Raw genomic sequence first — 72,089 nt, 5'->3', positions numbered from 1 at the left:
TATTGATGTTAGCAGGCTGACAAAAAAAAAATACCAGAAGGAAACAACAAAAATACATAGATAATTTCGTACATGTACAGATACTGAGAGACATTTAAAGTATATATGTTACAGACAAAATAATTTGATATGTACACATAGTAAAAGAATTCCTATTACAGAATCAGACCGGAAAAACTTAACAGTTATACAGAATTTGAATGAAATTTTAATCTAGAAAAGTACCCCAATTTCTATTAAATTTGGTCAGTGAGCGTGTTCCCCTAAGATTTGCTAGGGCTAGCTCCATGGCGTGTATCTCAATTACTAGTGTCCACCACTTCCATACCGTTGGTGGTTCTGGATCTATCCAGGCCCTTGCCAAAGTTAGTTTGGCGCATGAGATAAGTATAGTGGTTAGGGCTGAATGTAAAGGTGAAGAGAGATTAAGATCTAGTAGGACCGAAGCAGCCGTAATAGTGGGGAGCGAAATATTTTTTAATCTAAGGACACTCACTATATCACCCCAAAAGGTCTTAAGTTTGGGGCAGGAATACAGTATATGTACTATATCGGCTGCTTCGGTCGAACATTTAGGGCATTTAGTACGGCTGCTATAAGAAGGGTTCGGGGACCATCTGGAGATTCTTTCAGGTGTATAGTATAGCATGCAAGTCGTTCTGTATTGTTGTAGCCGAAGGCTGGATGATCGTACAAGATTGTTTATATTAACCAGAGAGTGCTCTATCTGATTAGAAGTGATATTTACCTTAGTTGAGTACTCCACTTCGCGGCCAGTTTATCACCGTCAGTTGTTTTAAATGTGCTAAGTGTTTTATAGGCTTCGCTAATAATTGATTTGTTCTTATTTGAATAAAGACAGGTCCATATGTCACATTCAGAGATATTTTGTATCTTTTTCTTATTAATCAAGTAGTCGTGTATTTGCATGTATTTGAATCTTGTAGCTTCCGGTAGATCGTATAACTGTTTAAGCGTGCTAAATTCTAAAAACCCCTGTGAGCCGTATAGATCCGCCAGAGTCTTAATCCCAAAAGACGCCCAACTATGAGTGATAGAATCTGTAAAAATAGCCGGGAGACCTGGGTTACCCCACAACGGTAGTTTTGGGTGAAAGAAAATTGTATTGCAACATTTTAATATATTACCCCAGATCCTAGAGATGTCTCTAGCAGTCTTAAATCTCACCCTTTTGTAGTCATTCGGGTCATTGATTCTGAACAAAAAGAATAATGAGTCTTGTTTCAACATAAAGGAATGAAAAAAAAGGGTTCTATCTCCATGCAAAAAGGAACGTAGTCGTGTAAAAAACGAGGACCAGAAATATAGTTTAAAGTCTGGAAAGTTCAGCCCTCCCTTATTTATATTATTTTTAAGCATTTTTAATGACCTTCTGGCCCTTTGTAGCTCCATATAAAGCTACTCAGAAGCCCATCTAGGTGTTGAAAAAATGTATTATTTAATGCGAGTGGAATAGATCGGAATAAGTAAACAAACTTTGGTAAGACTTTCATTTTAATAAGATTTATTCTGCTAATCATATTCAGTGGCAGTTTATTCAATTTTTTCAAAAGGAGAGTAGTTTTTTTGGTCAGGTCATTATAGTTTATATTAATTATATTTTGTAGTCTAGCCGTTAGTTTAACCCCTAGGTAGGTTGCCTCTTTGCATATCTCGGGAATAGCCACGGTAGGAGAGTGATTAGCTATAACTTGCGTCTTTTGACGATTGAGCTTGTAGCCTGACACCTTCCCGAACTTCCCAGCCTCAATATATATTCCTTTCAGCGCTTTAGCAATATCGGTAGTGTATACTGCAATGTCGTCAGCGTATGCTGTCATTTTCAGCTCCTGTGAGCCGGAGCTGAAAGGGACAGTCAGGTTTTGAGAGTGGAGGGCAAGTAGAAAGGGTTCAAGTGAGAGGGCAAATAAAAGAGGTGAAAGAGGACATCCTTGCCGGGTCCCGCGCATAATAGGAAATTCTGATGAAGTCAGGCCCCCATAGCTAATGCAAGCGGTGGGTTTGTCGTAGAGTGCTTTTATGCCCTTCAAAAAATTCCCCCCAAAACCCATTTTGAACAGCACATTCCAGAGGTAGACCCACCCCACTCGGTCAAAAGCCTTTTCAGCATCTAGTAAAATCATGCCGAGTGGGGTGGATTCAGTCTCCGCGATGTCAAACACCGTAATAGCCATATTTACGTGTGTTGTTGTATCTCTCCCAGATATAAAGCTGTGTTGTTGCGGGTTAACAATTTTGGGCATATATGGGGCTAGTCTGAGTGCCATGATTTTGGCGAATATTTTCACGTCGGTGTTTATCAGAGATATGGGTCGGTATGACCCTCTCCCCTCCTTAGGCTTGCCTTTTTTTAGGAAAAATATTATTTTTGTCCTAATCCAGGATTTAGGAGCCGTTCCATTTAATCCGATCGATTGTATAACTTCTAGTAGTAGCTGTTCTAATTCTGGACTGCAAATTTTATAGAGCTCCAGAGGTATCGTATCCTCTCCTGCCTCTTTTCCGGTCGGTAGGGAGTTAATGGCCTGATGTAATTCGGTCAATGATATGTCGTTAGACAGTGTGCCCAGGCCTAATAGATTCTCTGTGTTAACTGGGTATTCATCGACATATTCCTGAATTAAGTCTTTATCTACAGGACAATCTGGAGTATATAAATCTTCATAATATTCGGCAAATTGATCAAGTATATCTTGTGGCTGGCTATATAGTTTATTCCCTTGTCCTCGAATATTAGAGATTAGGGTATCCGCTCTATCTTCTGCAACTTTATAGGCTAAAATTCTACCAATTTTGTCCCCACCCTCATATTGCGCTATTTTGAATTTATGGATCCTTGCACTGACTTTTCGAATAAAATTGGATTTTATGTCGGTTTTCAGTGTGGTCAGTTCTAAATTAATTTCTGTGACTGCTGGGGAGTTGAGCTGTAGAGCTTTAACTAATAGCTCTTCTTGTTTAGTTATATTTTCTAACAGTGTGATCTTGTGTTGCCTCTGTTCTGCATTTTGCCTGAACACATAGGCTTGAGTAAAGCCCCTAATGCTTGCCTTGCAAGAATCCCAAACCTTACAACACCCGGTTGAGTTTTTATTAATGTTTATAAATTCATTAAGATGGGATTTAAGCTGCGCCACATAGATTGGGTCTGAAATTAAGTGTCTGGGGAAAGAGAATGGTCTAGGAGGTATCCTAGTGCTTTGTGTGTCGAATATCATTGTTAATGCGTTATGGTCGGAAATTATCCGAGGGCAAAGGATCATAGAGCCAGCCTGCAATAACTTATCGCTGACTAGAGCCATGTCTAGTCTGGTGCACATCTTGTGGGGTGCTGAGTAATACGTATAACCTGGTACATCTGGATATAGATGTCTCCAAGCGTCTTTAATGTTGTGTGGCCGACATAAATCTAATATAGATATCCAAGTCTTGTGCATCCTGTGATGAGCGTACGGCTTGGTTGTGCCAATTTTGTAGTCCATGATGCAAATAAAATCCCCCATTATAATGATTTCCCCTTCCCAGTCCAAAAGTTTCATGTTTAATTGATCAAAATACTTTGGTTCATCTAGATTTGAGCCATAAACTACACATAAAACATATTTGGTGTTTGCATAGTTAATTTGCACTATAGCCCATCTACCGTCCTTATCGTGGGCAGTTTGAAGTACTTCGGCCCTAAATCGCTTATCCTTAAGGATGGCAACTCCTCTTGTGGGATTCCCAAAGGTAGAACAAACCAAGATTTCATACCCAACTTTATTTAGAATTTTCCTATCTTTCCATATAACATGAGTTTCTGATAGTAAACAAAAGTGGGGGTTATGTAGTTTCAGCTCTTCTGATACTAGAGATCTTTTATTTTTACTATTAAGCCCTGCCACGTTCCAGGCTAAGCATTTTATTAAATGCATTTAAATGTTAATAAAGATACTTAGCCCCTCTTTATACGATCAGAAAATGAATCTTGTTCTCTCAAGCGTCTATAACAAACAATAATACCATCGAAAAGCAATGATTTGCAATCTTTATCAAATTGTTTTCCCCTGTCAGCCTGCAAACAGTTTTTATTATATTTCACCCCCCCTCCCCCAGCTCCCCTTGCCCGCAACCTGCGGAGAAGGGGTCCCTCCCCCCTCCCAACCCCCTGGCTCTCTCCCCAGCCGGGGAAGAACCACCCTCCAGTGGTAGCTGCCGTTGGTGAGGCAGCACGTGTGCTGACGCACCCTAAGACACTCCTGCCCACCTCCCCTTTCTTAAAGCAAAATTTATTGTGCATACTAAACAAAAATAGCATAAGTCTTTTTTTTTTTTCCCCTTTTCCTTTTTTTCCCCTTATTTTAACCACTTAGTCCACCTTCACCTCCCTCTATCTTGATGAATTTGTATTCCCCAGCCCTTTTTTCCCCCTTTTAGATAACTTGTTCATCTGCCTCAATGTTGGTACTAATTATCTTTAAGTCTGACTCTGACTAGAGCTAATGCTGGAAAGATAGTTCTCTGCTTCCTTGACGTCGTTGAAGGTGTGGGTTCGTCCGTTTCTCGTAACTTTAAGGCGGGCAGGTTCTTGGAGGAATACCTGCCCACCGCAGGCCTTAATAGGATCCATCAATTTACGGAACTGCCACCTCCTGTCCATAGTGTCCCTACTGAGATCGGATCGTGCAAAGAACGAAAACTCTCCTATAGCTATTGGAGAGTTAGGACGAGCTCTCTGCCAAACCGCTTGGCGTAAAAGAAAGTTACCAAAATATATAAGAAAGGGTCGTGGGAATTGATTTTTTCTGTTCCTCTGAAACAGAGGCAGACGATGGGCCCTCTGGATTTGCGAGTCCCAGTCCCAATCTGCCAAATCAGGAAAGGCCTTCTGGAGCACCCCTACAATTTAGGCTCTAGGGTCTGAGCCCTCTGATTTCTCCGGGATACCAAAAAGTCTTAGGTTGGATCGCCTTTGCCTATTCTCCAAATCCTCAACCTTTAACTGTAGTGCCCTCAGCTGATTGTCATGCCTTTCCACTGTTCCTCCCATTTTAGTGTTTTTCTCCTCCACCTGTACCACCCGTTCGTGTAGTTCCATAGTTTCTTGTGATATCCCCCTAATTTTAGTAGTAAGGTCCTGTAGAGAGGATTGCATCTTGTTGTTATCCTCCCTAAGTTGGAGATAATATTCTTGTGCTTCCGCCCGTTGATTACTCAATTGTTTACTCAGGATCATAAGTATTTCATCCAGGGAGGAGGTGTTAGCTCCCGCTATTCTTAAATCGGCTGTAGGAGAGACTGAAGCGGAGCCTGGAGGTACCTCGGTTGAAGAGGGAGGACTTGCTACTGCGTGAGCGGATGGTTGAAAGGCTGAGCGCAAAGCGTTGTCTTCAGACGTTGATGTTAACTCTAAGTTGTTAAGCGACCCGTTACCCTGCTCTTGAGGTTGAGGTTCTTCTAAATGATCCGACAGAGGTGCATTATCAGGGTCAGTCAAAATGCTCTTGTCAGGGCAGATCAGTATTGGCATAGAGTCTGTAGGACTTCCTCCTGACAGCCTTAGTGTCATAGTTTTAACCAGTCCTTTTGCTTCGATCCACTTTCTAAGTGGGCTTTTCTCTGCAATATTCTTCCTTATGGCTGAGTTATTACTTGACTTTAGCCTTAGCCGTTTAGAGATAGCACCCGCCTTATTACTCTTCTTTGCCTTTTGTTTACCCTTAGTTTTATTCTTGGAGGTGCTACCCTCCCTTAATAGATTAGCGGACATGTCATCTTCCGTCTCTGATTCAGCCTCATAATCCTCATAGGAGTCCTGCTCAGTATCCATTGAAGTCAAGGTATGTATTGAAGTCTCCTTTTGTATTTCATTTTGTATTTCATTTTGTATCTCACATTCGTTGTCTTGGGCTTCTGGTATCCCCTCTAAATTGTTTGGAGTAAAGTCACCAGAAGCTGGTTTAAGTGGTGGTTGTACAGTATTACTAATGTTATCCTCCGATGCCACAGCTGAATGCATGAGAGATCAGTAGAGGATTTTTCCACACCCATACCCATATTAATTTTAACATTAGGATTAGTGTCGACATCTTGACTGCTTAGGGTCTTTATCGCATCCCCCCCTGTTGAATTGCGCTGAGATTTGTAAGAGCTTTTTTTGAAGGTTGTAAAACAGTCTCTCCCGCTGCACCCCCCATTTTTGCTGATGTTTTTGACCCTATTTTGTCTGCCCTAGGGGTCAAACCCTTGGTCTGTAGCCCTGCTGAAAAAACGGGCGGTCTCAGTACCTGCTTAGCCGTAACGGCTGAAGATTTCTTTTCCCCTGATGGAGCAGGAACCTCACTGCTCTCCAGTGCGGCGTCTTCAGTGAGTGCTTCTGAGGTCTGGGAGTGGAGAACCGCTACCGCTGCCGAGGGCGTAGTGCCAATAGCAGCAGGGGTTGCCGGGGGGGGCGTCACCGTCGCCGTCATCGTCGTTGCTGTCCCCGCCGCCGCCACTACCCCCTGTTTGCTGTTCCTTGTCTGACGTGGCGGCATTGGAGTTGAGTTTTTCGGTGACATCCTTCGTAACCAGTGTACACCGGCAGTCATTCGCCGGCTAGCTGTAGGACCGAACCAGCTGATCCCAGAGTTACCGATCCGACCACCTAGCAGCTGCCGAAGCAGCCAAGCGGCATCCGAAAGCAAAAGCATCGGCTTGTCAGCTTGTCGAAAAGTGAAATACCATCGGCAAATGTCTTTTTCCCAAGGGTGTGATTCCGGAGTATGCACAACTCAGCTCCAAAATAGTCTCATCTGCATTTTCCTGTTTCTCCCGTAAGCTGAGAAGGAGAGGTGAGCGGAGCTCGCAGGGGAGTCAGCCGGCACGGACCCTCACTCCGCCATTTTGGATCCGCAGACCACTGCCAACCATTGCTAAAGTGCAAGCACTCACTCCTTGAAAAATTGTGATATTGGCTTATACCCAATTGGCATATTTAATATCCTTAAAAGTCTCTAGTAAAGTGGTAATACATATAACCAGGGCCTGTAAATTAAATCTACTAGTGGCCTGCAGCACTGATTGTGCCACCCACTTAAGTCGCCCTATAAAAATGTCTCAGGTCTGTAACTGCAGACCTGAGTGTGCAGTTTTAAAATGCCATTTTGACCTGGCATATAAACCTTTTGCCAGGCCCAAGCCTTCCTTTTCAATATATATAAGGCACCCCTAGGGTAGACCTTGGACAGCCACGAGTGCAGGGTGTAACAAATGAAAAAGTAGAACATGTACTTGTACGTTTTACATGTCCAGGTACTGAAAAACTCTTAAATACATTTTTCATTACTGAAGGTCAATCTCTCCCATGGGATAACGTTGGAGTTGCCTTATTACACCTTATATGTGTAATTTCCAAATGGGAAAGGATAACCAGTTCATGTTTGATGTCTCTGGAATCGCAATTCAAAATCCTAACTTATGGTTAAGTCAGATTTTGAATTGCAATTCTGAAAATTCCACTTTTAGAAAGTTGCCAATTTCTTGCCTTATCTTTTTAGTGCCTGTAGCCTATCTGTGGTCACCTAACTGGATGTGCCAGACAGTTGGACTTTGTGTAATCCTCTTAGACAGCCAGGGACAATTGGGTGTTTAGGTGTGCCTGGATGGGCCATCATTGACAGGATGGGAAAGAGCTAGGCACAGCCCCACTTACACCTGAATAGGCTATGTCCTACCTCTACACATAGAGCTACATTCGCCCTGTAATCAGCCTAGAGTCCAGACAGGGAAAGCAGGATGCCTGGGGTCTTCAAAGAGAAATCTGGACTACACATTGCAGCCACGCAGTTCCTTGGAACCTAAGAATTGCCTCAACTGTACAACACATCCCGACTCCTGTCTCTGTATAGCAAGCCCCTGTCAACAAGATCCTTGATGTCGACCCAACAGGACCTCTCACTGCAGCCTTGCCACATCTCTGAACTGATGCATCTCTCTGGCTGCCTGTCACATATTCAGCGCTGGTTCATACAAAGCTTTGCAAACCACAATTTAAGGTACTCTGTCAGCGGGCCTAACTGGCTCCTTGTTGCTGACCCCCACTCCATCGCGGTCGGCCTGAAGTTGTAACTCTTGACCAGCTTGGTGTGACCAGATAACCACAGTTGGCAATTTACACCTCTTGGAGCTATGTTCGCTAAAAACATTAACATTCACCATTGCTGGCTCTAATAGTTGGATGTTTGGCATTTTGGTCTTGTTTTATTTATTACTTATTTACTACTTTATTTTCCTAACCTAGAGGTGGGCTCCTTCCCAGGTGTGTTTTCACCGTGTTACCATGTGAAGTGTTGCAAAAATTCGCATTGCCCCTGAGTTAAGCGTGGCTGATCTGTGTCAAGCAACCTGAGGGTTGAGCAAAAGTTCATTTACAGTTTGCTTGGGACTACACTGTGAGACAAATTATGGTTGCTGCTTGAGAAGGGTGTTCACCCCCTCAACCAGTAATCCAATTTCTAACACTGCTCTTTTATTACCAGTTAGCCACAGATAATATATGTTTAACTCCCAGAAGAGCTATTAATGTGCAAGCATTAAAATGGTGCCATACTTTGTATGAACTCATCTAGCCTTATGTGCTACTTAAAGTGGTTAATATGTGATTGTCAGCTCTCTGGAGAGCAGACATAGGCATCTTATACTTAATGAGGCACCTTCAAATGGCGTTCCTTTGGAAGCTATAATGAAACTACTTACAATGCTTTAAAAGATTGGTGGGCCTTGCAGGGTTGACCCAATAAGACATTTCTATCACGTTTTTTAAATAAAGCTACTTAATGACTAAGGGGCATCCATGATTGAAGTTCTCTAATATGGGAGGATAAACAGCATCTCAATAGAGTTACGGTACAAAGTGGTAATCCGCAGAGCACTGCAAAGAGATTTAGGGCAGTCACTGGAAGCAGCTCAAATTAAGATTCGCAGGAGATTTAAGAAAGTACATGTCTATTATTGGCGTAGGATGGAGAGAAGTCTATAAACAAATACTGGGCCTTTTACCTGGTTATACCATGTCCTTAAACAGTAACAGGAGAACTGCAAGGGTGTATTTTTGAAGAGATCCACGTAGACTCCAGAGTTGTGGGGTACCAATGTGCACTCATAAGGATTTTGAAATAACAATCCACGATCAAAAAATGACATAACTCACTGGCCATAATTGGTTCTTATTTATCATTTTAAACTGAATATGGATATTTGGGGCACATTGCTATTTCGAGTGATGAATGCAGTTCCGCAAACCTTCTCTGTTCTGCTGTCATTGTAGCACATTATAATAGCGATAGTTGGGGTGAACTTCTAAATGATAGGATTAGTGTTGTCTTTAACTGATTCCTAAAGTGGACCAAGGAATCAGCGATCATGAGTGATGGTTAAACTGCCCGGGAAGAGGGCTGGAAAGATAGGCTAATCTTTTTAAATGTTTCTGTTATGTACCAAACCTACCAACCTACTGAGAGTGCTAGCATACATTACAATATTATGTGTAGAAAGCACATTTGACCAGGAAATAGGCACATTTTGTGGTCAATGATAAGTAATACAAGGGGGCTTCTATGTTGTGCAGTATCTCATAGGGACCCAGGCACCGACTTCACAGAGGGTTTGCTTTGATGATAGTCATGAACTGTCATCCCAATTCAGCAACCTGTCAGAAGCAAGCCCTTGTGTACTTCTACCCACCTGTTTCTCCCTCTTTATTATGGATCTAGGGGATATATTATGGACCTCAAATTGATTATAAAAAAATGAGCAATGTGTGTGCCTTTTCCGGTACGATCCCTTAAATTTCATACACTAACTGGACTGTTTCTCAGGTGAAACTCACAGTAATGTTCTGTTGTGTTAGTTGGGCCTCTCTTGCTCTCCTCCTGCTTCCTCCCCACTCTGTCATTTTGATTGAAGTCTCAAAATATTTTGCAACATTACAATATACAACCCATTCCATGGTAGTCATAGCTAGCGGGTCCATGGTCTATTTTGTGTAAAATGTTATTAATACCCTGGGACTCATTTTGATAACACTGTCATGGATTACTGTATGATTAATTAACCCGTTAACCGCAGCGGTAATTCTGCCGTGGTGTGGGCGTTTTTTTTCGTGCACGGGTGGGGCCGCGAGAGCCGTTGGACGTGCGCAGCATATGAAGTTAGTGCTTGCGACGGCCAACGGCCGACGGCAGCACGCAACCGGTTAAAGCTGATGTTTTCCGAAACCAAACCCTTGAAATCCCAAGGGTGATTTACCCATTGTAATACTTGAATTTGATTCTGATGAAAAAATAAAAAATCTGTATAATAGTGCTTTTCCACTACTGTGTTTCATGAAAATATATAATACAAAGTTTTAAAAAGAGAATGTGTCAAGAGGACGTAGCGCTACGGCCAGAACTGCCATTTTTAGAAGAACTGGGGAAACACGTTCACAATCACTTAATCTCCCAGGCCCGATTCACCCACGATAATGGGAGACGAAAGTCTAACTTTATGACTCTCGGTATTCACAATGGGTACTCACGAGTATGCCCTTTGTGAATTGTGAAAGTTAAAAAGTTATACTTTCGTCTAACTTTACCTTAGTGAATCAGGCCACATTGCCTAAAATGAATAAATAAATGAATGTCACTTAGTGTAATGCAACTGGTGCTCATGTAAAGCCCCCCATTACTTTTAAGTCACGTTTGCATTATATAAAAAATGCAAAAATATAATATTTAAATGAAGTTGTGTGGTTTGACAGCACCAATTCTGTTTGCAGAGATGTCACACTCCTCAACCAAATAAACTGTTCATGCACAGTCTGTTGGATGCCTCTTCTCGGGGATCTGCTGATAAATGTATAATTATAAATGTTCCCTAGATCAAAGCTATGGTAGACAGCAACATATGACTTCTTGAAAAGGTTTACAAAACAATGGTAATGTGTCAGAGAAAGTATGCGTCTTTAAGTGTTTTGAGGAGTTTGGGAAGCATTAACTGGTTAAAGTTAATGCTTCATGCAAGTATTTTAAACTGGAAGGTTAACAATGTAATAGACAATGTTTTAGACTAAGTTTGGAACAAATTCGGTGAAGCTTACATTAAAGGTATAGGAAGCAAAGGCGATGCCAGCTCGTTCTAAGAGTACAGAAATGTTGGTGCAAATTGACATAAAGGGTATTGAAATGAATCAGAGTTTATGCCTCCTGTCATTATTATATGTAACCTAATAAAAAGAATAAAACAAATTAAATAAAGTATATGCCTCAATAGCTTATTGCACATAGTCTAGTGAACCCAGTAAACCCTTGTACTAGTGATTTCCTCATTTGAAAATAGGAACAGTCGTCTGACAAGCTGGACCTGTTATAGATAACACTTTGGACAAACAATGTGATAGTACAACCTGATCATTTTAGCCTTCCTTGTCTAGCCAGGTAGGATTGTATATAGATGGTGGTGAAGTGTGGGAGTGCCTAGAACAGTCTCCAACCTCTTATATAGTGAGAGCTACTTCTGTTCAAGGAAAACCCTCCCGAGCTTCTAGTAAATGTTGGTACTGTAAAATAGTGGTGCCTTAATTTCTCTACCCTGGTTACAGGTCAAGGTACTGTTGCCACCCTTCATTCATGGTCCATTTTTACACACATGGTGCAACTGATAGAGCAGCGCTTACAACATGGCCAGTTTCTTTGTGCTTTAGTTACACTAAGAGGGGATACAGGTGGTCAAGTGGCATATCCAATAGACAACATAGTATGGGTTTTAGTGTTATCATAAGGCCCTGCGGAATGAGGTTGTCTTTCTACAGGGTCTTGAGTTGAGCAGTGATATCTTCTTTAATATGTAGACTTTCTGAATGAGATACTAGACTTGGCTTCATCTCTGAGAGCTACTTTGTGGGAGCTATTGAAATGAAATTGGGAACTTTGGCCCTGATTTGAAGTTTGACAGACAGGTACCACATCACAAACAATGCATTGCATATGACAATGCATTTGCAATAAGGCTGATGGGATATCTGTCTCCTTTGAGATGGAGTACTCATATGTCAATCTCTAAATCAAGTCCTTTTTATCTGCACTTCTATTTAGTGTGTTCCTTTTACCACTTAAATTAGACACTTGGGCCGCCATCCCATCGGTAAAAGGGACCGCCCGCCTTAAGGGCGGAGGTCCCGATGTATGCATTAGGATGCGCCCGCCCCAGTGGCGGGTGCATCCCTTATTTTTAACATTGTGGCGGCGGTGCTCACTGCACTGCCCGACACAATGTTCAAAATGTATGCATGGATTTGCATACACGAAGCGGCAGGCACCGCGCGTTGCCTGCTGCTTCGTGTATGCAAATGGTGGGGGGGTACCACAGGTACCCCCCGTGTGCACCCCCCACCCCTCCTTCACTCTGGGGGCTCGCAGGAGGCCCCCAGAGTGAAGACTGCATGCCTTTAAAGGCATCTCTTTTGGCCCATGCTAATATTGCTGGCGGTGTCTCATATTAATCCTTTTCCGCCTCGGCCGCAAGGTGACCGGGGCGGAAAAGCAGCGGATGGTCTTTCCGTCCGCCGCGGTCCCCCCGCCATACTAATATGGTGGGGGAATTCTGTTGTTATGTCGGGCGGATTGCCCCCACCAGGCCGGTGATGGCTACCGCCAGCCTGGCGGGGGCAATCCGCCCGACATCCTAATGGGCCCCTTGATGTGGTGATCCAAGTGGCAGTTGCAGGTTTAGTTGCTTCTCCAAGGACACCTTTAGACAAAATATCCGCCCTTGTTGCTATTATTATAAACACCGGTGATAGTTCCTACGTCTGTGTAGGCCAGACCTATTGGTTCAAGGTACGGCTATGCTCATCTCAGCAGGAGTGGGGAGACGAGCATAGCCGTACCTTGAACCATTAGGTCTGGCCTACACAGACATACCCGCCTGGGTTTTCTACTTCACCCTTCTATGACCGTACCTACGGACCCTTGATCACCCGTCGACCGGGTTGGAACTATCACCGGTGTTTAGAATTTTACATCGCGCCCTTCAAGCCCTGAAGAGTCACAGGTTTACTCCTGTTGACGAAACACGAGTCGGCTGGCGTTTTATGTTTTGAAAAAAGAATAAGAAACCTACATAAACAAAGCCCTTCTTACATCTCCGTTGTCAACCTTAATTTTATGTGTCAGGCTCTCAGTATCAATACTGTTTATCTCACACGCGTGCCCAGTACCTGTTACATGTTTATCTAGTGTCAAGGATCTTTATTTTTGACTCTTTGTGAGGTTTAGGGTATTCCTTAGCACTGGCTGCACCGTGAAAATGTGTACATTCTTATTGCTTACCGACGATCCATGTATACAACTGTTTGAGTGCCAAACGTCCTGTTCTATCTAAAACCCTGCATAGGCCTTCTAACATACATATATATATCTGCAAAAAATATGCTGAGAAATGGTTAGTTCCCAAGTTTAGTTGGAGAGCAGCTCATGTATCGAGCACAGTACAACACTTCAAATGTCTGCTTTTCTATCAAAGCACACTGCCATCCACTCCAAACGAGAAATTGACAAAGTCTTTTGCAATTTCTACAGCGAAGTCTGTAAGCATAAGATTAGCACAGGGCCATTGGTGCCTGAGTTGTAAAATGACAAAGGCTATTTACCACTCCAGGTACAGTATCACAGATTTGGATTGGTAAATATGGGAGTAGTTATGAGCCTGAAGACAGGCCTGTCTAGTGGAAGATGGTTTCTGCCATCTCAAAACTGGGCTCCTAGGGAAATTTACAGTAAGACAAAAAGGAAATGAAGCAAAAGGTGTGGGAGACTGTGAGGTAATAGATTTGGAGGTAGAATGTCTCTAAGCATTGGCTCATACAGAGCATAAATCTAGCACCTGAACCAATACCCCCGCAGAACATTCAAGGACTTGGAAAGATTCACTTGAAGAAGAAAGCAATGCTGGAAAAAAACCTCTGAATAAAGCGTCCTAATTAGAGAAAATGAGGACTCACAGACTCAAAGAATCAAGGACTCTTGCATGCTGCTATCATCCAAGAAATAGAACTGCTCTCCAATGGCATTTGGTTGCCCTCCTGCTTTAAGGACACAAAAAGCAGTAAAAAAGTATGCCCAAATGACCACAGAGGACTGGACTCTGGAGGGTAGTTGAGACCAGAATTTCTGTTCTGATGAGCTGGGTGCTGTAGGACAGAGCAGGAATAAGAGTTTTAGTATTTTGAAAAAAGTGTCACTTAGTCATTTTTTCTGAATTATGAGATGCGGCACAAGGTGCTATGGCTTGCCCATAAAGGGCGCACCAAAGGCGGGTAAGAACTCATAGTTCATTCAACGTGGAACTTTTGGCTGTGCTGAAACCTGTTTCAGCCTGACCTTGCAACACAGGTATTTGATCTTATGGAGCCCTGCTAAGTCTCACCTTCCAACATAGGCTCACATGAGGATTTTACCTGCTAAAAAAGAGACTGTGTATGAATGCAACATCTTAAACCGGAGAAAGACATCAAACAAATCTGACCTTTAAACTGCCCTCAGTTGCTACAAAATCACGTTTTATTCTACGTGGAGATCCTGGCAGCAAACATTTTTTACTTCAGATGATAATAACATATATATAAATCCTAGGGTGTGCAACAGCCTCTGAACTTGCCCCGCTGGAAGATTTTGTTTTTCATTACATTTTAATTTTAAAAAGCATGTAATCATACATTTTAGTTGAAAATAAATGGATTTTTTTTTATTCATTCTAAACATCGTTTCAAATATTAATATTTGTAATAATAGTTTTTAAGTTAAGTACACTCTTTTATCTTCTTCAAATTTAACCATGTAGAGATCTTCATCCTAAGTGCAAAATCTTCCGCTGGTAAACTAACGGCAATATTAAAAATCTATATTTAACTTCAAAATATATATTACAAATATGTCTTGTTAAATATGAATGTAAATCCAGAAATAATTATTAAAAGTGATGTATAAAGTGGATTAAAGTTTGTTTAATTACTGCATTATAATTTAAATCAAAATGTGTTATTAAAATATATTATAAATATGTTGTTAATTCATTTATATTTTTAACTGTCATTTGATTTGATTTTATTTCCCATGGAGTTTTATTTCTTTAGTCCCTTCCACCATTATTTTTTATGGGACAATGTTGCAGTATCAATGGTTGGCCATGTATAGTGCTGGTGTACTACTGTTTTTTCAGTCGTAACTTACCATCACAGTTTGTGAGTACTGAAAAGTAGTAAACTTATTCAAAAGTGTAAGTTACCTTGGTGAATCAGGCCCACAGACTTTGTTTGCTGGATCCTCCAGTCGGCTAATTAGCATTTACTTACCAGCAGTTTGCCTCTAACAATGCTTTCTCCTAATGAAGTATGACAACTGCCCCAGAGCAGTAACTATAGCTTATGTCTTTTGGCAGGAAGACTTAGGTGTGAGGTATATGACTCAACTCCTCCCAGCTCAGGATCAGCAACTGATGAGGGTCCTCAGTTTCAACTACAGTGGCTGACTAAGCTAAAGCTACATCATCAGTGAACCACCCCCTACTATTCTATAGCTAAACCTCTACCACACCTAACCTATTCCCTGTACCTAGCCCTGCTGCAGCAGACTAAGGGCCTGATTTTTAGAGTTTGGTGGAGGTAGTTAATCCGGCTCAAAGGTAACATATATCCAATCTGCCGTATTATGAATTGTAATAAAGCGGAGATGATATCTGGCACGGTTATGATGGAGTAACCCCTCTGCCAAACTCTTGTTTAAATCAGTTCCTATCTCAGTTTTCCTTCCCTTACTGCCAAGTGAATGTATTTGAAATAAACAGTTTGAATTTAAGGGTGAGACCAGGAAATAAAGTGGGATTAAGTGTCTGTGATTTTATGATTTATGGATGGAATACTCTGACTAACGTGCCCAATAAAATCTATATATATCCCATTCCTCTCCCTATACTGCAGTGCATAGTTTTTCCCACTGTCTACTTATGTCAGACAGGATATCTATTATCCGCATGTTATACATGGCATGTGTGACTTATTATTAACCATCTGCCTTTTTAGAGTCATGGTATAAATTGAAAGATATTTGGAGAAGAGCAGGGCCATTGGAATCAAAGACAATTGTTTGTCCATTGCAGCTGACCCTGCTGCAGAAAGCAGAGAGTAGCAAATTTGTACCCGATGCGCTAGCAAGCTTGCATCCAGTCATTTAGCACACCAAGAATAGAATACTTGAAATTCACAGGGGATAATGCCTTACTCATTAAGCAGAGTTATTTTTTTCTTTTTTTCAGGCAAAATGTCAGGGGGATTTACTTTTTCTAAGAAATCCTTTACAAGAAAAAAATCACAGTTTTTTAAAATCTTAGGCTGTCTCCTTTCATCCAGTCAGTGCTCTTATGTGAGGCATGTGCTGTTAAAATCATGTACCTCTGATTGACTTTCCTAATCAAATACAAAATTCCAATTGCCCTAGGGCAGTGGTTTCAAACCTTTTGATGCAGAGGCCCCCCATCAAAATGTTTTAGGCTTATGGACCCCCTCCCGACAAACATTTCTAGAACCTGCTACTTCTTATCAATGACAACCATAAATATTCTTGAGGGAAACGGTCAATCTGTGGTTGCACCTCATTAGTACCAGTTTAACACTCAAATATTGCAATAAGCACAAAAAGATGACCAGTACAGCTTCACAAAAGGCCTTCTACATTTGAATATTTTGAGTAAATAAATTTTTTTGTTAAAATCATCAGATTATGCGGTAGATGATGGATTATGTGGCAAATGAAGCAAATCTATAATTATGCTAAAATCGCTGCTGCTGCACAATCACATAATTCCATTGGCCCTTGGTATAACAGCTGTAATGTATGGGCTGAAACTTTATTGCATGGCAATAGAGGAAACCTATACTATATTTCATGGGATGCTGACAGCTTGGCATGTACAGCTGCATGTAACTGGAGGTAGCTGAACATCATTCATCATAGTTAAAACATACGTATGTTTTTTAGGTCTTTCACCATCCGGTAACTACATATAAAATAACGAGCAGCTTCAATGAATAATAAACACATTTCAAAAAGTTGTTACTCAGTGGGAAATGCACTTTGATAAATTGTGAAACCTCTATTAGTTAATGCACTGCAGAAGTCTGTAAGAGACCAGAGAGCCTGGAGAATATGGACTTGTGTCGTTTTTAGTGCTATGAGGTCACTATCCTGTGACAGAAAGCACTGTGAATATGTAAGTCTTTATTTTATACTTACATTACACTCAGTAGAATACAGCTACAAAATGCAAATTACTATAAAAGGTGCTTCCAAAATATATGGGGTGCTTCCAAAATATAGAGGCTTATTTATAAGGCACTTGCCCTGCCGTTGCATCATTTTTTATGATGCTCTGGTTGCGTAGAGTGCCAACCCATATGGTTGTAAGGTGTAAGGCAATGCAGCGCAAGTCGATGCATTGCCTTACACTGCATCAGGGGGGACATTCCATGGGCATTGCAGTGAAGTTTCCCTTAGGTTTTGACACATGCCAAGATTTACAAAGATCTGTAAACCTAAGGATGCGTCAAAACTGCAAGCTGCCCCAGGGGATGTGTAACGAGGAGAAATATCTTTATTGCTCCTCAATTGTTCCCTCTTTTTATGTGTAGTACACATTGAAAGAGGAAAACGTCTCCATGTGTTGCTTTGCGCAGGAAGGTGTGCCTTCATGCACAAAAACAATCCAGACAACAATGCAGACACCGTTGTACCATGGAGCAAAGGTGTCTGCGTTGGCACTAGGCACCAAATTGTGTGCCAGCAGAAAGGACAGGAGTGCACTGTATCTTATAAATACAGACCATTCCTGCCCTTTTGAATTGACCTACAGCAGAGCTGCCCTACACCATTTCATTGTAAATAACACCCATAGATTTTAGTAATATCCAGACCCTATGTAATGCAATTTTTCACATAACTGTCCCTTCAACACATTCTCAGGGATAGTGAGCACTATGTAAATACAAAGACGGTAGGCAGACAAAATATCGATTTTTAAATATCGACATACAATAATGTTGATGTTTAAGTATCAAAGGGACTGTATATAGAAGGTAAGTAATATAGATATTTTTAATATCGATGGGACAGAATTTCGAAGGTAAGTAATATTGATTTTGTTAATATAGATGTTAGTAATATTGATGTTACTAATAACGATTTTTATATGATTTTTAGGTATATTATTATGTATTTTATATGTATTTTTTTAAATGTAATTTAAGTAAATTTTGTATTTCAGTACTGTAGCAGGTTGTGGGTTTATAGGTGAATAGGTGAATAGGGTGGAAAGTAATTTAATTATACTCAACTAATTATTAATATTTTAGGAATTATAAAATAATTTTAATTAATTGGTAAATCATTTTTTATTAATTGGTAATTCATTTTAATTAATTGAATAATTGATAATTATGTTCTGTAGTGAATTTTGGGTTTATAGGGGAATAGGGTGGGAAGTAATTTAATTATGCTATATTAATTATTCATTTTTAGGAATTATAAATTAATTTCAATTATTGGTAATTAATTTTTATTAATTGGTAATTATTTTTAATTAATTGATTAATTTATCATTACGTTCGTTAGCTGGTTATGGGTTTATAGGGGATTAGGGTGGGAATAATTTAATTATGCTAAATTAATTATTGATTTTTAGAAATTATAAATTAATTTTTAATTATTTGGTAATTAATTTTTATTAATCAGTAATTAATTGTAATTAATGGATTAATTGATAATTATGTTTTGTAGTGGGTTATGGGTTTATAGGAGAATAGGGTGGGAAGTAAATTGAATGTAATTAAGTAATAATGTATTTTAATTAATTGTTTTGTTAATTGTATTATTGTTAATTAATTATTAATTGGTAATCAATTATTATTAAATGGTATTTATTATTAATGTATTTTTGCCTAATTATTTTTTGCTAATTATGTTTGTATTAAATATGTATTAGTATTTGTAAATAGTCTATATTTATTTAATAATCAATTGTTTTAATATTTTAAAATATTCTTTTATTTATAAGTATGTAATTTTAACTCTACGCTTTCCAACACTTTCCCTACTGTTGCACTCTCTGGAGTTGGAATAGTAATTTTTACCCCTGCACTATCCAACACTTTCCCTACTTTTGCACTCTCTGGAGTGGGAATAGTAACGTTTAACCCCACGCTATCCAACACTTTCCCTACTGTTGCACTCTTTGGAGTTGGAATAGTAATTTTTACCCCTACGCTATCCAACACTTTCCCTACTGTTGCACTCTCTGGAGTGGGTAGAGTAATTTTTACCCCTAGGCTATCCAACACTTTCCCTACCGTTGCACTCTCTGTAGTGGGAATAGTAATTTTTACCCCTACGCTATCCAACACTTTCCCTACTGTTGCACTTTTTGGAGTGGGAATAGTAAGTTTTACCGCTACGCTATCCAACATTTACTTACTTTTTTATTTGTTTTACATTTTTAGTAATTGTTATTTATATTATTATGTTATGTGTATACATTTATTAGCAATGTAAAATATTTTTATTTATGTATAAGTTATTAAAATTATTTTTTAAACGTATTATTAAGGAAGTATATATTATGTATTATATTTATATTATTACATATTGTTTTATTAAATTATGTATTTTAGTTATTAATTTTAAATATTATAACATATTTGTAACTATGTTTATTACATTTATACATATTATTTCATCTATATTACATTTTTCGTAATTTAAAAAATCTATATTTTTTAATTACCATATTTTTGACATCAATACTTTTTTTCTCGATTTTTTTGTACTTACCTTGTTAGAGATATCATTTTGATATTTTTGTCATCGAGTCGGAATAGTAATCTTTACCGCTACGCTATCCAACATTTACTTACTTTTTTATTTGTTTTACATTTTTATTAATTGTTATTTATATTATTATGTTATGTGTATTTATTTACTATCAATGTATAATATTTTTATTTATTTATAAGTTATTAAAATTATTTTTAAAACGTATTATTAGGGAAGTATATATTATGTATTATATTTATATTATTACATATTGTTTTATTAAATTATGTATATTAGTTATTAATTTTAAATATTATAACATATTTTAACTATGTTTATTACATTTACACGTATTATTTCATCTATATTACATTTTTTTAATTAAAAAAAACTATATTTTTTAATTACCATATTTTTGACATCAATACTTTTTTCTCGATTTTGTTGTACTTACCTTGTTTTGGTAGGTCGATATTTTTGATGTGCAGACAGGTTAAGTCCGGTTCCCCCACAGATCCTATGAGACCAGCCAAATTTCTTGAATCCCTAGATTTTTTTCTCCCTCCCCTGACCACCCTGCTTAACCTCTCTTTCTCTTCGGCTGTGGTTCCTACCTGCTGGAAGCAAGTATGGGTCTCTCCTATCATTAAAAAGCCTACGTTAGACCCCACAAAGCCGGAAAACTTCCGACCTATTTCGCTGCTTTCATGGACGTCTAAACTGGCAGAAGCCCATGTGAACAAAGTCTTGTCCCATCACATGGTCCAAAATAATATCCTGGACCCATCCCAGAATGGCTTCAGGCCAGGACACAGCACAGAGTCCACCCTGCTGACTACCATTGAACACCTCCGGAACATACTGGATGCCTGTCAGAGTGCTGCGCTGATTCTACTTGATCTCAGCGCAGCCTTTGATACGGTCTCCCATAATATCTTGCTGAAACATCTTGAGGCTATAGGGATTTGTGATCTTGCCCTCGAGTGGTTCCGGTCTTTCCTGAAGGATAGGTCCTTCCGGGTTTCAGCCCCTCCATTTATCTCCCAGCCCCATTCCATCAGACAAGGAGTTCCCCGGGGATCGGCGCTAAGTCCATCCCTTTTTAATCTCTACGTTCAGCCTCTCTCAGTAGTGGCAAAAGAGTGGGACCTCACGCTGGTGTCGTACGCTGACGACACGCAGCTGGTCATCACTCTCACTGAGGGCCCCTCAATTTCAGCTGTGAAATTTAGGGATGGCCTAGCTGCAGTTGCGCAATGGATGGCGCGCAACTGCCTACAACTGAACGCTGGAAAAACGGAGGTGCTGCTCCTTGGAAAAAACCCCTGCTACTGGAGCGAACACTGGTGGCCTTCTTTGCTTGGCCCCACCCCCTCGCCAAAAACTGTGGTGAAGAAGCTGGGTGTCTGGCTGGACTCCTCGCTTAACTTTCAGACCCACACAAAGAAAGTGGCAGCTACGTGTGTGGGTCTGCTGAGGAGTCTCAGTCCGCTACTTGGCTTCTTCGACTCCAGAACTCGCCAACTGATCGTCCAATCTATCATCCTTGCTCGGTTGGATTATGCCAATGTTTTATTCTTAGGCGCCAATAAAACAGAGATAGCACGGCTGAACAAAACTAGTGGTGGGCCTTCCCCGTAGGTGCTCTGTCAGAGCTACCATCCGGAAACAACATTGGCTACCGATTGAGTCTCGAATTCAATTCAAGACTCTCACCATTGCCTTTAAAATTCTTAGATCAGACTGTCCTGAACTCTTGCGTCCGCTCCTGGTACCCTACACTCCCCAGCGCACCCTGCGCTCCTTAGGACAGCACCTTGTGGCTGTCCCTCGAACCAGGCTCAGCAGAATTGGTGGCAGTTCTTTCAAAGTTTTAGGGGCGAAACTTTGGAACTCCCTGCCACTGCATACTCGCTCCCTGACCAACCTGACTGCCTTTCACAAGGCAATTAAAACTCATCTGTTCTCTCTGATCTAATCTTCTTCTTGTCTCACCCCTCCCCTCAGGTGCTTTTCATGGTTCAGTGCCGGGACGCCCCGTTGCTGGGGCAGCTGTATTGCGCTCTAACAAATGTTTAACATAACATAACATAACATATTGGCATTTTGTCTGACATTTTACAAAGACAATTAAAAGAAACCACTCAAAAGCTTCAAGTCATTTGATCAACTAACAGCAACAGCACTCTCCTGTCCAGAGAAATCAAAGCCAGGCAGACAGCTAAAGACACCTTTCTGCCAGTGTGCTTCTGGTCTGAATGAAATGCAAATGTGCACAACAAGTTAATCTGCAAATATTTTACATTTGCAGATTAACTCATTGTGCACATTTGTATTTCTTTCAGGCCAGCAACACACTGGTAGAAAGGCATGTTTAGCTATGCCTGGCCTCGATTTCCCAACGCAGGAAAACATTTTAACTAACCGTATGGGCTGTCTTCTTTTCTCAAATAAACTGTGCAACCCCCTTTCCATGCCTCCACGGCCCCCCTGGGGACCGCACCCCACTGATTAAATTCTTTGTGTGGGTCTGAAAGTTAAGCGAGGAGTCCAGCCAGACACCCAGATTCTTCACCACAGTTTTTGGCGAGGGGGTGGGGTCAAGCAAAGAAGGCCACCAGTGTTCGCTCCAGTAGCAGGGGTTTTTTCCAAGGAGCAGCACCTCCGTTTTCCCAGCATTCAGTTGTAGGCAGTTGCGCGCCATCCATTGCGCAACTGCAGCTAGGCCATCCCTAAATTTTGCAGCTGAAATTGAGGGGCCCTCAGTGAGAGTGATGACCAGCTGCGTGTCATCAGCGTACGACACCAGCGTGAGGTCCCACTCTTTTGCCACTACTGAGGCTGAATGTAGAGATTAAAAAGGGATGGACTTAGCGCTGATCCCTGGGGAACTCCTTGTCTGATGGAATGGGGCTGGGAGATAAATGGAGGGGATGAAACCCGGAAGGACCTATCCTTCAGGAAAGACCGGAACCACTCGAGGGCAAGATCACAAATCCCTATAGCCTCGAGACGTTTCAGCAAGATATTATGGGAGACCGTCTCAAAGGCTGCGCTGAGATCAAGTAGAATCAGCGCAGCACTCTGACCGGCATCCAGTATGTTCCGGAGGTGTTCAATGGTAGTCAGCAGGGCGGACTCTGTGCTGTGTCCTGGCCTGAAGCCATTCTGGGATGGGTCCAGGATAATATTTTGGACCATGTGATGGGACAAGACTTTATTCACATGGGCTTCTGCCAGTTTGGACGTCCATGGAAGCAGCGAAATAGGTCAGAAGTTTTCCGGCTTTGTGAGGTCTAACATAGGCTTTTTAATGATAGGAGAGACCCATACTTACTTACAGCAGGTAGGAACCACAGCCGAGGAGAAAGAGAGGTTAAGCAGGGTGGTCAGGGGAGGGAGCAATAAATCTAGGGATTCGAGAAATTTGGCTGGTCTCATAGGATCTGTGGGGGAACCGGACTTAACCTGTCCTAGGGGACCAGCAAATGTACTTATACTGTACAATAGTATACCTTAAAAAACAATTGTTTGCAGAGAACATTCTTCACAAATTTTTGATATAGATACTCATGCTAGTCCACCACCACCACCGACCCGGTAGAAGATCACAGACCGGCTCCGACAGCAAGACTGGAGGTCACCAAGGAGCACTATCAGCTGCTAATGGGCAAGGAAGGCCAGCATATTCCCCAGCTCCTGGGCTCAGTTCTACCACTACACTACAAGAACCCCCAGACCAACCTAGCATTGCTGGCCGGTTGGAGCTACCTGTGCCCATCCCCGTGCCACCGACCTTTCATACCGGCTCCACCATTGCCACATGCTGCGTAAGCTGGTGCACTTTGGCCATCCAATGGCATGGCTTGAGTCCCACATCCAACATATGGAGACCCTCATAAAGGATGCTCTCTTCTAGCTCTTTTAAAACTGTTTGTTTTGGTGGGAAAGAGTTGTTGTAGGTGGGGATTGTGGGAATGGGGGCAAGGCATTTTTGGACAGTCTGGACACGATCTATATTTATTTTGGACATTCCTTGGGGATGGGGAAAGAATTTGGGAGAAGGGTGGGCCAGATGTGGGTGTAGACGTTGGGTTTGCCAGCCTGAGAAGCACTGGCCACTGGTGGATCTTCCCATACATTGGGTTATGATCCACATAGATCTCTTTTGGATCATCCAGATACTCCTTGAACATCCGCTGTGTGCTTATTGGTGCTGCCACTTGTTCACCCTCTTTTGCCATCAGCTCTGCATTGCACGTAAGCCCTGCCATTTGAATCCAATCCAATGCAGAGGTTGGGTGTGTTCACTCTCTTGCTTTTGTTGCTGGTGCTCTGATTGATTATTTTGCTGGCCGCTGTGAGACATGCCTGCCCTCTCTGGAAGTTGAAGGCAGCACCCCAGAACTGTGGAGTGGGACTTTAAATTAGAGCCGTTCTTCTTCCAGGTCTCCGGCTTGCTCAACAATCCACCTCTTGTATTTTGTATTTTGAAACATCACCTTCACAAAAATTGGGAAGAATTGTTTTGTACCGCAAATCAATTACAGCCTGATTCATCATCATCCCGTTTTGCGAGGCCCTAATAGCGATTCATAGCGAATCGCTATTAAGGACTCGCAAAACGGGATTCATGTAGGAATCGCAAAATAAAATGCGATTCCTACATATTCCTTATTTGCGATTAGCAAATTGCTAATCGCAAATAAGGAATAACTCGCCATTCATTCCTATGGGCCAAAAGGCCCATAGGAATGAATGGGGAGTATTCCTTATTTGCGATTAGCAAATTGCTAATCGCAAATAAGATTGCGATTTAAAGGGTGCCAGGGGTGTCCAAAGGACACCCTGTAGCACCCCTAAAATGGAAATTTTCACCGGTGTTGCACACACACATGTCCAAAGGACATGTGTGTGTGTAACATGCAACTCAGAAAAATGCATTTAAATGCATTTTTCTGAGTTTTCGCAATTTACCGCGAGGTTTGACCTCGCGGTAAATTGCGGCCAGAAATTGCGAATTCGTAAAATTATTTTGCATGATGAATTGCATTTAAGGAATCTCAAATAGAGATTCCTTAAATGTAAGTCCTCGCAAAATTGCGAGATTGCAATCAGCGATTTTTGCATTTGGGATGATGAATCCCAAATGCAAAAATCGCACTCGCAAAGGGCCAGATTCTCAGAATCTGGCCCTTTGCGAGCCGATTTGGCCTTGATGAATTAGGCTGTTAGTGAGGCACAGATGTACTCATTGGACAAGAAGAAGTCATGTTGCAGCCTTGTATTATAAGCCAAGTCAAAGATTATGCTCTCAACTAAGGCACGTGCTTCTGTGTTTTCTTTCACACCTGCGAGTACGAACCTTTCAGACAGATGTAACAATGGGATAGCTTGATTCATCGTACGTTCCTCCTTGCTAACTCCCCATGTGAAAAGGTCAAAAAGCAGTAGCATCTGCGTCAGGCATTTGACCAGGCCCCATTTGCCCATCTCCATGGTCGTTGCTTTCCCATTTGCATCCTTCCTCTTTAAATTACATAGTCATTGATCTGGTTGTACTGCTCTTGCAGATGTTGCAACATGTAATTGGCCGAGTTTCAACGTGTTGGCACCTTCTGTATCAGGGCTTTAACTGGTACTCTATTAGCACATTGAATAATTAGCAACTGCTTCCAGGCTTTAAAAGAATGGCTGAAATGAGTCCACATTCATCAGCAGGTGGTCAGAATGTTGCAGTCTATGTCTTCATTTTTGAGAACTTCTTTCAAAACCATGTTAATGCAATGCGCAAAAGACAGGACCCTGAAATACCCAGTGTCTGCCCTGGCCTTGACAATTTTGCAGCCATTGTCCATGACAACAAATCCTATTCTGAGGCCTCTGAGTCACAGTATTAGACTTGGCATCTTTGGCGTGATTTCCCTTGACTTTTTGCCTCTACCTCCTGTATTTTTGATGCTCTGCTGGATTTTGTTTTTGCTGTCATAGATGATTTGAGCACTTTTCCCTGCTGATTAGTGTCAAAGTGCAAGTGCTCCCTGTGCAAATTGGTATTACAATTGATTCTCACTGATAAGCATATTTGATTTAGTGGTAAGTTCCTTGTAGAGTGCACTAAGTGTGCCAGGGCCTATAAATCACATGCTACTAGTGGGCCTGTAGCATTGATGGTACCTCCAACACGATTAGCTCTAAAAAGGTATCTCAGACTTGCCATTGCAGTGTCTGCACGTAGTTTTAAACTGCCATGTTGATCTGGCAAGTCCACCCATTTGCCAGGACCTAACCTTCCCTTTTCTTACATGTAAGACACCCCTCATGTAGGTTGAAGGTACCTCCATGGTTAGGGTGCAGAGCATATGAAAGGTAGGGCATGTACTTGTGGGTGTGACATATCCTGATAGTGAAATACTGCCAATTTTGTTTTTCACTATCTGTCCCATAGGATAGAATGGGAAATACTTTGTAACATCTTACAAGTATAACTTCCCATTTGGACAAGATAGAGATATAACATTTAGGCTCTCTGAACTCAGAATTTAATAACACATCTTTTAGTGAAGATGGTTTCTAAATTATGTGTTTGAAAATGCACTTTTAGAAAGTAAGACAAAGCAAGCAGCCGGTTTGCACTCAAATTAAACAAAGAAAATAACAAATTATCAATATAACAACAGTAATCTCTATGTTGTGCAAACAGAAAGATGGATCAGCCCAACCCCTGTACTGAAAGTAATAAGAAAACTAGGACAAAAATCATAGCCTCTGTGTACACTACTAAAGGCACTCAAAAGAGTATTCAGCAACATGGCATACAGGTGATCTATTGTCACAAATCAAATGATCAAGTTTAACTCATTTGTGAATACAAAACATTCATTAAGAGAGTACTCTATAGAAACAAATCTTGTAGAACAAAATAATCTTTTAATTGAAGACAGGTTTGTGAAAGTCCCAAGGGATATTTTCCTTCAAATATGTTGAACAGCAAACACATGAATCCCATGGGTAACACTTAAATCCCAATGCATTTTGGGCATGAATACTACCCTTAGTCATGGGAATATACAAACAAAATGCCTAAGTGAGTTCATTCACCAAAAGATTAACCACAATCCATTACCAGAAAATCAGATACATGTCCCTGAGGTACAGTGAAAAGGTAAACCTGCTTTCGCCTGCCATTCCGGTTGCACCAAGCTCCAAGGTTCAGGGGGCCTTCAACGTCCATCCTGCCTGTCATCGCGGCGCTCGGCCGCTTTTTTCATCTGCAAGCGCCGGGAGGCGCTTTAAATCCGGGCGCGGGCTCCCGCAGCGTGGGACCCACTTTCGTCTGCCATTCCAGTTGCACCAACTCCAAGGTTCAGGGGGACTTCAACGCCCAGCCTGCATGTCTCTGTGGCGCTTGGCCGCTTTTGTCATCAGCAAGCACCAGGAAGAGACAGGGCAGGGCCACCCCCCTGACATTTGCCCTCCAACTGCCTTCCTGAACTCATAAGGTACTGTCTTCCACTCTATTGGTAATCGATCTATATTAATACTTATTTTCATTAACCGTTCTGGCTGTAGGCCAAAGCAGCAACAAGTATCAATACCGCCTACCGACTCACGCCCTGGTTGTATGTAAAATTTTCAGTTCCTGTCCCCTATACTGCACCGCTGTCATTACAATTCAACGCTGCTATCGTCCAACAACTTCGGACCGAACCAATGGGGAAAAGGAAAGCAGCAGACTGTGTGGGTGGGGGTTAATGAGAAAAGGTAATAAAGCAAAAAAGTCATCCAAACAAATGTTGTATAAAAATAATTGTGTCATGGATCGTATTGACAACCTGGTTAGTGATTGTGAGGAGATTTTACATGCACCACCGGGTCCGAGCGGCAGTGCTTCAAAAGTGGCCCATGCACTGCCCCCCATGACTATCACCACCTCCCCAAAAGTTAAGCCGTCAATCCCAGACTTGTTTAAAAGATCTACTCTGAATGGACAACAAACGCCTGCACAAGAAAGTATTTTGCCTGTAGTGAGTAACAACTCTCTTTTGTTATTTCCCAGCTCAACCAATACAAGTGTCATCGAGCCTGCCATTGGATGTATAAACAGATGTTTACCCCTAATGGAAATCACAGAGAAACCCTGTGACCATCTGGGTACCAAGGGGTCAGAAGGTGAACCTGCCAGCCATGGCAGCACAATTAGCAGAGGTAAGTGTTCATGTACTGACCTATTTACAGGCCAGATAGCTGACCTAAAGGCTCAGACCAAACAGATCTTAGAGGAAGTTAGTCAAGTCATGGGTATGATAGATATACTTTCTACAGCACTTAAATCTTGCACTAGTCCTACCCAACCAGTCGCTAAAGCTCCGACCACGGCTCAAGCATCCAAAACGAGCAATACTCTTAAAGGGAACACATGCAGACTAAACAACGAAAACAATGCTAATGGGTAATGTGTAATACCCAATAAACAATTGTCCATTGGCCCAAGTACTTTGCAGCACATCACTACCAACATTGGGGTAGGGCAAATAGACCACAGTGTGCATCCCGCGGACAATAGAAAAGAACTTCACAAACTTCCTCATTCCAGCTATCAGCTCAGAGTAATTACACCTGCCAGAGTGAGTCATTACAACAAACCCCTGTTCCGTTCCTCTAAACGTCAAATTTTTCTGACCAATGTACCAAAAACCTACCCCAGCTTAACTAAGGAAGATGAACAATCCCTGATCAATAAATGCACTCAGGGGCTGAGACATGTGCGTAAATGCAGATCCATAATTTGGGAAGACATTTCTTCAGCCACAAGATATTCATCCTTGGGTAACAATTCTGACTACGTGTTTCTTACACTTGCTTCTTCAGTATTGTTAGAGAACCTGGTGGCTTTTGATTTAATAACATCCCACTTGATACCCACAATGAAATTCAATCCCCCTGATCAAACAACCCAGTGTTAAGTTGTATTGAGGACTCGTCTTTACAAAATATATATTGATGTTTAATGAACTAATTTCACACACTTAGATTACCAGAAGACACACAACCAGGGGCAGATGATAGTCATTGCATAGGATCAATTTCCAGCATTGGCCATGTAGGGAAGGACTATGTAGTAGAACCCTCAAGGCCCATAGTAACATCATAGGTCAACCTATCTTGTCCCATAGGTAACCATGTCATAGTACCAGTGACTCTCAACTCGGGAAATGCTGTTGAGGTTAGTTTGTTTAACTCTATAGGTAATCAAGACACTTCTCTAATGACATTAGCCTCATGGAACATAGCGGGGGTGTCTTCCAAGACATCCTCACTGGACTGGTCGGTTTTTATAGATAAACAGGCTAAAATAGCATTTCAAGAGACCTGTGCGCTTAATCGTGGCTACGGCCCCGGCTATTTGACTTCTCAAAGCCAGCAATAGGTGGACGAAAAGGCAGACCTTAAGGAGGCTTAACAATCTGGGAAAGACAGAGTTCCTCCTATAAGATAGAAGAAAAGGAGATCGACAACATTGATAATATGGCAATACTCATTCTGCCCAAACACCCCCCTAACCTCCTTGTTGTTAATGTGTGTCATCAAAGACAATCTCTGAACTCAGTAGTTTTTTGGATACAATGAGTGAATGCTATAATTTAGTCATAGTAGGAGATTTTAACACCACATTTGAGCCTCTGGACACTGAGGTTAGTAACCTTAGTGCATATGAAGATGCCCAATGGGGTATTCCCCAATTGGACATGCCATCGATTAAAAAATGAACCTAGGCAGCGCTCCAACTCAAAGCATTTAGTGTAGAGAGGGGAGTCAGGGCAGTGAATGGTACAACACCTTCTGATCGCCAAGGATCCCACACATACAGTAATGGCCTGAGAAGCAGTCATAGCGACTATATTCTCATTAATGTAGAGAATTGGCATCTCTTGTTGTTTTGGAGGTTTGTGCAAGGAACAAACGCAACCATAACCCATTGTTGTTAAAGCTTAAGATATCTGGCCATTTAACACTCTTGCCCATAGCCAACAAAAGTGAGACTGCCGAGGCTATCATAAGAAACAACATGAGGAGGATACAATGGTCTAGGATTGTTGAAAATGAAAGTTCCCTTGTAAAATGAAAGAAGTGGTGGTGAGCACACTAGATGGTCTACACCTATGTCATAATCAGGGTGAAATTAACTCCAATATTACCCAAGTCTACGAGATCACGTTTGATAAGTTTAGGTTTTTCTTTGCCAAACCTCATAAAACATCTAAGAGACCCCCACTCACATATGACCATTGGTATAACAAGGCCTGTAAGGAAGCATATAAGCAACTATCCCGGGCAATTTAAACCAAGGACATAGGTAAAATTAAAACAGCACACAAAAAATATAAATCCACACAAGCAGTAGCAAAAAATGAATGGGACGAATTACTGTGGCTAGAACTTTTACAGGCTAGCAAAATGAAAAATATGCACCCATTTTGGCAGCTGGTAAAGTGGGGAAGAGAAGGGTCAGGCAACATACCCTAAAACCACATAGCACCCAATCAGTGAGTCTCTTTTTTTGAGGACAGATTTACAGTTGGAGAGAATGGCTCTCTATTTCAAATGCCAAACATAGATTCAACAGTAACATTTACTATAAGTGAAGTGGAAGTTGCCATGAACTCAGCGCCAACAGTTTGGGCCCCTGGTCCTGGTTGTCCCCCGGTGGACTTGTTTTTATTTGACAAGGACAATTAGCTTCAGTATATTCAGATACTTGCCAACTCGATAGCTAGTGGAGATCCCATTCCCGACTCTTGAAGATGAGCCAAAATACTACCCATTTATAAAAAGGGGGATTGTTCTAGCCCTAGCAACTATAGGCCGATCAGTTTAATTGACTCCACCCAAACGATTATGGCCAGAATAGTGCTGAACAGAATCCAGATATGGATATCAGAGAACAATATACTATCCCCAGTTCAGGCAGGCTTTAGGATCCTCGTGGGTACAATCTACCAAGTTTTTTACTTTGTTTCAATCTATTGGCATGTTGTACTACTAGCGTGTGGAACTATCTATGCTGCCAATGTAGACCTCAAAGCTGCATTCAACATGGTCCAGAGAAACAAACTCTGGGACGTTTTCAAAGACCTAGGGCTACTTTTAGAGCTCTTACAGCTTGTAGTTAAACTGCACGAATCTAACTATGCACAGGTCCGTTGGGGATTGCAAGGAAACACCACCCCCAGGTTCCCTATCCTAAAAGGGGTACGTCAAGGGTGTGTTCTGGCTCCCACCCTTTTTTCACTGTTTATAAACGGCGTGGTTAAATATTTTTCAGACCACTCTACCGACGCTCCCTCTGTTGCAGGCAAAAAGGTCCCAATACTTATGTTTGCTGATAATACCCTAATTTTATCAAAAACTCGTTGGGTTGCAATGCGAGCATTAAGTTGCTTTGAGTCATTCTGCAAGGCACACAAGTTTTTTTTTTCAAGACCTTTATTAAAGTAAAGAAGAATAAGTACACCGCCAGGAGCCTACATCCCTGAGGCCGGCTATAAACATGAGTATGACGTGACATTAAAATGTTATTACACAGCCCATCAGCCGACAACATGTGGTCCGGCGGCGTAAAACATACACTTGAGCCTTGATATTAAACTTTGAAGGTGTACATAGTGTGACCTGAAAACAAACATTTAAAACCCTTAACTGAGACCAGTAGAGTTTGACGGATGGTACACAAAGAATGTGAATATTAACAATCATAGTATTGTGTCTGGAGCACTGAGGACCACACCCAATAATACAACCACCTCACTCGTGCTGTGTGTTGTTCGCCTGCTCTTCCTCTGAAACATCCACCAGAGTGTTCAGGTAATCTGTCAGATAACACCAAAAGTCTTTGGGTCTAGATTTTGCGGGAAGATCTTCCTCATATGTAAGCAGTCTGTTTCTACAGCCAGCCATGTCCTTTAACCATCTCTGTATGGTCGGTTTCAGGGAACCGTTTCAGCATTGTGCAATTTGTCTTTTGGCTAGCAGTAAGGAGATCATACAGAACTTTTGTTTGGTGGATTTAAATTGTGAGGTTATGCCCAGTAAGCCTACCCTTATATTACATTCAATTTCCGTATCCAGCATGATGGAAAGCTTGCGGAATACCTCTACCCAATACAACTGGATGTCGAAACAAAACCAAGCCAAATGCAAGAAATCTGCTCCCTCTCTACCACATCTTTTGCATCTATCATCGTCCTGCAGACCAAACCTCAACATGCATGCAGGTGTATAGTATGCCTGGTGAATAAATGTATAATGTATTATTCTAAGGTTACCATTAGGAGTGAGGATACTGATCAGGGAACATGTTTGTTGCCATTCTTGCACTGTCAGTGGGGAGTCTAACCCTACGTTCCATCTCTCCACGGCTTTCTCAGTTGTGTGTGGTAGTTCTGCCTGTACTGCTGTGTATAGTCATGAGACTAGATGTGAGGTGTCTTGGTATGTGATGATCAGCTGTAAGGCAGCCAAACTCTCTGGTTCATCGGGGAAGGAAGGATAGTGTTCTCTCATAGCCTATAGTAGGTAAAGTGAAACAACTGAGATTTGTTTTGTATATAAGTTAGGTCAGGGATATCAAGGAATTTGTGGTCATTAAAGAGATCACCCAGATGCACCATTCCCACACGTTGTAATAAAGACATCCCCACCTTTTCATTGGTGACCGATAGTGCCTGATGGTGTGATAGTGGCAGTGCTGAAGCGTATAGAGGCGTTTTGTGTGTGATCTGGCACAACCTGTGCCATGCATTGATAGTAGTGTCCACTGGATTTATATCTTGTGCGTGCAATGGCGGCTGTTTGTGTGTAAGAATAGAGGTGAGGGGAACTGGGGCTGCATCGTCCTCCTCTATTGCTGTATGGGTGATGTATGGTACTTCGTGGTATCAGTAAGCGGCATATTGCGCTTGTGCACATAGATAGTAGATAGTATAAGAGAAAATCTGGTAGACCAAATCCTCCTTTCAGGTATGGGAGGGTCAAGGTCTGGAGTTCTATGCGTGCTTGTTTGCCCGCCCAAATTAGTTGTAATATTAGTGATTTAATCCTACGGAACAATTCCGCCGGGGGAGTAATAGGAATGTTATTAAACAGGTATAGCAGTTTGGGTAAAATATTCATTTTAACTATCGCAATGCGATCAGCCAAGGACAGGGGTAGTTGTATCCATCGACACACCTTATCCTCCAGCTTGGAAATTGTCGTCCCATAATTCATTCTAATCACGACCTCAGGATCTCTGTGAAACATGACCCCCAGATAACGTATCGGGTCTTCCTGCCACTGCAGTGGGTATTCCGAGATCACGGGGGTGGCTAGATCAGTGAGTGGGATTATGTAGGATTTAGACCAGTTCATGGCCAGACCCGAATGCCCCTAAAATTTTACATACTCTCTCATGAGTGGGTTGAGGTGTATTTCGGGTTCACGCACATAGACTAGCATATCATCAGCGTATAATGAAATGTGCAGTGGTCTAGATGAGAAACGCAGTGCTGATGTCTTGTATTTCTGCCTGATCCTGCATGCTAGTGGTTCGAGGGCCAGAGCGAACAATAGGGGTGATAGTGGGCATCCCTGTCTGATCCCACGTTCTATCTCAAAGCTGTTGGAGACATAACCATTTACACGGACTCTAGCACAAGGTTTGGTATAAATCAGTGTTACCCACTGAATGAACCTTCTAGGGAATCCCATTCAATGGACAATAGTTATTAAGTAACTCCACTCGATGGAATCGAATGCCTTAGCGGCATCAAGCATTATCGCTACTGCCTTTTTGGATGGTTGTAAATAATGAGATAGGGCGAAAAGCGTTCTTGTGTTGTGTGCAGTGGAACATGTAGGTATGAAGCCTGCCTGATCCGGGAGTACCAAATTATTCATCAGAGGTGTGAGTCTGACGGCAAGAATCTTGGCTAATATCTTGGAGTCAACGTTAATTAAGGATAGCGGTCTGTAGGAATCGCAAAGATCTGGGTCTTTGTGGGGTTTGAGCAATGCAATGATGATCGCTTCCCTAAGTGTGAGTGGGAGTATTTCTTGATCAAAGGCTGTGCTGTACATTGCTGCCAGGTGTGGGGCTAGAATATCAACGTATTGTTTATAAAATACATTTGTGTACCCATCTGGGCCAGGAGCTTTATTATTGGGTAGTGATTTTAACACCTCGGTGATCTCTTCTACCGGAATTTGAGCCGCAAAGTACTCCCTCTGACCATCAGATAGCCATGCGATTGTAACGTCATCCAAATACTGTAAAATCTCTTCTGCAGGAGCAATGGGACCAGATTTGTATAATGACCCGTACGTGTCTACAAAACAGTCTAGAATATCGGACGATTGTGTTTTAACCTCGTTCTCGCCCGATTTGATCTTTAAAATGGGTGTTGAACCTTTGCCCTCACATATTTTTGCCGCTAAAACCATGCCCGGTCTTCCTCCCTCCCCAAATGCTTTGGCTTTTTGTCCATGTACTTTATCTGATCTTCCACAAAGTTCCGGTGTTTTGTTTGTATTAAGCATAATTCTGCTAGCAGAGAATCGTTCTGTGTGGTTTCGTAGGTCGTTTCTATCTCTCTCATCCGCGTTTCACAGCATCGTATTTGTTGCCTGATGTCACGCAAGATGCCCACCATAGTGCCCATACACACCCCTCGAATTGTCGCTTTGAAAGCTTCCCAGAGTAGACATGGGTCCTCCACCACTGGTTCGTTTATCTGGAAGTACTCTTTGATCGCCTTGAGTATGGTTTGTGCATAAATTGTGTCTGTGAGGGCACGAGAATTGAATCTCCATTGAAAGGGGGAGGAGTGTAGTGTGGTAGAGTGAGTTTAAGGAGAACTGGATTGTGGTCCGATAATGATCTAGGAAGTATCTGGATATCTTGAGCCCACAAGCCCACATGTTATCAGAGCCAAGCCAGAAGTCTAAACACGACCAGCTATTATGGGCAGCAGATATGTGTGTTGCCCCCGAGATCCCGGGGAATTTGTGTCTCCAAAGATCCGTTAGGGCTAAGTCAGTTTGCATGTGATGGAGCTTTGAATTTGCTTGCTTGTGAGGTTCTGCGGAGTTAGGGGATCTGTCCAAGGTATCATCCAATACCACATTCCACTCACCCCCGCATAATATGTGTGTGTCTCCGTGAGATTGGAGGATTCCCCATATTTCCTGGATAAATTCGGGCGCGTCAGTGTTTGGACCATAGACATTTACTATTGTGAGTCTCTGCCCTCTCAACATGCCAGTCACTACGACGTATCTACCGTTCGGGTCTTGTATAACCTGTTGTTGCGTGAAGTTGGTACCCTTGCGAACCAGAGTTATCACCCCACTAGAGTAGGAAGAGTAGTGTGCTGAGTAGGATGATTCCGCCCATCTCTTGCCCAGTGATTGATGAGAGTTAGGTGCAATGTGCGTTTCCTGTATTAGTGCTACATCTACATCCCATCTAGTCAAGTATGCGACTATTTGTCGTATTTTCTGTGGTTTGGTGAAGCCTCTGACATTCCATGTGAGAAGGTTAATGTGCTGTTTGCTTGACTTGGTGGTTATCTGAGACATCGGAAAGGTGAGCATATAAGTGCCAACATTCTTCTACAAACATGAGCACGAGTGCACTGACAAAAAGCGTGTGTGGGTGCGCACAACCCAGTAGCCCTCAGTTCTTGTTCATATAATCCGCTTGTGAATCTCAAGTTAGTTGGTCTCATAACAATAACAAACTTTCCCCCCAGCCTCCCCCCACCCACTTCAGCAACCCAACCATGCCGAAGCCATTTACCCTTGAAATATAAAATGTTAACCCTGGAAAGAGTAGATGCTCCTCCCATTTGAACAACATTTTTGTGGGGAACTCCCTTTCAGAGGTCCGCTCGGGGCACAACTCTGCATCCAACTTAATGGATATGGGCGACGCTAATGCATTCTTGTATTAGATAAGTGTTGTGCCTGTGTATTAACCGGCCCCTCTTGATTGAGTGCCAGGCTGCGTTATGGTGTAATGATCTTACAACATATTGTTAAACCCATGATGTCAAACTAAATATGTGGATCAATTGAGGAGCAAGCAATGAAGAGACAAATTCTCTCGACCAACAAGGCGCAGCTACACAGAGATGCAGATCGGCAATATCAACAGTAATACACCACATGAATTTGAGCTATGTGGAACCCATTGGCGTGTAATACTGCCCCAACTATACCAGAGTTTGAATGGTAGCAAGTTATCTGTCCTCCCCAATAACACAGAAACTGGGCTTAAAAGTGCTATCTCACGTCCGTTGGATGGGCTGTAGCAATAATACGGTTAATCAAAATGTAGCATAGGGTGCAATTCGATCAATAGCAATAAGGCACATTTTCCATCATGATAACATCCAAAAATGAAGCAGTAGACGCCAGTATACTTCATATGTACCCAGTCAAATGTAATGATACGCCAATAATTTGTGATCGGCTTATGTAAGAGAACAGATGTTGAACCCGCTGACTATGAAAAAACTTGCATGGGACAGGAAACAGATATGATAAAGAAACAATGTCTCTGTACATGTACTAACTGTTCATCATATATATCAACCCAAAACTTGGGGTCTTGTGCATCATAGGCATTATGAATAAAGTAGAGTGCCGTTGTGTACTGTACAGCCCCTTATAGTACTAATAATCCAAAACTTACAGTAAAGCATTATGCATTTGTCTTTGGGACCGTGCAGTGTCATTTAGTGTCTTGGGTCAGTGACGGACCCACCTGGATGGTTGCCCCATAGTGTGAGACATAGTCCGACACATCCCAGAAGTTCGCACAAAGTCTGTCACCTCTCACGTAAATGCAAGTAGTTCAACCTTACCGTTGGATAGGCAGTCATCTATATGCTGGAATCGTGAAACTTAATCCGAGTTCGCTTATTGGTCATCTCGTGCTCTGGCTTTTGCCTGTTTTTCTGCCTTTTTAACGAACTCCTGCGCGGTTTTCGGCGTGGACAGGATAACTGCTTTACCTTCCCAAGTGACGCGCAGTAGCGCCGAGTATAACATCGAGTATTCAACATGTAGTTCTCGTAGCTTGGCTTTCACCAATGCAAATTCTCTCCTAGCCTGTTGGACTGCGACAGTGTGATCAGGATAGAACTCCAATTTGTTCCCTTGATGTGTGATGGGACCCTTCTCGCGTGAGGATGGTATCTCTGTCACGGTAGTTTAATATCCGAGCCACTATGGGCCTTGGAGTGGCCCCTGGAGGAGGACGTGGCGCTAGGAATCTGTGAGCCCTCTCCACAATGAAGACGTTAGAAAGGGCCTCGGGCCGGGGGGGGCGTGGTCTGAGCGCCGACCGGGATGGCTGTGTGAGCGTGCAGCTCCGCGCCGAGTCCCGACAATTATCCTGTTATTCCTGCCCTTGGTGCCCCCGGAGGTGCGGATTTGCAGCACGCGGTGTTGCTTGAGCAGAGGGAAGAGTTTGGACACCAGCGGGACCTCGGAGACAGTGTGATGATCCGATCCCGGAGCACGGAGGAGCCGGGCCGAGGACAAAGGAAAATGGCGGCGTGAGAGGATCGAGAGGCCCAGGAGCTGACGAACCCGAGCTGAGCCGGTGCTTCAGCGGCTGCCCGGCAGAGCAAGCGGAGCAGGGGTTCGACGGGGGGCCCTTGGCGCCGGCTCGGAGAAGTGATATCGGAACCCTAAAGTTCGGTGAGTGCGGCGCCCCTCCTCGACATGGAGGCCCAGTGAACGACGGACTGCTCTTGGACGGCAACGCCAGCGACCAGCAGCGGCCACACACCCGGAGAGCTGGCCGAGTTCTTGAGAACACGCAGTGTGGTGACGGAGCGAAAGTCGAGTGAGAGATAGGACGGCACTATCAGGTTACCACAGCGCACTTGTTTGGGCGGCCGACGTGATCGGCTCTGGAGAGCGCCCGACTGCTCTTTAGGGGGTGTGCCGTGGGCTTGCGGCTTTGGATTGGAAGTTCTCTGGGCCTCTGTTGGAGTGCGGGTGGCTCCACGCAGCACACGGCCGTGGATCATCTGTGATAGCTTCTGGAAAGAAGTGTGCTCGTTGGGTGCGGAAAATCGTAAAAGAGGACATGGATGGTCCGTGATTGTGAGTGCGGAACTCCTGTGTTAACAAACACTGGTCTCCACTGGGCGGTGTCGGTGACCGGAGGGCCTGTGTTGAGGGCACTGTGAACTGGCGTGGCCTTTGGCGGTGGCCCGGGTGGCATGCATACCGCGGTCAAGATGGCCGCTATTGGCGGCGGGATACTCAAGCCACAAGGACGAGATGACGCGGCCGCTTTGGTCCAAGATGGCGGAACTCAAGCCCCATTGGAGGCATCGACGCAGGAACAGAGGCTGAACCTGCGCCTTGACGCCATTCTGGAGGAGATCACCGCGACGAAGGAATCGCTGCACTAAGACATAGCGCAGGTTGCAACGGGGCTGGGCCTACTGAGAGCAGACCATGCCAAGCTCTCGGACAGGGTGAAAGCGAATGAACAATTGCTCCAGGAGTTGAGACCAGCGGTGGTGACTGCGGAACACAAACTGACGGACATCCTCAGCCGTTTGACGACTCTGGAACGACGGGTGGAGGATGCTGAAAGTCGTAACCGGAGGAATAACATAAGGGTAGTGGGTCTTCCAGAAAAGATTGAAAAAGGTGACGCTGTGCCCTATATGGAGAACTGGTTTAAGACGGTTGTGGCACCGGAGGGTCTGTCTCCCTTCTTCTCCCTGGAGAGAGCGCATAGGATCCCAGCCAAACCGCCCTTGGAGGGCCGGCCACCTCGGCCGATGGTGGTCAAATTGCTGCACTATAAGGACCGCGATTTGCTGATACAGAGGGCACGATCCCAGGGCCCCTTCCAAGTGGAAAATAACAAAGTTACGGTCTTTCCGGATTATACGCAAGAAGTCCAGAGAAGTAGAGCATCCTTCTTGTCAGTAAAAAAGGAACTGAGAGACGAGGGGATTCAATACTCCTTGCTCTTCCCTGCCAAATTGAGAGTGATCCTTGATGACAAGACCCACTTCTTCCAGACTCCTGATGAGGCATGGTCGTGGCTTGAACTATACCGAGCCGGGACGGATCGCGCGCACAAAAGTGGAAGGGAACGGCAGAAGCCAGTCCCGATCAGAAAATCGCAGCGCATCCGTTCCCGGAACAAACTCAAGAGGGCCGTACGAGAAGCTCAGATGGCAGCGGAAAGGAAGGGAGCGTTGGCTGCAACGGCGACTATCACAGGGTCGCAGCAGGAGAGAACATCGAGGGGATCGTAATCGGAGGAGGAGAGAGAGAAATCCGGGTGAGAAGACTCGGACACAGGGAGTGCAAAGGGACCAGCGGTCACACCGCAGACTTTGGATGGACTGTTTAACAAGTAAGGCTTAGGAGAACTGAGTAACTCCGAGGTACCTGTTGGTACAGACTCTCCTGACTTTTAATGGTCTATCAGGTATGGGGTTGTAAGAGCAGTGTGGGATGAAGGCGCGGGGTGGGAGCTCTGAGCACCCTGGTTCGGCGCTCCATCACCCGCTTGTGGCCCTTAAGGCCTTCTGTGGTGGTGACCACAGATTAGAGTAATGTGTGGAATGTTGATGGTTTGGAATGGGGCTGAAGCTGGGTTATTAGGTCCTGTCCTGGGGAGAGGGGTTTGGGGAGTTGTGTGGGGTGTTTTGAAGGGGGGCTGCAACTGCTGCGATGCGGGGAACAACTGTCTGTTAGTGATACTGTGCATCATGGGGACGTTACCTAATCTAAAATGCATAACATGGAATGTCTGAGGACTTCGAACGATGGTGAAACCTCATAAGGTGCATGCCTATTTGGTGAGACGGGGCGTACAGATAGCAATGCTTCAGGGAAATCATTTGACCAAGAAGGAATGCGGGGCCTTACAGAAGAGGTGGCGGGGTCAGGTGTTTGGAACGACATACTCAGCATTTGCCAGAGGGATACTAATATGGATCACAGCGGGGATACCATTCCAGGTGACGAATCAGCGGGTTGATCCTGAGGGTAGATATGTAGCGGTTGAGGGACGGCTTTACGGCAGGGAGGTGGTTCTGTGTAGTGTATATGCCCCCAATTCCGATCAGGCCCGCTTTTTTGAGGGATTAACGAGCTCGCTGGCCTATTTCTTGGCTGGCCCTGTCTTACTGGGGGGCGATTTAAACTCAATCACTGATGTAGAGCTGGATAGATCACATCCGCCATTGGCCGACTCCCCAGTACGCAGGCTAGCGGCTCACCGGAAGGATTGGCAGGAGAGGTGGGGACTGGTAGATGTGTGGAGGGAACAGCACCCTGAGATTAGGGATTACTCCTACTTCTCCACAATACACAAATTACATGTTAGACTAGACTCGGTACTGTGTAGTGGCCCCTTGGCAGCTGTGGTGACTCATTCTGAATATTTGACCAGGACCATTTCGGATCATAACTCCTTATTGGTGTCAGTGCAGTGGCAGCAGGCGAGGTCAGCGGTTCCATCATGGCGGCTGTGGCCTGATACCCTGGAGGACCTGGTGTTTAGTGACACGGTTCAACAGGGAATTGACCGCTATTTTGAGGAGAATGAAGGCTCAGCCACGTCAAGGTCATTAGAATGGGATGCGATGAAAGTGGTGGTGAGAGGTGTGTGCATGGGTAGATTTTCGAATGCGAGAACAGCAGTCTTAAATGATCTTGCGAAAGTGGAAGAGGTATTGAGGGGGCTGGAGCGGCAAAGACCTGAGCGACCAGATCTACAGGAACGACTGATGGAGGCTAAGGAAGTGGTGGCGACTGAGACGGAACGGCTGCGGTGCTATGATTATAAGTTGTATGCCGTAAAGGTACATGAGGAACGAGATAAGGTGGGTACGCTCCTTGCCAGGCTTGCCGATCCAAAGCCTAGGGGGTGTCCGGTCATGAGTATAAGAACAGCAGAAGGGGACGTAGTCTACTCTCAATCAGCAGTCCTGGCGCGCTTTCAGTCCTATTACACAGGATTGTATGAATGCCAACTAGAGGCAGAGATATCGGAGATAGGCGAATACCTGGACCTGATCCCGTTACCGATGATGGATGGTGAGGAGGCGAAAGAACTGGGGGTCCCATAACATTGGCAGAGATGAGGGTGGCAATTAAACAGATGGCACGGAATAAAACCCCAGGGGTGGACGGCCTACCGATAGAATTTTATGCCAAATTTGTTGATATACTAGCACCTAAACTATTGGTGGTGTATTCGGAGGCGAAGCAGGTGGGGCGCTTGCCTGAATCAATGAGGGAAGCACTGGTGGTACCGCTGCTGAAGCCAGGCAGAGATGTGTTGGATGTGACGTCCTACCGACCATTGTCTATGCTGACGGAGGACTATAAGATCCTGAGTCGCATCCTGGCCACCAGGTTACTGCCACACATGACCGCATTAGTACATAGGGATCAAGCGGGATTCATCCCGACTAGGAGCACTTCGATGAATATACGCCGCCTGATCCGAATTATAGATGGTGCTGAGGCCTCGGCTCTTGACCCTGTGGTGTTAGCAGTTGATGTCGAAAAAGCTTTTGACAGCCTTGAGTGGGAGTACCTAGATGAGGTGTTGTTGAAATTCGGGATCGGGGAAGGGAAGGGCACGTGTACGTCTGGGGCCAATTCTATCTTCGGCCTACCCTGTTTGTAGGGGTACGAGACAGGGCTGCTCACTGTCCCCCCTGTTGTTCGCTTTGGCGATGGAGCCGCTGGCGGCACAGGCACGGTCAGGCGCCATGTACAGTGGGGTTGCGCAAGGGTCATATCATATCATATCATATCATATCATTATACGCTGATGATCTGTTATTGTACCTAGCGGATCCTGGACAATCCCTAGAAGGTGCAGTGGATATGCTGGCTAGATTCGGGCAGCTGTCAGGCCTTAGGGTGAATTGGACTAAGACCTGTGTATTCCCATTGCGAGTGGGTACGCCCTGTCCCCCACTAGCGAGAGAGGTGGTGTGGGAACCCTCCTGCTTCACCTACTTGGGGGTGCGCATTTACCATGAGGCTGCAGACCTCTTAGAGGGGAACGTGGGGCGTTGCATTAGCGCGCTGAAGGGTTGCATGGATTTTTGGGCCTCACTCCCCCTGTCGGTGTTGGGCCGAGTGGCATTGTTGAAGATGGTGGCACTTCCGCGGCTGCTCTATTAATTTTGTACATTACCAATATGGATCCCACAGCGGATATTTAAAGAATTGAAGATGCTGGTGACTGGCTTCCTTGGGGGTCATGGACGGCGTAGGGTGGCACTGGGTACCCTACTAGACCCAAGTCTGAAGGGGGGATGGCCATCCCCGATTTTGAATTATACTACTTGGCGGCACAACTCCAGATATTAACGCAAAATATTGCTAGAGAATTCAGGGGTCCTGAACACGTACGTGGGATTGGCATCCAGAGGTGTGTCTTGTCATATATAGTCATGCAACAGAAACTTGATGTGAGGGATCTTACGATAGAGGAAAAGATGCTTAAATTATGTTGGCATAGGAGCTTAAAAAGAGCGAAAAGAGACTGGCCGGAGATACCTTTGGGAATGCTGACCGCGCTGCCTCACGGGGGCGATTGGTCCCAGCTATTGGAATGGGAGGAGTTGGGCTTGCAGGTGGTAGGGGATCTGTACATTGATGGGACGTTGGTCCCCTATCAGACCTTACAGGAGCAATTTGGCTTACCGGATGGAACTTTTCTACTGCACGCGGCAGTGGTGGCGGCGATGCAGAGACATTGGAGGGGAGGGCTAGCAGAGCCGGAAGTGACCATGGCATGACAATATGTGGTGATGGCCGCTGGCACTGTCAAAGCAGTGACTTGCCTCCACACCAGAATGCTGAATGAGGGACTGGTGCCACTGCTAGCACTGAAGTCACGATGGGAGGACAGCATAGGCAAGCCCATACCGGACACAGTCTGGAGCCATGTGCTGCGACGGACGTGGAAGGGGACGAGGTACGCTCGATTTCAGCAGGTGCATTTCTTCATTGTACATAGGGCGTACCTGACCCCTCGACGCAATGTGCCCGAGATGCTTGGCTCCCGAGGTTGATCTGGATCATCTGTTGTGGGGGTGTCCGAAACTGGGGGTGTACTGGCCGGAAGTAGGGGAGCTCCTGAATGCAGTCACAGACAGGGAAGTGGACTTTGACATGGCGGCATGCCTGCTGCTCTGGTTCCCTCATACTAAGAGGACGAAAATCCCGAGTAAATTTATTGACCTGGGACTCATGTTGGCCCAGAGGGAGATAACTTGGAACTGGAAGTCCAAAGAAGGCCCATCGGTAAGGAGATGGATGAATGAGCTGTTGAAATGGTCAGGCTGTGAAAGTATTATCAGAATGCGACAAGCTACTAGAACTGGCAATGAGAAATGCTTGGACATGGCGAGAGCTTGGGAGATGGTGGTCCAAGCACTGCTTGATTACATGACGGAAGGTGAAGAGGAAGAGTGATGATAGCATAGGGCTCCATGCTGGTTAAGTGATTGCAAGTGACTCCTGATAGGTAGCGTGCACCAGCGTTAGTACGGATTCTGTATGCCCGCATCAGCAGCAGTTGAGGGGGGGTGGGGGGGGGGTGTTTCGGGGAAGACAGTTGAGCACCGTACATAGGTTAAGAGAACCGGAAGTTAGGACACAGAGCTGATCCACGAAGAGAGGGGTTCCCGATGAAAGTAGGCAAGCACCACGGAAGTATCACTAGGGGGTTACGGGAAATGGCCTTAGGAAGGGTGGGGATGGGACTACATTGGTGTGGGTAGGAAATGTCGACGGTGTCCCAGTGTGAACTTTGGGTCTTGATGGTGCAAGGAGGGTGGGTTGTAGGGGGGTAAAAGCGGATACTAAATGGTGCAGCCGACCAGATGCCCGAGAAGGGCAAACACTGAGGCATCTTTTTGAGAACAGAGGACTTGGCGCGCCGCCCAGCCTCCGGGATGTGGGCTGAATGGCTGTGTACAGTATCAATGTCACTTCAACATTCGTGATGCCAGAAGTGTAATGGTTGGCCTATTCTGAGGTCTTGTCTATAATTCTGCAATAAAAACAAATAAAAAAAAAAAAAAAGAAAGGGCCTCGGGCCGAATAATTTGGAGCATAGTTGTTCTACAAACAGTTACATTCGGCCTGTGTTTGTCGATTCTGGTATTCCTGTGATGCGTACGTTGTTGCGTCTAGAACGCGCTTCCAATTCCTCCTCCTTTACTCAGATTACTTCAAGTACTCGTTCCATACCCGCACATTTGGTTGAGGTGGCTCTCGAGTCATCTTCAACTTCCGATATTCTAGATTCGGCCGTGTCCAGGTGTTCGCCATGTTTTTCAATTTTGTCCGACATGCCATCCATTCTGCATGTTAAAGGATCCAGCTTCCCATTAATATCTTGTAGGTTGGATTGGATCGCCTGGAGTATCTTCTCCATGTTAGAGTTGGGCGTTGACTCAGGCTGTTCTCCACCTTCAGCCATCTGTTCCGAGTTCTTAGGGTTTTTTTTGGCCTCGAAGTTGATTTTCTGTTGTTGCTTCACCGGTCTAACCATCCTCCCTGTCTGAGTCGGCAGCGGTTTGGCTGGCTGCGAGGAGGATCTTGTGGATCTGGTGGATGCCGTCATGCTTAAGCCCCCTGCCCTGAGTGGATACAATCTCTGAAACCAGTGCACAGGGTGGTGCGAAGTTATCAGCTACATCTGCTTCACAGTTTTGCGTGCAGTATTATGCTGTGGTTACCATGCATATGTGAGATATTGTGGATGAGCGATTTGATGCACCAGTGCGTCAGGGCCTCAACATTGGCATAATTACTTGATCAACATCCCGCTTGTTGAGTGGTAGTAGGTGCCAATAGCAGCAGAAGGAGCAGTGCGAGACTACAGTATGGCGTCGGAAACAGCGAGTTAGCCACAGGTGCACCAATATACGCAATGGTGTTAGGAGTCTGTAACACCACGAGGACTCCACGGTATTTCGCAGTTGCCACCGCACGTGTACGATAATTATCAGTGCATTGGTCGCAGCAGAGCCTGTTGCACTTGTTAGCAAGAGACACAGCGCTTCTTGAAGAGAATATGAGATATAGGTGTGGGGTCACATGCCAAACTCCAGTGCGCGCTAGAAACCCTGCTCACCCACACTCACAGTTTGCTTGTTGGCGCCATTCCCGACATGCCGAGTGCCATAGTTCTACGGTCTCATCTGCCGATTATTTGGACTCAGGTATGCACAAGGTACAGTGGTTGTTGATCAGACCGAGGCAGAGATCCGTGTTGTAAAGCTCGATCCTTTACGTTTGTCACTCAGGATTACAGTTATTTAGTGTAGTGGGCGCCGCCATCTTGCCTTGGGGAGATGTCTGTAATGTAGACTTGAGTCACGGTACATACTTTGTTTTGTGGGTATTTCGCCCGCTGCTCTATGGGCATCATCAGACAACAGCGAGATGTATTTGGCTTAATGCGACTTGGGCAGTGTATGCCTCACACTTACTTCGTGACCTGAATAGAGAGACCGTTCGGGATCGCGCCGGCCGCCATCTTAGGACTCGGGGATGTGATCGCCGCCGAGAAATGTTCGATTATTCACGCTGTGCTCTCGTTCGTTGTCTGCCTCTTAGCCCACCAGATGCCCGATGTGTTCCGACATCTTTACCAATGTTTTTCATGTAGAATAGCGAGGAATAAGCCGGTAAACAGTCCGATTGTTATCGGTCGTCCGGCGGAGCCATGGTTCTATCCGGCCATCCCGCTGTGGGCCCCCTAGCGCCTCCTGCAAGGCACACAAGTTAGTGATTAATGTGGAAAAAACTAACTTCATGGTTCTGCACAAACATAAAGTAATTAAGGGAAGAGTTGTTATGAATAAGGAGCCACTGGAACAAACGGATATATTTATCTATCTTGGAATGACTGTAGGGAGTAAACTAGATTGGAAACCCCAGAAAGATATAATGGCAATTAAGCACTCCCAGCTAGCAGGAACACTTCTGAAAGAACATAGGCTCTCCCAGACTACGCCGCTTGGCCCTGTACTTAGGATATATAATACCAAGGTTATGGTCTCTATCCTCTATGGTGCGGAACTCTGGGGATTTCAGAACTTGTCCCCATTAGTCCTGGCTCAAAACAGATTTGTGAGAGGAATAATTGGTCTTCCCCAAAGTACACCACTCACACCCCTATACTTTGATCTAGGGTGTAATACACTGGCAGAGGTCACTAGATTTAGACCATTAGCCTACTGGAGAAGACTATGGTCCACCCCGGAGTTAGCCCACTATGCCCAAGCACTCAAAGACATTAGATATGCCAATTCCTCCCACAATATTAGCTAGTTACTGAGGCTGAAAAGCTCCTTAGTGAATATGGGTATTAGACATTTGTGGGAAGATCTAGCAAATAACATGTTTCCCCCCAAAAAAGTTTTTAAAAGAAGCACACTGGGCAATGATTAGAGCTGGTAATCTGTGTTCTTCTGGCTCGTCATCACTGACCAGTGTATTCCTGGGGCACAAGTCGGAATCATTGTGTGAAGATTTCTGGGACTTCATAACAAAGCCTATTGACTGGAAACATTTCATTCAGTTTCGGACAGGTGCATTACAGTTCAAAAATATGACCAAAACCTGGCTTCACTCCCTAGATAGCAAATGTTCATACTGCCAGAACATGGACGAGACAATACCTCACATCTTATTTGTATGTCCATCATATAGCTCTCCACGGAGCAAATGGCTTAAACCTATTTGCTCGAATATGGGCACCAGGTCGAGTGCTATTACATTGCAAATATTGAAGACAAGCACTCAGGAGGCTATTCTGATTGTCTTAGCGAAATTCTTAGGTTGGGTATGGAAAATCCGACCTAAAATTGAAAGCAAATAGTCGGCGATTGCGATTATTTTTAATCACCACTTTCCATTTTGTTTTTGTCGCTTTGACATGTATTCCACTTTCTAGCCTGTATTGGGACTCTATTATGCAGTGTGACTAGTTTTAAATGGTTTTAGAACTTAGACGTAATGAAAGGCAACCCCTATACATTACTGCCGATGGACAGTACTTATTTAAAAAAAATTAAATTGTACAAGCTTTTTACTAACTAAACATAAATTGTTTGTCTTTATCATGTATTGCCAATTTTTATGAATTGTTATTGCTAACTACTGGTGACAATGTATGTACTTTTTTGGTGATATTTATTTATTGTCTTTTATGATCAGTATGATTGAAATAAAGACTTAATTAATCGAAAAATTAAACATGATACATTGACATGAAAAGTGCATGAAACACACAAAGTTATCTGGCTCAAAAGAACATGCAACTGATGACCATGCCTCAAAAGTGAAAGAAAAAGAAGTAAATGAACAAGCATGAATAGAACAGTAATAGACTTAGATTGAATGAAAAAACAACCATATGAATCCCCAGTGTTCATTGCTGAGGCCACAGCAGCTTTCACTACTGAATGAATGGTTAAAAAAGGCAACCATGCATAAACATTCCTGTGTAAAAATTCATGTAAAAATGCTGTTAGAAGTGCAGAAAGGGACCCTACCCATTCATGCCATCATTGTCTAATACGAAAAGAAATCCATGTACCTAAATCCTGCAACAAGACGCTGCACTGCGTAGGCATTTTCTTGCCAAACCATTCTGTGTGCCTATGCCTGTTTGTTGAGTGACTGTCTGGTTTTAGAGTGACAGGGGCTGGGGAAGTCCATTCACTGTAGACAGCCACTGGGAGAGTTGAGGTGTGTCAGGCCCTTCCTGGATGACTCAGAGCTGAGCTGAATGGGGGTTGGCTGCATTTAGAGCTGTGAGAGGAGATTTCAGTGCACTTGAATAGGGCCTGCATCCCTTGCTCAATCCTGCCTCCAACCCCTGCAGTCATACTGTACCAGTGAGGACAGAACTGATTTGGAGTGGGCTCAGAGACCCTTGCACAAAGAGAACAAAGACAAAATGGGATATAAGTAGAAGACCTTAAAGCCTAGAATATTAGATCACTTCCGGGCTCAAGAGGAACCTTTGCCAAAGAGGAGAGCCGAAGAGTGGTGAGTAGGAGTACTGCCCCCTTTGATGTGTTATTTGTGTAGTTGGCCTGCGGTTACTCTTTCTTCCAAGGAAAGGACAAAGATTGGAACTTTGCTGGGAACCAGCTTGAAGGAGAATATCCAAGGGCCTGAGTGTGCTGTGCTCCTGTTCTGAAGTCTCAGGGACACCCATATTTCACCCCCAGTTCCCCTAAACTCTATTGCTGAGTGTTCTGACCTGCCAGGAGGTACCTATTCCAGTTTTGGGCCTCTGGAGGTTGTTCTTGCTGTTGGGAACTGGAAGAACCCTAACAGAATTAAGAAAACCGAAGTGAACGGCGCACCACTCTGCCTGCACCACAGCTCTGATGGCCTTCAATGCCTGCCGATGCTTGCAGTTATTAGCATTTTCCAATGCCAGCCCTAGTATTGACTCCATCATCGCCAGAGCCTGCATCCTGTTACCATGGCATCAATAACTATCAAGGGTGTCTCCACAAACTTGCTGAATTTGCATCGTCACTGCAACTGACGCCTCACCACCAATGGCACAGTCTCCCCCTGTCCTGTTCACAACATGTCGCCTCCTCGTGGTTACGACGCCTACCCCGTGGAAGCCAGGGAGCCGGACACGGCCCCAGCACCAGCGCCTCACCGCCATAATGCTATGCATCGCCATAGACTTAGTTTCCAAGGTATTGTTTGTTTGGGGTCTTGATGCCTGATGCCGCACTCCTCGTGGTCGGCGCCATACTTTGGATTTATTTCTGTCAGAACGTCGCAATAGCCCCAGTTGGAGCTAGTTATTTTCTACAAGCTTTATTTTTGCAATACATATTCTAAAGTCAGAGCTTTTAAAAATCATATTCTAATTACAAGTATGTCGGATTTTTGTCATTTTTGTCCTATTGAGTTTAGATAAAGATAATTAATTTTTTTAACTGGTGGGGTGTCTATTTGTGTGCTATCACTGTATTAATGTGTTTTTTTAGTACAAATACTTTACACATTGCCTTTGGGTTTAGCCTGTCTGCTCGTACCAAGCTCCTCAGGGGTGAGCATTGGTTATCTTCTAGAGTTTGTATCCCCTTACCCTGAATATAAGCAAGGGTCCCTACTTGGACAAATGTTCCTACGTCTGCCAACTAGAGACCCCCATTTTTAACATGCAGCCATTGAGACATCTTGCTGTTGAATTCATCCAAGGTGCTTGCAGCTGCACGTGATTTCTCAATGGTGAACATGGCTACTGTTGCATGCCACCAAATGCTCTAAAACATTTCTTCATGACCAAGACCAATAGATAGCTTTTGCTTTACCCCGCAATAGAGATCCAGTGTGCAATGATGCACATTTAATCAGTCACCTGACAACTGGTCCACTTGTCTTTCGTCAGGTGGATAATGTGAACAACATTTTGCTGCAAAGCTTGTCCAACCAATTGCAGCTTATCATGATACAGAGCTGGAACATCAACTCTGGCAAAATAGGTCAGACTTGGAACCTTCAATTTTAGGCAGATGGCGGCGACAAATTCTTAGAATCCCACTCCTTCCACAAAAGAAAAAGGGATTGGGTCCAGCGCTATCATTTTTGCCAGATTACCATTATACAAACATGCTATTGGGGGTTGTAGGGCCCCTCCAGCCTAAATATGCCTGTAATAGTAGATTGCATTTTCTTCTTTTCTGGGGCCATGAAAGCAAGTGACTTTTGCGAAGACAGTGGTGGTAGACTCAGTGTGCGCTGTGTGCCGTGGTGTCTCCATCTGACTCTGCATCTTTATGTGCCTTTATGAAATCACTGATTCTATTGGCAAACTGTTGGGGACAGGGCTGTGTTTGGTGAAGAGATGTCATCCTCTTGTTTCTCATCATCACCTCCCACCTTGATTGGACTTGTACCTGATGTTCCCAGGCTTTCCTCAACTTCACCACCATGAGCACATTCTGCAATTTCTTTAATGTGCTCCTCGCACCTGATTGTGTTATGTTTTTTCATAGTGGTTGTTTGTATTACAGTAACATAAAGTGACTTACATCGATGAGCATTTGTGTGGCAAATGGTGCATATTGCAATGTGCTCCCTCTATGTGGTAACAGTAAAAAAGTCCCAAACCATAGAGTAACTTCTTAATGGGCCACTGCCAATATCTGAAGAAGAACTGGAGGTAGGTGAGCATGTGTTTGATTGCCTCTCTGTAGTGCAAACTTCATCTGAGGTAGGAGTTTATGAAGGGGTCTCAGCTGGGGCTTTACAAATATGGGAACTGGTGGTGCATTGGAGCAGGCTAAATGGTATTGTCAGACTGGCCTGAGTCACCTTCTACAATGACTAGCTCATCATTATGCTCCTCATCATATCCTTCTACAATTCTAAGGCTTTCAGGTACTTTTCTTTTCCCTATCATCTCCTAGTCTCTCCTGGACATTGCCAGGGTCCACTCCATGTCCCTATCATCATCAGACGTGGTGCTTGGACTAGATGGTGGAGTAATACCCCTCTTTTTCCTTGCTGGAGATCTAGAAGCCAATGAATCTAAAAGAGTAGGTTCTTGCTCAGCAGGAAGCTCAACCTCCTTTTCTGCTCCAACATCAGGAAGGTGTACTATTGCTGGCAGTAGCTGCTGTCCACTTTTCTCTCTTTCCTGAAACTATTGGATACTACTTGTGAAAGGAACAAATCCAATTCAGTGTCACTACTCGTCGGCTTCACCATGATTGCAGTGGCAATCACACTGACAGACATGGTCTTGGGCTTAAGTTGGAGTGGTGTTGTTGATGCAGGTGTACTGCTTCTAGGTTCTTCTCTGGAGGTCAAGCCGTCAGGCATCCGTCTCCCAAAAAAGGTTGTGGTTGGTATGCCAGTGGCGGAAAGCTGCTAATTCTTACATCAGTATTCATTCCTACCGCTTGTCAGTACTGTCTCTTCTTCTCTTGTTCACCTAAAAGCAAACAGGCAAGAAAAATATTTAGTGAAAAGTTGCATTGTTGCAGTTTGAATTAATACAAAGGCAGCATTAGTGTGGTTGGTTACTTAGGCAATAATAAATCAGCCTCTTTATAGTCAAAATACACCACCATAATATAAAATGCAATTTCAAATCAGGATAACACAACATACAGATATGGGGGCATATTACCAAGCAATAGCGATAATTATCGCTATTGCTTGGTTAGAGACAAAAATTTACCGCAGCGCTGCGGCGATTTTTACCGCAAATAAACCTTGGTATTACCAAGGTTTAACGCAAATGCGGTAAAAATCGCCGCAAAGCATGAATATCGCTGAGAAGTCAGCGATATTCATGCATTAGCGAGCTAATGCTCTTAGCCATGTTATCCACCTCCCATTGGATAACATGGCTAAGAACTGCTCAGGGCAGGTGTTAGCTTTTGGAGATATTCCCGCTTAGCGCGAATATCTCCAAAAGTTGGTAATAGGAGATAGCGATGTTAGCGACTGTTTTCAGTCTCTAACATCTTGGCACGCCCACTTTGCATCTCATTAGTGATAAATATCACTGACATGCAAAGTGGGGCCCAAGATAGTCCCTATCTCCTACTAGCTGTCGCTAACTGGTGTTAGCGGCAGCTAGGTAATAGGGAGATAATTTTATCTCCGCTTTCTTGGCTTTTAAAGCCAAAAAAGCGGAGATAAACCCCCTTGATAATATGCCCCATAGTTATTTGCTTTATGTCCATATATTCTAAAGGAGACACCTGTGGCATTCAGGCAACTACTTGCCTAAATGGTTTAATAATCTTTTTTTGAAAAGGAAGTTTAGTGTGTGCCCATGGCAGGCAAAGTAGTCCAGGGGGACATGGAAAAATCATTAACAAAAACATTATGCTGTTGTATCTGCAGTGCACACAGCCAGGTGCAAAGTAGGAAACAGATTTATATATCAAAGAAACTGAATGTTGTTGCTTGTCTGTGCACCTATGCTGGATGGATAGATGGTTGGATGGATGGAAGGATGGAGGATGTCTGGATGGATGAATACACTGATGCAAAATGTACACAAAAATAATTAATACATAAAGTTTTACCAAAACAAAACATTAAAATAAAAAATGTATGTTAAAGAAAATCATCAATATTTGCTGATATTTGTATGGGAAGATGAGAAGAAACATATTGTGAGGAAAAAATAATAAATAATAATAATATATAAGCACTGTTCATCAAAATCATATTCTTAATTTACATATACTACAATGATCCTCAAGTATATTATTAAATTGATATCACATCCATCCATTCACGCCTATGGCAATGGCACACTGGCTGGGTGCACAAAAGGGCTGCCAGCCAGTGCCACATGGTCCAACAACAAGAGCAAACAAGGAGGCATGGGGAACAAAGAACACATGCAATCCTGTGGCAAAGGCACACTGGCTGGGTGCACAAAATGGCTGCCAGACGGTGCCACATGGTCAAACAACAGCAGCAAGCAAAAAGACGTGGGGAACAAAGGACACATGCCGATGGCACAACCACACTGGTTGGATGCACAAAATGGCTGCCATCCACACTGTCAAATAGCAAAAGTGAGCAAGGAGGCTTGGGAAACAAAGAACACATGCACGCATATGGCAAAGGCACACACAGGCTGAATGCACAAAGTGGCTTTCAGCCAGTGCTAGGTGGTCAATCACCACCCCTTTTCTACCTCGTGGTCAATCAACAACAGTGAGCAAGAAAGTGTGGGGAACAAAGAACATATGCCTATGGCACAAACACGCTGGCTGGATACACAAAATGGCTGCCAGCTATATTGCCAAACAGCCAAAGTGAGCAAGAAGGCATTGATAACAAAGAGAACACAACCAGGACTATGGATACAGACTCCACAAAATGGCCTCTGGCCAAATGGCATTTAGAACAAAGACAAATGGTGGTCTATGGCAAGCACACTTACTGGCTAGACAAGGGAGGCATGGTAACACTGAGGAAAACACTACTGATAATTCAGCAATGCCAAAAATGAAAATTAACTGAGCTATAAACATTTTACAACACACATCCCTCCAAGCCATCACATATTAACCCATCTGTACACTTTCTGTACACAGAAAAAAATGAAATTCAAAGAAACACCATATTTTTAATTGTATCCACTGTCATTACAACCCTAAATGATCTTTTAACTCAACACATACCACAGACACAGTTCATTCATGCACACATGACTAGTATTGGCCTGGGCCTACTCACTGGATGGCCCCTTGGCAGGATAGTCCTCCATAGTAAAATAGATAAATATTTCAAATTTAACAAACATGGAGGTAATGTACAGTTCAGTTCAGACAAGCTTTATTCGACGATTGTCATAAAAGCAACCAGTACATACATATAAAGTTTATGAGATATAAGATTACCAAGTTAAAAAATAGTAAAAAAGTTTTCCATTGGAATATACAAATATGTACACATAAAACCATAAATTCATCAAATGACTATAATAAATAAATGATCATTAAAATTTGGTTTCGGTAATGTGAATACATTTTGCATTTTAAACTTTGAGCATTCTACTTCTGATAGCCCAAGCCCAGCCCAAATATTTTGCCACAGCTATGCAGACTATCATATCTGTACAGGATCGGATGATGCGAACTGCCATAGTCCCACTAACGGGGCTCATTAACCTGCACATTGGGCGGAGCCACGCTCTCCTTGGCTCACTGTACACTGGGCATTCGAATAGCAGGTGACCAATGGTCTCAGGGCGAGCCAAGCATACCGGACAATCATCCTTGGCCCCAGAAGACCATCTACTAGTGAATGCCCCAACCGGGAGGCTCCCAACCCTCAACTGAAAATATAACTTGCGATCCAGAGGTTTTAAAATAGTGTCCCAAAAGGCTTCCAGTTTTGGGACATCCTTAATATCCAAAAACATTCCGGTCAATGACCCAGGGTCAACAGACCTAAAAGTCCTTGAGGCCACAAATTGCCAGTAAAGAGTCTTTAGAATCTTTTTTGGTGGGAACCTTGAATTTGTGGGGTCATCCCACAGGTTCCCTAGACCCATACTAGTTAGGAGGCCCCGAATGTGATTTAACCACTTGACCTTGTGAAAGGTGTCACTACTAATAATATCGAGCAGGCCCCTTGCGAAGATTTCTAATTCTGGTGTAGTCCAGACTCTCCTCCAGTATAAAACAGGACGAAAGGATGCTATGAGCGCTATTGGGGATAACCCTAAGTCATAATAGAGGGGTTTCATGGGGGTACTCTGCGGTAATTTTATTAAATTCCTTAAAAAGGAATTTTCAGAGGTTGACATCCCTCTCAGACTTTCACATCCCCAAATTTCGACTCCGTACAAGGCCGAGCTGACTACTTTACCATTATAAACCCCCAGTACCGGAGCTATTGGCTTAGTAAATGACTTCTGATGTTCTGCGGTCAAGGCTCCAGTTAACTGTCTGTGTCTTAAGGTGGCCAATTCAATATGATCTTTCCAGGACAAATTACGGTCTATACAAACACCCAAATAGGTAAAAGCTTGGACTCTTTCCAGTGGACGCTGATTCATATTCACTGTACCCTTAAAAGATTTAGAAGCATTAAAAGTCATAAACTTTGATTTCTGTGCGTTTACTTCTAAACCCCGTGCGGTACAAAAATCTTCAAAGAGCTTCAGGCCCTTTTGAAGCCCGCTAGGAGTTTTTGATACTAAGAGACAATCGTCGGCAAACATTAAAATCTGAACTTTTGCTCCTGCAATGATCGGGGCGTCAATGCTAGAGTTAATTAAAATCTTTGCCACGTCATTAATGTATAAGGAAAAGAGAGTTGGCGCCAGGACGCAGCCCTGGCGTACTCCAGTTTCCACTGGGAATTGTGGTGTGACATTCCCGGGGCTCCCCCACCTAATCTGTGCATAATTATGTTCGTGGAGTTTTTTAACCAACGATAAAAGGGGCAGTGGCAGTCCCATGTCACTAAGGACACTCCATAAGGTGGGGCGGGGAACCAGATCAAATGCCGCTCTAAGATCTATAAAAGCTGCATATAAACTTCCACGTCCAATCAGCACGGTCTTCCAGTACAGCATGACAAAATGCAGCACCTGGTCCACCGTGCTGATTGAAGTTCTGAACCCTGCTTGTAAATGGGATAAGATCTTATTGTTACATTCCCAGTCAAGGATTTTATTTAAAACCAGCCTACCAAATATTTTTTGGGAAGTGTCTATCAGGCTGATTGGACGATAGTTACCTGGCAGCGACTTGTCTCCTTTTTTAAAAACGGGTATAATCTCCGCCCCATTCCAAGATATCGGTATTGGGGCTCCCCTAGCGATCAGGTTGGCCAGAAGAAGTATATAGCAACCCCAAGAGTTCTGGTCATTTAAAAAAAGATCTGCAGGTATACCATCAATACCTGGCGCTTTACCAGGGACTACCGAGTCTAAAGCATGATGAACTTCCTTCAGTGTGAAAAAATAATTAGTTTGGGGCTCAAGAGGGACTTCCACTGATGGATGGGTATCCTGCCTTTTAGCGTATTGGGGCTGGAAGTATTCTACCCACTTTTCTTGGGGAACCCAGTTTTGTGGCTTATCAGGGTTTCCCTCCACACCCCACTTATAGACATTCCAAAATCTGCGAGTGTCTTTACAGGAACCTGCTTCCTTAAGGTCTGTCCATCTTTTCTCATCCCAAATACGCTTGGCTTTTAGAACGGCGTTTCTATACCTCAGCCTGGCTGCTCTGATGTTCTCAGCGGGATCAAATTTAATTGCCCTTCCCAAATCTAGACGGGCCTTCCTGCATTCCCCTGTATACCACCGTGGCGGTTCCATTGCGTGTGGACCTTTGTGCTTACAGGGTTTAACAAATAGAGTCTTTAGTTCATCAAAAAGAATTTCGTGGATCCTAGTTCCTTCCTGCAAGCTCAAAATGTTATTTTCCCCTTCCGATAATGACAATAAATCTAACTTCGCTTGTCCAAGCTTACTAGATATAAAATCCATATTCTCTTTATGAAGGGAAACTTTAGGCCATCGGACGTGGCGTAAATCATTTGATATCAAAGTATCATGAGTGGGGGTAGGAGCCATTATAATCCCTGGGTGAACAAAAGGTTCCCAATAAGTAAGGTACATAGACAGGGGATTGTGGTCACTCTCGAGCCTGTCAATTATCGTCATGTCTTGGAGGTGTTTCCACAGGCCCAGGTTGAGCAGAATATAATCTATTCTGCTCTTGCGTGAACCACTTTTAAAGGTATGTGCCCCATTCTTATCGCCTAGGGTCCTTCCATTTGCAGCTCTTAAACCTTTATTTAAACAAATGGAATTCAGTTGGACCACTTTGTCTGACCATTTACTAACCGGATCAAGATCCAGTTTGGGAACGTACTAAACTGTGCAACATTGTTCCTTTACACAAGAAGAAACATTAAATCCAAAAATATACCTATGTCCTTATTAAAAGTGCAGGTCACCCACCAAAATACATTTGAAAATTTGAATAAAAGTACAAATAAATACTGGTGCACGCCCTTTATCAAACAAACAATACCATTATACAAGAGCTTTTGAATTTACTTGTGAAATCTCACCTAGAAAGCTCTTAAATCCAATAGAATAAATACAGCAGACAAAGAGAGTGATCCTTCCTGCTCCAAATAGAAAGGGAAAAGTGCCCAGGAGAGGGAAGAAGCACTGGGAGGAGCCTGTTGGACAGGAACAGGAAGTTGGAGTTTCTAGGGTATTTTCATACTGTTGGAATTTTTTTATTTTATTTAATTCGCTTCTCGCACAAAAAAATGAATTGAACGGTCCATTGGAGATAGTCCCCTTTAAAACCTCTTTTTGTAGATTTATCTACTTCTCCAGCACAAAACTAGTTGAGTGGTGCATTCATGAAGAGCACCTCATTAGCGCCATTGTGACAGGAAGTCGTGCAAGCTTGGGCAAAGTCTCACTCACGCTTGCTAGTGGCTTGAGAATATTATTGTGCTTGCAAGCGAGCGCCAAAACAAATCTTGCATCTGTGAACAGAAGCAAAAACTGCCCTTCACGGCCGGAAGATAGAACCCAGGAACTCTGCGCTCTGCCGTACAGCACGGTGTACCCGAATCCAGAAACCTTCACAATCAGAGTGAAGTTTACTACTGGTGCCTAGTAAAATAGGAACCTAGAAGCAAAAATCGCTATTCCCGGTTATACGGTAGCGACGGACCTGGATAAAGTCAAAAGTTCAGTCCGACTGCGATGGAGTGCAGGTCACACAAAGGGACCCAGTGAGGCCTTCTAAACAAAAGTACCTTAATCCTGGGCGCATCAACGTCAGCGATGTGAGATACAGTCAAGGGGATGCGTTGGTTCAGATCCATACAGTAGCAACAATGTGCTGATCCTGAGACACGCAGCAGTGGTATTGGGTTGGATTAAATGAACGATGAGCTGCAATGTGGAGGCTTTGGCATTGTCATCAAGGCTACCATTGACGGAAATGCAAAAACCTTGAGTTGGGAAGCAAATCGCTCAGTGGTGGTTCTGAAGGCGGTGTCAAGTCTGATACCTGCAGCAGGAGCATTGCGCCGGTTCTGATCCATACAGCAGTGTTGGTGCATTGATTCTGATTGTTGCAGCACCAGCGATGCAGCAGTTCCACAGTGTATGCATCGGTTCCACAGAAACAAGCATCTTAGGCCCATTTCCATGGGTCCAGGATTGGGGTGGCATCACTTGTCAGGGCAGAATCACTAATGGCAGAGTCCAGGTCCAGAAGTAAGGTGATTGGACGTCTTCTTTATCCCAAAGAAATCAGATGAGGAGGCCAGCCTGCTAGCCCTTGGAGTCCCTCTGGGTTCAAGTGTCACAGGTCTACTATTGTCAGGCAGGCAGGGTAACTGCAGGAGAAGAGCAGCACAGAAGGCAATAGCTGAGTAAAGCAGCAGTGCAGCAGAGTGGCAGACCTTCAGCACCACAGCAGTCCATTGACCTGGCAGAGGCTTCACAGGTACAGATGTGTGCTGCAGTGGTGGTTTCAGAGGTCCAGTACTTATACCCAGTTGAGCCTTTGAAGTGTGGAAGATAAGCCTTTAAAATGATCAGAGGTCCTACCTTTGAGCCCTGGCTCCAGACCCACTACTTGAAGGTATGCAATCTTTTGTGTGGTGATAGAAAACAGCATACTCAGCAGTAGTGGCTCACACAGGTAAGAGTGGTGAGGCGGGGTGGGGTGGGGTTGGTGAAAGTAGACAGACGGCATGTTTAGTAATATTAAATAGATAAAGATAACTGCTTACCTTGCGCTTGCCGCATCACAGACTCCTTGATCCAGCTAGCACAAAATAAGTGGTTTTATGGTTTTTTTTCAATAATATTTAACCTGTTGTCTGTCAACTTTCACCACCCCATCCTGCCCGACCCCACTGCTCCTACCGGAGTGAGTGCCACTGATATTCATGTATAAGTGAGATTGGGTACAGTTTCTCCCTCACATCCTGTCAGGATGACCCATCAAGTCACACCTAAGCTCCCATTGTGTGTGGCTGTCCAGAGGAATACACAAAAGACAATTGTCACCCACCCCTTGATAAGTGATCAGAGACAGGTAGCAGGCACCAAATGGCTAACATAAGAAAATGTCATCTTTCTAAAAGTGGCATTTTAAGAATGGCTATTTAAAATCTGACTTTATCATAAGTTTGGATTTTAAATTGTGATTCCCAGACACCAAACTTGTAACAACAATATCTTCACAACTTGGAATTACACATATGAAAAGAAATAAGGTAATAATGACTTTGAAATAATTTCACTACTAGGACATATGTAAAAGTTTGTCTTCTACTTTTTAAAAACATTGCACTGTACCCTCTGGGTTGTCCAGTCCTACCATAGATGTGACTTATATGTATATAAAGGTTTAGCTTGACAGGTTAAATGGCAGTGTAACTGTACACACATGCTCTGCAATGGCAGGCCTGGGCTGTGGTTAGAGGGCTACTTATGTGAGTAGCACAATAAGTGCTGCATTCCTCTAGTTGAATTTAATTTACAGACCTGTGCACATGTAGTGCTCTTTACTAGGGATTTAAAAAAAACTAAATGAAATATGCCAATTTGGGTTATACCAATATTACCATGTCTTAGGAAGAGGGTACATGCCCGTTAGCACTGGTTAGCAGTCTGCCTGAACCAGGAAGGAGTGGTCTCAACTTCTTCATTGCTCCCACAGCAAAAGTTCTCTCCCAATCCTTTGTTCTAATGGAAGTATCTTCCTGCTAATTAAGGCTACCGGCTGGTCTAGGCACTCATGATTGACCTGTGCTAAGACTGCCCCTATGCCAAGCTATGAAGGGGCCGAGTTGCTTGGAGAATTCAGGTGCTTGAGTACAGGTGCTGTACACATGGCTTCCTTGGGGTTATCAAAAGCTTTCTGACAAGCCTCTGTCCAGATAACCAATCTGGGCTGCTTCTCGGAAGTCATCTAATTTACGGGGGAAATAATAGTTCCATAACCCTGCTCTCACCTCTGTCTGAGTTTTATATGGTTGTACAGCTTTAATAGTTTCAATCTTCGCCTGGAGAGGCTGCACCTTGCACCCACCTACCAAGTGAAGCAAGTACACCATGGAACCCTGCCAATATGGCACTTAAAGGCCTTGATGGTAAGACCTTATTGAAGTGATGCATGTGCTCCTCCCAACTGTAACTGTGGACAGCAATGTTGTCTAAGTAGGCGGCAAAAAAGACCTCCTAACCAGCAAGGAACCTGCCAACCAACCTTTGGAAAGTAGCATGGGCATTCGTCAAGCCAGAGGGCATCACCGGAAATAGGAAGTGGCCCTCTGGGGGTTGAGAATGCTGACTTCTCTTTAGCATGCTCAGTAAGAGCAATCTGCAGTATCCTGATGTCAAATCAAAGTTACTGAGGAATTTTGGCAGTGCGCAGCCTGTCTATGAACTGATCAGTTCTGGGGATGGGGCGTGCGTAGGTCCTGGTAATGGAATTGAGTCCATGGTCGTCGCTTGCAGAGCTGGAGTTCTGGTGAGGTGCCCGGTGAGGCAACCTTAGGTACCAGCACCACAGGGTAGGACCAGGGACAATTGGAGGGCTCCAGCACACCCTGTCTGATAGCCTGTATATTTTGTTCTTCACTGACAAGCTGTTTCCAGTGTCAATGTCATGGGAGCACAGTTGTATGAGTGCAAGGAAGAGTGAGAACTATGAGGCAAACTGTCCTGGCAACTGGTAACAGTCACTGTGCTTTTCTACAGTCAGGGTAGAAGAGAGGTGGACACCCTCCACTGACCCATTGTGTTCTTGTGCAGAGATGAGGTCAGGGAGAGGGTTTGGCTCCTCTTCCACTCCCTCATCTAGCACAGGGAGCATGTTCACTTCGAACCTCTCAACGTGAGGCTTTAGGTATTTCAAATGGGGCACCCTTAAGGGGTTCCTGTCTGAAGGTCTGGAGGTGTACGAAGTAAGTGAACTCCCCCTTTTGCTCTTTTATTTTATATCAGTTGGTCCAGCCTTCCTGGGGAGCCCTGGGCTCTACTGGTTCTATAGTTCATACTTTCTGGCCAGGCAGAAACTCCACCAGAGTCACCTTCTGGTCGTACTAGAGATTCAGGACTTTTTGACTGGCCTCCAAATTATCTTTGCCCTTTTTCCAGAAGTGATGCATCTTGACGTGGAGAGCCAGCATGTTGCTGACCACATTCTGGGAAGGTTAACTGGGAGCCTGCTCCCACCACGCCTTGACAAGGCTCAGAGTTCCCCTAACAGGGTGGCTATAGAGGAGTTCAGAGGGGTTGAAACCTACTCCTCTCTAAGGAACCTCCCTGTAGGGAAACAAAAGGCATGACAAGATGTTGTCCCACGTAAACCTCATGGGCTTAGGCAAACCCACAGTCAGGCACTTTGAGATCTTGTGGACTATCTCCACAAGACCATTGGCTTGGGGGTGATAGGGTGTGGTGAACTTGTAAGTTGCACCACACTCTTCCACATGGACTTCATGTACGCAGACATCAATTTAGTGCCTCTGTTAGACACTTCCTCCTTGGGGAACCCAACATGAATAAAGATTCCTATCAGAGCTCAAGCCACCACAGGTGCAGGCAATGAATTCAGAGGGATGGTCTCTGATTAGAGGGTAGCATGGTCGACCAAGACCAGAACAAACCTGTTACCAAAGGCTGTCTTAGGGTCCAAGTTCAATGATGTTGATGCCCACCTTTCAATGACGATGCCTATGACTAGTAATGGAATATGGGGAGCTTTTTGCTTTTTCCATAATTTCGCATTGTCCTAACAGGTGGGAGATAACCTACAGAGTGCCCTTGAGGATGTCTTCATTTGGGGTCAATAAAAGGGGAGACAAGCCTGGTGAAGGTCTTGTCTTACCCTAAATATAGAGGGATAGTGTAACCCAAAACTAGAGAGAAGGTCCTGTAACACTCTGTGTGACCATGAGCACATGGCCTGCCCCATTACCAGGAGCGTTAGGCTTGCTAAAGAGGAGATCACTCTCCCAGTAGATTAGGTTATCCCCAAAGACTTCACCTGCTGCATGGCCTGATGCCTGAACAACCAAGCCTTCAAGAGTGAAACACTCCTTCTGTGCTTTGCATATTTGCCCCCTGATGGGCCTAACCTCATCTTGCCAGTCAGCAAGCTCAATGTAGGTCACCTAGGGCGACAAGGTTTTCCTCGGTTGCCTCGGGGGTCTCCTCCTCAGGGACTCCAGTCAACCTCCACCATGGGAACTTCAGTTGCTGGTTTCCCACACCCCCTGCCCCTCTGTTTGGGAGTTGTCTGGGCCAATGTTCCAGGTTACAGACTCCTTTTGCAGTCCACCATGGACTTTGTGGTCAAACAGACCCACTCAGACATTCCCAATAGCTCCAAGTGTGACCAGAACTCTACCTCTCTTATGTTAGTGTGCTCCAGATTGTTGCCTAACAGATAATCTGCAGGCCTGGCAGGGCTCATAGTTGTTTTCAGAGCACCTGAGACCACCACCACTCAAAGGAAACCAGAGCCACCTGTACGTGACTGTCACGATTGTCGGGGAATATGACTTGAAGGAATGTATTTAGAAAGACCTGCTCTGCAGACACCAGCAGACACTTGACAGTAGTCATGCAGGCTCCTGTGTCTCGCAGAGCTTCCACCCGTTACCCATTGATGGAGACCCACTGCCTATACTTGGAAGTATTAGCAGGCATTGGAGCTTTTGGCATCATCTATTTATCGCCCAGTGAAACTAGAGTCACAGCTGTAAGCTCTCCGAAGCTAACTGGGACTACTTCCTTTCTAAGCCCTCCACTCACTAACCCAGGTGTCTGCCCACCGGTGGGGGGCTGTGCCCTCTTGAGTCATTTGGAGTTGTCCTTTGAGTGCCTATATTTTGTATCACTCAGTACATTTGGGTAAACACCTCCCTGTCTGCTTGTCAAAGAACCACTTCTTTTAGTTTCAAACTGGGACTTGTTTCCACTACTCCCTAGAGAAGGGGGTCTTTAGAGAACTCCTTAATGTTAAGTTTTTATCCCCCAATCTTTCTTCTGGTTGTAACCTAACAACATTTGTGGGAGTCCACCAGGTACCTTTTGGACACTCTGGTGCTAGCCCAAAGGTCCGCCTACTCAGCAAGCTTCTTGGGTCTGGTCAGTCAGCTTCCTGTTAACTAGGTGCTGGTGCAACTCTGTAAAACAGACACGGATCATGTGCTCTCTCAAAATTAAATTGCAAAACCCAACATAATCATTAACTTTGCTGACCCACACCCAACCATTCAGTGCCTTGCTGGAGTAGTCTACAAAATCAATTCAAGATTGGTTTGGGAACTTCTAACTTTCCCTGCACCTCTTGTGATACTTCCATGGTTCAGCCCAAATTTAGCAAGTAAAATGGCTTCATGGGGGTGTATTTCTTTGGTCCCCAACCTCTAATGTCAGAAGTGTGTCCCTTCCCACAATAGGCATGTGTTTCCACAGACCACCACCCTAGTGCTTTTCAGGTACCTTGTGTGACCTCATAGGCAGAAGCCTATTTGTCAATGTAATCTCCTACCACATAACTGGGAACCAAATCCTTGGGCATGCAACCCCTTTTCTGTCTTTCAAGTCCTGCAGGTATCCTGCCACCATCACTGCTGTACTCTGTCTGTATGTCCTTGATGTCAAACTCCTTTCGGCTCCTCTCATGAGCCTGTAACATTTCTCTTCTCCACTAATGTACTTACATCCTTCTTATCCTCTGCCTCCATTGTTCATTTTTGTTAGTTGACTGGAGGTGAGTGTTTGATTTGCTCCAACGCTCCGTCCATCACCCCCTTTGGTTTTGCTTTGTTTGCCCTAAGTTGGCAGAGTATGCCCAGAAGTGGGTCCCTTGCTCACCTTGCCACTAGATTCAAGCTAGCCCGGCTGATGACGGCTGATTAGCCAGAAACCGGTCCCAGGATGCTTGCTTCCTTTCCAGGGAAGACATGGCTTGGTAGTTCGGGCTGGACTGTTCCCATGAGGTACAGGGTCAGACTGATTTACATATGGCCATGTCTGAAATGGGGTGGTGAAGTGAGCTAAAGAATGATGATGGATTAAACCCAGACCAGTTGACTGCGGGTGAGTGTTTGATTTGTTCCAAAGCTCCGTCCATCATCCCCTTTGGTTTCCATTGTTAATTTAGCCATCTGCAGCTTAAATTCTCTCTTTTTCTTCCTCTACTTCAGATTCTCTGGGGACTGGCCATGGGATGAGACACTGCTCCAAGTCCTTGCAAGTAGATCTGGTTCAGGGGTCAACTCCTATCCTTCCTCTGCAGGTGGTTTACCTCACCCCGGTTTAAGGAGTAAATCTACTCCCAGAAAGTGGGGATTGGGTGCCTACTGGATAGTGGATGTTCAAGGGCAGGAAAGCCCTGGATGTTTGTGCAGACTCCAACACCTATATGTTGTATCTGCAAATGCTCCTCGAACATAAACCTATAGTGGAAATGGTCAGGCATTAACGCCTGTCAAGCACTGGGGTAACTGCGTTCCACATTGAGAATGGAATCAGAAACCCTAAAAATAGTGCATTTCTCTGTGAAGTTGTACCTTATGACCTCGGTGCGACGTCTGCAAAGCAATGCTTTGCAAGGCTTTGTGGGGCTTTATGTTGTTCACCGGTAGAACTGGTGCAGCTTTAAGATGGGACCTTTGGTAGGGCTGTGCGAGGCTTCACATCAATTCGACATCAGTTCCGGTGAAGCCTTCAGTTCAGAGTTGCACTGCTTTGTGTGGCCCTTCAAATGATTGTGCCTGATCTGATGGAACTTTCAGTTAGTCAGGGAGGTGAGCTCTCTGATGTCAGCCATGGCTCCAGAAACAGGAGGGCACCTCTTGGGGTTCAGGACTCTATTCAGGATAGGCTAGCAGTAGTGCTCATGCAGGTTCCGTTGGTGCTGGTCAGCTGGACAGTTGCACGGTGGGCAGGCCTCTGGAACCTTGTTGTGTCCTTGTATCTCAAAGAGGTGGTTTCCCAACTGACTCTTGGAGTCTATATGGTTAGCTTAGGGTCAAAGCAGAGGGTCCAAACTTCCTTCTACAGACCGCAATGTATTCCTTCTGGAAGTTAGCCAGCCCTTCTTCTGAATTTCCACAGGTACAGGAGTGTTCTGAAGAGTGGCCCGGGAGGTCCAATATTTATTCCTGGTGCCAGCCTTTGTGAGGGTAGACTCCCCATCATACCCCCACAACTGGTTTTGGAAAGTTCTCCCCTACCTTTGGTCACGGCTCAAAACTAAGTTGACATAACGCAGGACAGGTAGGTGTCAGATTCCTTTGTATGTGCCACAGGCAAAGCCCCTTGAAATGTAAGTGGACTGGGTACAGCCCCTTCCCAATCATCCTGTTAGGATTTCCCACCATATCTATACTTAAGCCCCCCTTGTGTCCCTGTCAAGAAGTAATACAGAAACCCCAAATGCAGGGCTATTTACAGCCATGTGACCCTAGAAACTAGCAGAAGGATTAGTGTGTGGGATACGAAAATTTGAACTTTTATAAGGTGGCATTTTCAAAAGTGTTTCTTTAAATCTGATTTTACCATTAAAGTGGATTTTAAATTACAATTCATTTGAGTGTAGACATCATATCTCTGCTCCCAATCTAAAATCAGCACTTAATGAATGTAATAAGGTAATCCAATGTTAATCAATGGGAGAGATAGGGCGGACAACAGTGAGCAACTATTTTAGGAGTATTTCACTGCCAGGACATGTAGCATTTAAGCACACATGCCCTAGTTTGTACAAACAACACACCTTATCCCATGAGCCTTTAGGAGTTATCTTAGGGGTGACTTATAAGTATTAAAAAGGAAGGCTTATGCCTAGGAAATGGCATGTTACAATTGCACTACAGGCTGTATTGGCAGGCCTGAGACATTACTTTAAAAGGCTTCTTCAGTGGCTGGCACAATGAGCGGTGCAACCCACTATCAGCATTTAATTTGCAGGCCCTGGGTACATGTAGTACCATTTAATAAGGACATACAAGTTGTTGGACTTGGCCCTTCTGGCAGGTTCACCCCTAATCTTTTTGCTTTTATTATGTGATCTGTGGGAGTGATTTTTGGGCGCACTTTTTCCCGGTGTCCCAGAGTTAAGTGCGTCCGTGTATTGAGGCTGGCCTGCCCTCCCATAGGAATGCATGGGGAATGTGTGTGTCCCTGGTTGTTCCTGATGATTGAGGTGTGCAGGCTCGAGTTTGGTATGTACAGACTCATGATGTATGTGGCATGATTGTGTCTTGTGCGGAAGTGCCACTTCTAGACATTGTTGTGTCTGCAGTAAGGGTGCTGCCGTGTGATTGGCTGGGCCAGGCTGGTGAGCCTGGCTCCAGGAGTCTGGATGGGTCTGCCCGGTGGTGAGTGTGGAGATTAGCATGCTGGTGACTGGGGAGGAGTGCACCTGGGTCCTGAATAGGGCTGGGCTTTCCTCACACAATGCTGGCTCCGCCCCCTGTGGTGCAACTGATGACCCTAGCCCTGCCAGTGAATAGAGTGAGGGGCTGAGCACATCAAGGGTGCTCACAAACCAGCTTCGACTGGTTTTTCCCATCACCCTGAGCAAAGACAAAGGATTTTAATGTATGAAAATGGGGCTGTGTCCCCACACAAGTTGTTCTGTTCTGTTACAGGATCCTGCCTGAGGGGGCTGCTGCTGTTGCTGGGCGGGAGGACCACCACTTGGATTGCCTCCCTGCCTGGAGCCGAGAGACCGCAGCGGAGTCCTGCCCACCTCCAGCGAAATACGGAGCAAGTGAGCCGGTGAGTGCGGTGGGCTCTGTGGGTTCTCCCGGGGGGCCCCACTGTTCTTAGAGCCCCGAGAGGCTCCAGACATCCCGGGGGTGACAGAGCGGCCCCGAAAGGCGTCGGGCCGCTCCAACGTACACAGTTACATTCCGAGTCCACTAGTGACTCCAACGAGTGTGGCATTTTCTTTATTTAGAGCCCAAGAGATTCAGCGGCGCCACACTTGGTCTTCGAGCCCCGAGAGGCTCAGCGCGCCCCCTGTTCATTTACGAGCCTGCGAGGCTCTGAGGGGCATTTCTTTGTTTTACGAGCCAGAGAGGCTCGTGGGGGCACATTTGTTTCATTAGAGCCCGCGAGGCTCCTGAGGCCACAGTCATTTATTTAGAGCCCTGAGAGAGGCTCGAGGTGCCATTGCTTTGCAGAGCCCAGTGAGGCTCAGGGGGCAGTTAGTTGGTTAGAGACCCGAGGCTCCCACCCTGTGCTTGGCACCATTGTGTTCTTGAGGCCACGAGGCTCCAAAGTTGGCCCATCATTGCTTTACAGCTGCCCAGCACTTTCTTGGCAGTTGCCACGTTTAGGTTTGTGTTCTTGGCTGCCTGCGCAGCCTGCCCTGACATTTTGGACTAAGGGCATTTGAGCCCTTGCGAGGCCAGTTGTCCTGGGGGACAGTTCTAGTGTTGTGCCATGTGCACCTTGCTCAATTTATGATTTACTTGCCAAAGTGATTCCTGCGCATTTGTTTTACCTGCACCTCTGAATGTGTTTATGCTTCATGTGTTTTGCTTCCTTCCCTTTGCTATGTGTTTGATGCTTGGGTGATTGTTTACCTTCTTTAGGTCCTGCTGTTAAGGTCATAGTTCCCTGTGTGATTTTCCTAAGGTGGTTAGGGTTGCGTAGGAGGTATTTACCTTTACCAGTAATTACTGGTTGTGTGCTACATGTACTATTTTGATGCTGCAGTTATTATAGGTTGTATGTGCTAAGTGTTATACCTACAAGTATTATTATTACTACAAAGTGCTAATTACAACAAGTGCTAATTCTAAAATGTGCATATCCCTTGACAGTGGTCCATGTAGCCCTGTTCTGTACATAATCCCCTGTAAATTCTGCTAGTGCCTGTTGGCACATTGTAAAGTGTGTGTTGTTATCTAATGTGTTTTGCTATAGTACAAAGGCTATTTTTATATAACCTTGTGTGGAGTTTCCTTTGTGGTGGGCCTTGGGTGTTGTTGCTGGGTGTGAGCGCAAACGCTTTACACATTGCCTCCGAGATTAGCCTTGCTGCTCACGTCACATTACCTAGAGGGTGAGCAGGGGTTATCTTTGTGTGTAACTCCCTTGCCGTGACTTAGAAATGGTGATCTCTGACTGACTTTGGCTCGAGCCTTGGCCAGCCAGGGATCCCGTTTCTAACACAAGTAAATCAAATGTGTCAATCATGTGTATGCCAATTTCAGTGTATTTTAAGGACGAGTACTTTACTGTTGAATAGCAAGGAAACAGTGCACTGAGTCCTAAAAGACAGCAAAAACGGGTTCAGGATAGGAATGTAAAGGAAAGGAAGCATCCGTGATGAACTTGCAGAAAGGACCAGGTCGAACATGTTGTTGGCCCTGTATCGTTATACTTGCTCTCCTGATTCCTGCTATCATCCGACGAGTTCTCGTGCCTCCTTTGCACCTGACTTAGCATTCCTATTCAAAACCTGTATTACAATGGAACTATTTAATCCCGTCCCCATGAGCAGTTCATCATTCCAATATTGCAATCTAAAATTCTACCCTGCTATAATAAGACACCTATTCACCCTACCCACGCACCACAAGGAATGGACAATGTTGAGCTTTTCCCAGGCTACCTATCAGCAATGGAAAGCCTCAATTTGATTTTGCCTGGGATGCAAAAACACATATTTCTCAACAAAGTGGCAGTATTTAATTTACACCAATAAATACAGTAAATTATCTATCGTCCTTGCCTCCACAATTCAAATACCTACAGCCTGATTCATGTACGGGCCGTTTTGCGTGTCCCTAATAGCGAATCATAGCGATTCGCTATTGAGGACACGCAAAACGGCATTCATGTAGGAATTGCTACTTAAAAAGCGATTCCTACATGTTCTTTATTTGCGAGTAGCAATTTGCTACTCGCAAATACTCCCCATTCATTCCTATGGGCCAAGAGGCCCATTGGAATGAATGGGGATTTGCGAGTAGCAATTTGCTACTCGCAACTGAGATAGCGATTTTAAGGGTGACAGGGGTGTCCAAAGGACGCCCTGTAGCACCCCTAAAATGCACTTTTGGACAGGTGTTGCGCACACACATGTCCAAAGGACATGTGTGTGTGCTACATGCAACTTTGAAAAATGCTTTTAAAAGCATTTTTCTGAGTTTTTGCTATTTACCGACAGGTCTGACCTGTCGGTAAATAGCGGCCCCAAAAGTCCAATATCGCTATTTTGTTGTGTGTCATGAATAGCATTTAAGGAATCTCTATTAGAGATTCCTTAAATGCCATTCCACGCAAATATGCGAATTCTTAAATAGCGATTTTTGCATTTGGTATCAATCTGGCCCTTTGCGAGTGCAATTTAGCTACATGAATCAGGCTGCTAATCCTCAAAAATAGATAAAGAACTGTGAGCTAAACATGATTACAAACTCTTCAATGTTTACAGATTTATTTAGACCAGCTGTATATATTCAAGCACGTGTTACTTTGATCGTGTTTTTACAGTTCCCTTGTATGCTCCAGGCATTGCAAGGCATGCTTGTTGTGTTTTGCAGCTGGTCCATTATTTCAAAGGGATTCTACTTCCTGTGCTGCCTCTGAGCTTTTCCTTCCGTAAACAACCTTCTATCCTGTCCCAGGCGTGTTTGGGGTGTATCTTTGTTACGAGACACGATTCTTAACTTGGCTCAGATAAGTAACATTTAATTAATGTCTTTTCGCCACCACTTGGAAGACATTCATTTTCTTTTGAGCATTCTTAGCATAACTGGGGAAAACTAGAATACTTTTATTCCCATATTTTAAAGCACCATCCATTGCATCCCAGTAGCTAATTAACTGATATGGGCCAAGCAGGGACACTGAATGCAGAACCCAAAACGAGAGTCCGTGTGCTTTCACATTTTTTATCTTGTCTTGTGTAAAAGATCATTGATGGGGCTCTGCACCTTGATTGGAATTCCCACCCCTTCAATGGTGCGCTGCATGACCTCCCTACTGCATCGTCCATCTTCTCCCATAATTGTTTCCCATCTGGGAGTTGGACCTTAACTGAGACTTGAAGAAGTGAACATCCTTCAGTAACTTAGTTCTCTTATTTTCTGCAGAGACCTTTCATATGTCAATGGGCAGACGATCAACCTCTAATCCTATTGCATTGACTATAATTTTATGGGTAGATTTACAAGCCCCTTGCGCCGCTTTTACGCCGCCGTTGCATCACTTTTGTGACGCAGCGCCGGCGCAAAAGATGCACCATGGTGCGGGATATTTACAACGTGACGCATCTCCCAGATGCATGATGTTGTAAAGCCCTGCGCCAGAAGACACGTATCATCGCAGGGGGAGGCGTTCCGGCGCAGGAACGCCTCCCCAAAGTGGCTGAATGAAATCTACAAGATTTCACTCAGTCACTTTTGGGCCCATGCTGCGTCAAAACCCTGCGCCTGCTTGAAGCAGGCGTAAGGATTGACGCAGCATTGTGCACATAGGGCCCCTCTGATCATTGCTGGAGTTGTGTCGCGCTTGGGATGCAACTCCAGCAATGCGCAGCTTTTACGGCACAGAAGCGTGACGCATCTGTGCCGTTTTTGCCCCATGGTGCGCCGCATTGTAAATGCTGCATATAAAGGGTGTCGGAGCTATGACGCATAATTACTGGTGCATCCTTGCCGATATGCAGGGATGCGCCAGTAATTGTAAATCTGCCCCTACGTGTTTAAGGATGATCTGGAATTAGTTTATCTGATTGTTTAAATTATTTAAAAATGAAAAATTAAGCATAAGTGCTCAAAGGTTTTCTTTGGGACCCCACCAGTGGTACTGCTAAAAATGCAAAGGCTGCTGCTTACTAAAGTGCTTAGTACCTTATACCTGTTTCATCTACCACTCTCCCCTTGCATTCTTTTTGTATCTCTTTTGTAAGTTCTTTCTTTGCCTTGCTTTGACACTTTGTCACGGCTTTCCTATGTATCCTCTCCTCTTTCCTTCTCTCTCTTCTGCCTTTCTCGCTCTTGCTCTTGGTCGAAGACTGCCAGTAAATGATAACACCATGGTGGTTGGTGTTCACTACTTACAGCTAGCAGCACAAATTAGGAACTGATTTATCAGACCTATCTTTGTCCACGGCATAACAGAGTATGAAGGTTTGCTTCATATCAGACCCTCTTACGTGCTCAGGTTGTGCTAATTTCCGTCTAACACCTCGCTCTGCTGTCAGTGGGTGTCCTTTCAGTAGCTGTTCCCTCACAGACATTCAGTGTCTGTTTTTGAAAATATGCCTGCATTGTAATCAAAATTCCATTTCCGCAAAACAAGTAGTCTGCCATAGAGAGGTTCAACGTTCCAATTTGAAGACTGCTGACTGTTTCGGCATTGTCGTCAGCCCATGCTACTAGGCGATATAGATGCAATCTATCAAGCACCGCATCTCCCAGGGCAGCCTGTTGCCTTCTAGTCCTTCGTGTCATACCTAAGCTCAGCAATGTCACTGCTGATTGGTATTATTACTCTAAACTGTAGTCATCGTATAGTCCAGGCCAACCACAGCTACACTCTGCTCTCATTCCCACTCAAAACCACTTCTGCATGCAAGTAAGTAATGTTTATTGTTTAGTTAATTAAAACCATAACAATTTTAAAACACGTAGCGAAAAGCAAATAAGAACAATAATATGACAAAAGATTAAAAAGAAGAATTTAAACATACAATCATTTCATCTCTGCATAGCGTTTCTAAAAATGTCCATAGTTAATAAAAATCAGTGCCGTCAATTAACCCTCTTTTGGCCACGCTTCCTACCCTTTTAGCAAAGCTTTGTAAATGCTTTAGGAAATGTAATCAGTCTGCCATTCAGTGGGGGGTCAGAGGGGTTTAGGCACGCCATTATTGCAGTTCTGCAGGATTCAGACCCCAAACCTACCACCACTTTTCCAAGCCGCTTTCTTAGCTTACAGGTCAGCCGGATTTAATTACAATTGCTTTAACATTCCTATCCCGCCGCTCCTCTGCTGTATAGCACCGTCACAGCATTGTGCACACCAGGATCTCCACTTCAGGACCAGATTTCAGCTAGACACTTCAGGGGAACTTTAGAATGAAATAAGTGCATCTTGTTTAGTATTGTTATGGCTAACCTGCAACCGCAGTCCGTGCAGGTAAGAGCAGTGGGGTCAGGTAGGGGAGGGGGGATTCGACAGAGGACCAAGAGGAAAAATTAAACAAAAAATTCATTTTCCCCCATTGTTGTATCCCCCACCCGGCTCCACCGTCCCACCACTCTCAGCTGCATGGACCGAGGCTGCTAACAGCTTCCATATTCTTTACTGAGTATTAATCTCCTGTGTATGAATCTGAATCATAACATGACGTATGAGTCCAGAGTCAAGAGGTCTCGGAGTGACTCTGCATGCCACCAGCCGACTTCCCTCTGATTCCCGAGTAACACACCACACTTAGGGGCATATTTAGGGGAGGCTTGCATCGCGAATGCACCACGCAATGTAGTACATGCGTGACGTAAACCTTTATGTCAGATTTATGAAGCAGCGCAAAATCACTTTCTGTAGATCTGAGTGTACTCATA

The sequence above is a fragment of the Lissotriton vulgaris genome, chromosome 5 (assembly GCF_964263255.1).
Source record: "Lissotriton vulgaris chromosome 5, aLisVul1.2, whole genome shotgun sequence".
In the NCBI taxonomy this organism is placed as follows: Eukaryota; Metazoa; Chordata; class Amphibia; order Caudata; family Salamandridae; genus Lissotriton; species Lissotriton vulgaris.
Note: the sequence above shows the minus strand (reverse complement) of the source record.